The sequence below is a fragment of the Loxodonta africana genome, chromosome 19 (assembly GCF_030014295.1).
Source record: "Loxodonta africana isolate mLoxAfr1 chromosome 19, mLoxAfr1.hap2, whole genome shotgun sequence".
In the NCBI taxonomy this organism is placed as follows: Eukaryota; Metazoa; Chordata; class Mammalia; order Proboscidea; family Elephantidae; genus Loxodonta; species Loxodonta africana.
In genome coordinates, this window is record NC_087360.1 from 7,430,394 (window position 1) to 7,484,049 (window position 53,656).

Genomic DNA, 53,656 nt, shown 5'->3' on the forward strand with positions numbered 1-53,656 from the left:
TTTCTCTAATGGCTAATGATCGAGAACATTTTCTCATGTGTCTGTTAGCTGCCTGAATATCTTCTTTAGTGAAGGGTGTGTTCATTTCCTTTGCCCACTTCTTGATTGGGTTGTTTATCTTTTTGTGGTTGAGTTTTGACAGAATCATGTAGATTTTAGAGATCAGGCACTGGTCGGAGATGTCATAGCTGAAAATTCTTTCCCAGTCTGTAGGTGGTCTTTTTACTCTTTTGGTGAAGTCTTTAGATGAGCATAGGTGTTTGATTTTTAGGAGCTCCCAGTTATCTGGTTTCTCTTCGTCATTTTTGGTAATGTTTTGTATTCTGTTTATGCCTTGTATTAGGGCTCCTAGGGTTGATCCTATTTTTTCTTCCATGATCTTTATCGTTTTAGTCTTTATGTTTAGATCTTTGATCCACTTGGAGTTAGTTTTTGTGCTTGGTGTGAGGTATGGGTCCTATTTCATTTTTTTTGCAAATGGATATCCATTTATGCCAGCACCATTTGTTAAAAAGACTATCTTTTCCCCAATTAACTGACACTGGGCCTTTGTCAAATATCAGCTGCTCATACGTGGATGGATTTATATCTGGGTTCTCAATTCTGTTCCATTGGTCTATGTGCCTGTTGTTGTACCAGTACCAGGCTATTTTGACTACTGTGGCTGTATAGTAGGTTCTGAAATCAGGTAGAGTGAGGCCTCCCACTTTCTTCTTCTTTTTCAGTAATGCTTTGCTTATCCGAGGCTTCTTTCCCTTCCATATGAAGTTGGTGATTTGTTTCTCTATCACCTTAAAAAATGACATTGGAATTTGGATCGGAAGTGCATTGTATGTATAGATGGCTTTTGGTAGAGTAGACATTTTTACTATGTTAAGTCTTCCTATCCATGAGCAAGGTATGTTTTTCCACTTAAGTAGGTCCTTTTTAATTTCTTGTAGTAGTACTTTGTAGTTTTCTTTGTATAGGTCTTTTACATCCTTGGTAAGATTTATTCCTAAGTAGTTTATCTTCTTGGGGGCTACTGTGAATGGTATTGATTTGGTTATTTCCTCTTCGATGTTCTTTTTGTTGATGTAGAGGAATCCAAGTGATTTTTGGATGTTTATTTTATAACCTGAGACTCTGCCAAACTCTTCTATTAGTTTCAGTAGTTTTCTGGAGGATTCCTTAGGGTTTTCTGTGTATCAGATCATGTCATCTGCAAATAGAGATAATTTTACTTCCTCCTTGCCAATCTGGATGCCCTTTATTTCTTTGTTTAGCCTAATTGCCCTGGCTAGGACTTCTAGCACAATGTTGAATAAGAGCGGTGATAAAGGGCATCCTTGTCTGGTTCCCGTTCTCAAGGGAAATGCTTTCAGGCTCTCTCCATTTAGAGTGATGTTGGCTATTGGCTTTGCATAGATGCCCTTTATTATGTTGAGGAGTTTTCCTTCAATTCCTATTTTGGTGAGAGTTTTTATCATAAATGGGTGTTGGACTTTGTCAAATGCCTTTTCTGCATCAATTGATAAGATCATGTGGTTTTTGTCTTTTGTTTTATTTATGTGGTGGATTACATTAATGGTTTTTCTGATATTAAACCAGCCTTGCATACCTGGTATAAATCCCACTTGGTCGTGGTGTATTATTTTTTTGATATGTTGTTGAATTCTATTGGCTAGAATTTTATTGAGGATTTTTGCATCTATGTTCATGAGGGATACAGGTCTGTAATTTTCTTTTTTTGTGATGTCTTTACCTGGTTTTGGTATCAGGGAGATGGTGGCTTCATAGAATGAGTTAGGTAGTATTCTGTCATTTTCTATGCTTTGAAATACCTTTAGTAGTACTGGGGTTAACTCTTCTCTGAAAGTTTGGTAGAACTCTGCAGTGAAGCCATCCGGGCCAGGGCTTTTTTTTGTTGGGAGTTTTTTGATTACCGTTTCAATCTCTTTTTTTGTTATGGGTCTATTTAGTTGTTCTACATCTGAATGTGTTAGTTTAGGTAGGTAGTGTTTTTCCAGGAATTCATCCATTTTTTCTAGGTTTGCAAATTTGTTAGAGTATAATTTTTCGTAATAATCTGATATGATTCTTTTAATTCCAGTTGGGTCTGTTGTGATGTGGCCCATCTCGTTTCTTATTCGGGTTATTTGTTTCCTTTCCTGTGTTTCTGTAGTCAGTCTAGCCAGTGGTTTATCAATTTTGTTAATTTTTTGAAAGAACCAGCTTTTGGCTTTGTTAATTCTTTCAATTGTTTTTCTGTTCTCTAATTCATTTAGTTCAGCTCTAATTTTTATTATTTGTTTTCTTCTGGTGCCTGATGGATTCTTTTGTTGCTCACTTTCTATTTGTTCAAGTTGTAGGGACAGTTCTCTGCTTTTGGCTCTTTCTTCTTTTTGTATGTGTGCATTTATCGATATAAATTGGCCTCTGAGCACTGCTTTTGCTGTGTCCCAGAGGTTTTGATAGGAAGTATTTTCATTCTCATTGCATTCTATGAATTTCCTTATTCCCGCCTTGACGTCTTCTATAAAAAAAAAAAAAAAATTTTTTTTTTTTTTTTATAACCCAGTCTTTTTTCAGGAGGGTATTGTTCATTTTCCAAGTATTTGATTTCTTTTCCCTAGTTTTTCTGTTATTGATTTCTAGTTTTATTGCCTTGTGGTCTGAGAAGATGCTTTGTAATATTTCGATGTTTTGGAATCTGGAAAAGTTTGTTTTATGACCTAATATGTGGTCTATTCTAGAGAATGTTCCATGTGCGCTAGAAAAAAAAAGTATACTTCGCAGCAGTTGGGTGGAGAGTTCTGTATAAGTCAATGAGGTCAAGTTGGTTGATTGTTGTAAGTAGGTCTTCCATGTCTCTATTGAGCTTCTTACTGGATGTCCTGTCCTTCTCCGAAAGTGGTGTGTTGAAGTCTCCTACTATAATTGTGGAGGTGTCTATCTCACTTTTCAGTTCTGTTAAAATTTGATTTATGTATCTTGCAGCCCTGTCATTGGGTGCATAAGTATTTAATATGGTTATGTCTTCCTGATCAATTGTCCCTTTTATCATTATGTAGTGTCCTTCTTTATCCTTTGTGGCGGATTTAAGTCTAATGTCTATTTTGCCAGAAATTAATATTGCTACTCCTGCTGTTTTTGTTTATTGTTTGCTTGATATATTTTTTCCATCCTTTGAGTTTTAGTTTGTTTGTGTCTCTAAGTCTAAGGTGTGTCTCTTGTAGGCAGCATATAGACGGATCGTGTTTCTTTATCCAGTCCGATACTCTCTGTCTCTTTATTGGTGCATTTAGTCCATTTACATTCTGCGTAATTATAGATAAATGTTTAGTGTTGTCATTTTGATGCCTTTTTATGTGTGTTGTTGACAATTTCATTTTTCCACATACTTTTTTGTGCTGAGATGTTTTTCTTAGTAAATTGTGAGATCCTCATTTTCATAGTGTTTGACTTTATGTTTGTTGTTATGTTTTTCTTGGCTTTTATCTTGAGTTATGGAGTTGTTATACCTCTTTGTGGTTACCTTAATATTTACCCCTATTTTTCTAAGTAAAAACCTAACTTGTAATGTTCTATTTCGCCTTGTATCACTCTCCATATGGCAGTTCTATGCCTCCTGTATTTAGTCCCTCTTTTTGATTATTGTGATCTTTTACATTTTGACTTCAGTGATTTCCTGTTATGAGCATTTTTTTTTTAATTAATCTTAATTTGTTTTTGTGATTTCCCTATTTGAGTTGATATCGGGATGTTCTGTTTTGTGACCTCGTGTTGTGCTGGTATCTGATATTATTGGTTTTCTGACCAAACAGTATCCTTTAGTATTTCTTGTAGCTTTGGTTTGGTTTTTGCAAATTCTCTAAACTTGTGTTTATCTGTAAATATCTTAATTTCGCCTTCATATTTGAGAGAGAGTTTTGCTGGATATATGATCCTTGGCTGGCAGTTTTTCTCCTTCAGTGGTCTGTACATGTCGTCCCATTCCCTTCTTGCCTGCATGGTTTCTGCTGAGTAGTCTGAACTTATTCTTATTGATTCTCCCTTGAAGGTGACCTTTCTTTTCTCCCTGGCTGCTTTTTAAAATTTTCTCTTTATCTTTGGTTTTGGCAAGTTTGATGATAATATGTCTTGGTGTTTTTCTTTTTGGATCAATCTTAAATGGGGTTCGATGAGCATCTTGGATAGATATCCTTTCGTCTTTCATGATGTCAGGGAAGTTTTCTGTCAGGAGATCTTCAACTATTTTCTCTGTGTTTTCTGTCCTCCCTCCCTGTTCTGGGACTCCAATCATACGCATGTTATCCTTCTTTATAGTGTCCCACATGATTCTTAGGGTTTCTTCATTTTTTTAAATTCTTTTATCTGTTTTTTTTCAGCTATGTTGGTGTTAATTCCCTGGTCCTCCAGATTTCCCAGTCTGCATTCTAATTGCTTGAGTCTGCTCCTCTGACTTGCTATTGCGTTGTCTAATTCTGTAATTTTATTGTTAGTCTTTTGGATTTCTACATGCTGTCTCTCTATGGATTCTTGCAACTTATTAATTTTTCCACTATGTTCTTGAATAATCTTTTTGAGTTCTTCAACTGTTTTATCAGTGTGTTCCTTGGCTTTTTCTGCAGTTTGCCTTATTTCGTTTCTGATGTCTTAAAGCATTCTGTAAATTAGTTTTTTATATTCTGTATCTGATAATTGAAGGATTGTATCTTCATTTGGGAAAGATTTTGATTCTTTTGTTTGGGGGGTTGTAGAAGCTGTCATGGTCTGCTTCTTTATGTGGTTTGATATCGACTGCTGTCTCCGAGCCATCACTGGGAAACTTGTTTTTCCAGTAATTCCGCTGACTGGGACGCTGGCTCCAGGCTCCGAAAACAGTCGCTGTTTCCCCATATTTGTTCGTTTTCCATCTCTAAATCTGTGTTTGTTGTTCAGGGTTCGTAGATTGTTCTGTATGTGATCGATTCACTTGTTTTTCCGAGTCTTTGTTGCAAGAGGGATCCGGGGTATCGTCTACCTAGTCCGCCATCTTGGCCCCGCCTCCTCCACCTAATACATTTTAAAGATATTTCTCCTCTTCTTCAGGATCTTTCAGAAAGGAAAAGTCAAATGAAAGTCATATAAAATATTGAACTCGATATTCTACAGGGATTGTTTGGGGAAATAAGAGGTGCCTTTCATTGGTGCTGAGAGTAGTAGAAACCTAAGTTCTGGCCTTTCTCAGAATGGGTTTCCTCACTCATTATTAAAACTACAGTGATTCAGTAGATGTTTGAGGTCACAAGAGTCCTTGGATGGATTTGGAACTCTGGGCACAGAGAAGTTAACCCAATTGTTAAAGATTCTACCACCTGGCATGGACTTAGTCACATGCGACCTGGCCTAAACTTCCGTGCCTTCTGGGCCTTCTGATCCACAGAGGTTTACCATGTAACTCAAGACGCCATCATCACAGTAAGGCCAAAAAAGGTTTCAGGACCAGCTACGTAATTTACAAGGCTCAGTGCAAAATGAAAATGCAAGTCCCTTGTTTAAAAATTGTTAAGACTTTTGAGATAGCAACAGCAGAGGATTCAACCAAGATGGACCCTTCTGAGCTTGTCCATGAAGCTGGCCCTGCATAAAGTCTATGTTTATATACATAGATATTTTTAAAGCTCCATAGAACCATGATAAGTGGAGATGGAGAATAAATATCAGAGGTGGGCTCATATATGGCCGTAATACGCAGGTTCCAGTCTATTACACTATAAAAAGATATGGTGGGGCGGAAGAAGGGGGGACCAATATTTTATTCCTTGTAAGGATTCCTTCATTATTTCCTCTTTTGAGGAACATTTATTAAGAACCAGGGCATGCACAGTAAAAACACAAAGAAAAAATATAGTCCCTGACCTCCTGGGGTCTATTGTAGAAACCATGACAAATATAACATTACAATTCAGGGTAACAGTGGTGAAGTTGGAAACATAGCATCCTACAGGAGAATTGTGGGGTTGTCAGTCATGTTTAAAGAGCTCTGGTGGTGCAGTGGTTAAGCACTTGGCTGCTGACCGAAACGTCGATGGTTCAAATCTTCCAGCTGCTCTGAGGGGGAAAGATGTGGCAGCCTGCTTCTGTAAAGAGTGCAGCCTGGGAAACCCTATCGGGCAGTTCTACTCTGTCCTGTAGGGCTGCTATGAGTCGGAATCCAGCCAAGGGCAATGGGTTGGGGGATGGTGGAACGCTTCTCAAAGGAAGTGACTGTGAACTTTGACACTAGGGGTGGGTTCAACCACGTGAGTCAGAGGAGGCAGAAGTGAGAAAGAGCTATCGTTTAAATCGAGGGGACTGAAATGAAGAGTCTGGCTGGGGCAGAGCTGGGAGAGGTAAACAGAGGACCTAGGTTAGGGAGGGAAGGCTCTGTTCGTAACCCTCAGCATGACAGAAGCTTCATGACTAGCCTTTCGGATTCCTTTCTTAAAAACAAAAGCCCTGATGCATGCCACAACGTGGATGAACCTTGAAAACATCATGCTGAATAAAATAAAAAATAAAAATTTTTTTTTTTAAGTCACTCACAAAAGGACAAATATTGTATGATCCCACTTACATGAAATATGTAAGGCAAGTCTATAGAGATCAAAGTTTATTGGAGGTTACCAGGGCCAGGTGGAAGGGAGGGGAAAAGGAGGACTCACTGCTTAGGGGACACTGAGCTTCTGTAAAGGGTGATGGAAAAATTTTAAAAATTAGGGAATGGTAAATGGTGAGGCCTGAACAACACCATCTGTCGTAATTAACGCCTCTGAAGTATATGTTTGAAGATTGTAGAAACAGGAAATGTTTGTTACCTGTATATTTACCACACACACAAAAAAAATTTCTTCAGTTACAGAAGGCACTTATGCTTATGTTTAAATTCTAAGGATACACCAGTACCTAAAGAAGAGCCTTCTTTTCATGTCTCTCAATCTCATTTAGCAGAGGTGACGACATTTAACATTGGAGTGTGTCTTAGTCATCTAGTGCTGCTATAACAAAAATACCGCAAGTGGATGGCTTTAACAAAGAGAAATTTATTCTCCCATTGTCTAGTAGGCTACAAGTCCAAATTCAGGGAATCAGCTCCAAGGGAAGGCTTTCTCTCTCTGTCGGCTCGAGGAAGGTGCTTGATATGAATCTTCCCTTGGCCTAGGAGCATCTCAGTGTAGGAATCTCAGATTCAAAGGATGTGCTGTGCTCCCCGCGCTGCTTTCTTGGTGGTACGAGGTCCCCAACTCCTCTGCTCCCTTCCCTTTCCTTTTTATCTCTTGAGAGATAAAAGGTGGTGCAGGCCACACCCCAGGGAAACTCCCTTTATATTGGATCAGGGATATGACCCTGTAAGAGTGTTACGATCCCACCCTAATACTCTAACATAAAATTACAATCACAAAATGAAGGACAACCACAGAATACTGGGAATCATGGCCTAACCAGGTTCATACACACATTTGGCGGGGGGGGGGGGGTACATAATTCAATCCATGACAGAATGTATACATACCTGTGCACAAATAGTCTTGTTTTATTGTACTAAAGTAGGATCATACTATATACATTGTTTTGCAAAGTACTTTTATCATTCTAATCAGAATATAGAGATTAAGTTCATTCTTTTTTTAAACTTTTTTGTAGTGAAATATAATATAACAAATAATTTGCTAATTCAACTGTTTTTTTATGTGTACAATTCCGTGACATTAATTCATCTATTTTTTCTTTTGTTGCTTGTGCTTTTCGTATTGTACCTAAGAAGATTTTGCCTAACCCAAAGTCACAAAGATTTATTTTTATGTTTCCTTCTAAGAGCTTTCCAGATTTAGCTTTTACAACTAAGTCTCTGATCCATTTTGAGTTAATTTTGGTCAGCGTGGTAAAGAAATGTGTCTATCTTCATTCTTTTGCATGTGGCTATCCAGTTGTTCAAACGGCATTTACTGAAAAGGTTATTCTTTCCCTATTAAATTGTCTTGGCACCCTTGTAAAAATCAGTTGACCAACTTCTGAACTGTAAGTCCTGTTCCGTTGTCTATCCTTATGCTAGTACCACAATGTCTTAATTGCTGTAACTTTGTAGTAAGTTTCTAAATCGGAAAGTGTGAGTCCTCCAACTTTGTTCTTCTTTCTCAGGATTACTTGGCTACTCTAGGTCACCGTTAGATTTTTTACATCAAACTCCATACTACATTTCAGGACCCTGAAATACTCTTCTCTTTTCTTTTTATGTACCCCTGACAGTAAGTATAACCAGCTTCCTCTCTACTGCCTTAACTCCCAGCTTCTACTAAGGCATTTCCTTCATTACGGATTCAAGGGTCTCTTATTTACCACAAGTCAAGTGTCTTAACTCAATGTCGTTTACAACTTGTGGTGGCAAGTCTCCCAAAATTGCCCCCAACAAACCACTCTTCCCGGTGCTCCTGCCATTTTGTAGTCCATTCCCAGTGGCATATGGGCTGGCCTGTGACTTACTTTAACCAATAGAATGAAAAGGAGATGATGTTCTGGGTCTTCCGGTCCCAGGGGTTAAGAAGATCTGGAAGTTTCTATACGAATGCTTTTGGAAGCCCCAAGTATGCATGTGAGGAATCCAGCCTACCCTGTGGAGAAAATACATGAAGAAGCTGTATGACGATGCCACGTGGAGAGGCGCAAAACTGTGTGGAGAAGGGGAGAGGACCAGGTATCCTAGTGACCTGGTTGAGCCTCCAGATAACTCTAGCCCAGCTGCCATCTGACTGCCACCACATGAGAGACCCCAGACAAGGACTGCCCAGCTGAGCCCAGTCAACCCACACCACCATGAGAGATAATACAATGGTTGTTGTTTTAAGTCACTAAGTTTTGAGGCAGTTTGTCATGCAGCAATAAATAACTAAAACAGAAATACCATCTATGTTTCTGGTTAAGAAATGAAATATTTAATCACATAACCTCTTTACACCTTGGTTTTCTGATCTTTAAAATGGGAATGATGATAATAGCACATATCTCACAGGGTTGCTGAGGATTAAATGAGATCATGTATGCAAATCTCTTAGCACAGTGTCTGGCACACAGTCAGCAGTTGATAAATGATGGCCATTATTATTTTTAATTAAAAAAAAATGGTTCAATTTCATAACATGGAGGAATTTGGAAGGCATTATACTGAGTGAGATTAGTCAATTGCAAAAGGACAAATATTGTATAAGACCACTACTGTAAGAACTCTAGACAAAGTTTGAACACAGAAGAAAATATTCTTTGATGGTTACAAGGGTGGGAGGGAGGGAGAGGGATATTCACTAACTAGATAGTAGACAAAAATTTTCTTAGGTGAAGGGAAGGGCAACACATAACACAGGGATACTCAGTACAACTGGCCTAAACCAAAAGCAAAGGGCTTTCCTCAATACAACCAAGAGCTTCAAAGGCCAGAGTAGCAGGGATGGGGGTCTGGGGACCATGGTTTCAGGGGACATCTAGGTTAACTGGCATAACAAAATGTATTAAGAAAACGGTCTGCATTCCACTTTGGTGAGAGGCATCTGGGGTCTTAAACACTAGCAAGTGGCCATCTAAGATGCATCAATTTGTCCCAACCCACCTGGAGCAAAGGAGAATGAAGAACACCAAAGACACAAGGTAAATATGAGCCCAAGAGACAGAAAGGGTCACATAAACCAGAGACTCCACCAGCCTGAGACCAGAAGAACTAGTTGGTACCCGACTACCACCGATCACTGCCCCGACAGGGAACACAACAGAGAATCCCTGATGGGGCAGGAGAACAGTGGGATGCAGATCTCCAATTCTCATAAAAAGACCAGGCTTAATAGTCTGACTGAGACGGGAGGGACCCTGATGGTCATGATCCCTGGACCCTCTGATAGCCCAAGATTGGAACCATTCCTGAAACCAACTCTACAGACAGGGATTGGCCTGGACTATAAGATAGACAATGATGCTGTGAGGATTGAACTTCATGGCTCAAGTAGACACATGAGACTATGTGGGCAGCTCCTGTCTGGTGGCGAGATGAGAAGGAGGAGAGGAACAGGAGCTGGCTGAATGGACACGGGGAATACAGGATGGAGAGGAGGAATGTGCTGTCTCATTAAGGGGAGAGTAGATGGGAGTGGACGGTGGGGTGTGTATGGATTTTGTATGAGAGACTGACTTGATCTGTAAACTTCCACCTAAAGCACAATAAATAAGTAAATAAATAAAAAACAGTTCAATCCATTTGAATGGTCCATTTTCAAACTATAATACCATAATGAGTTAATCATGAGGGTCATAAATTCTAAGCGTAATTCCCACCCAACTCTTTGGGGATATTGCCTTAGCTTTTGAAATCATTCATGCTGACAAGTTTCTGTACAACTCATGCACTAGTAAGAAAAAAATAAATACATAAAAGAAGGATATGAGCAAGACCAGACGTGCCCATTTTGTCATGGGCAGACTGGAAATTCCGTACCAGGTACCAGAAACCAGGGAGGTCAGGATTTATATTCTGCCTGAGTGGCTGTGAACTTTGGTTTAGAATCATAAAATGTGAGAGCTTGGAGAAAATTTGAAGATGACCTAATCCACAGGAGGAAACTGAGGCGCTAGGAAGTTATGTGGCTAATTACTGGTAGAGCCAGAACAAGCACCCAAGGCTCCAGCATTTCTCTGTGTTATGGATTGAATTGTGTCCCCCAAAATTACATGTTGTAATTTCTAACCTCTTTATGCCTGTGTTTAGAATTCCATTTGTGAACGGGTTGTCTTTGTTATGTTAATGAGGCAGGATCAGTGTAGGGCATATCTTGAGTCAATCTCTTGAGATATAAAAGAGATTAAATAAACTTTCAAAAAGTAGAGATGAGGGAAAAGAGATGTCAAGCCACAGGAAGATTTCTCAGGAGCAGAAGCTCAGAAGAGACAAGAACCTTCCTCCAGGTGTGACACAGAGAGAGAGAGACCCCTCCCCTAGAAGTGGCACCCTGAATTCGGACTTCTAGCCTCCTAAACTTTGAAAAAAAAATTTCTGTTTGTTAAAGCCACCCACTTGTGGTATTTCTGTTACGGCAGCACTGGGTAACTAAGACTCTCTCTCTCTCTTTTTTAATTAAAAAAAAAAAATTCTTCTTCTTTTCTCATTTTATCCGTGACCAAAACGCCAAACAAATATTGTATTATAAAACTGTAACACTTAGAAAGGGAAAGTAAATTCTAGCCCCCAGAAATAACTACTCTTCATAGTCTGTTTTCCTGACTCTCAGTTAACAAAGGACCTGGTTGTTGTTGTCAGTTGCCGTCAAGTCAGCCTCCAACTCATGGCGATCCCACGCACAATGGAATGAAACGCTGCCCATTCCTGTGCCATCCTCATGATCAGTTGGGGACAGGACTATTTCACTGGCTAATTTTCAATAGTAGATCACCAGGCCTTCCTTCCTAGTCCACCTGGAAGCTCTGCTGAAACCTGTTCAGCATCACAGCAACACGCAAGCCTCCACTGACAGACGGTTGGTGGCTGCGCATGAGGTATGTTAACCGGGAACCGAACCTGGGTCTCCGAAAGGAAGGTGGCAATTCTACCATTGAACCTCCACTGCCTCACAATAAAGGCTGTTAGGATTGCTTTATGAAAATAATTGATCGGACTTCATTTTTCCGAGGATGATATTTTCCAAGCACGATATTCATGGGCAGCAAAGACCGGGAAAAAAAGAGCATCGATTATTTCACTAGAGCCATAATACAACCACACAATGCAGACCAGAGAGACCTCAATCCAGGCAGCCTTAGGGAAGAGGCAATAACATAATTAGAGACAGCGTAACATCATGGTGGGTGATGCAGGCTTGGAAGTCAGTTCTTGATTCAAATCCAAGCTCCTCTCATACTAGCTGGGTGGCCTTGAATAAGTTACCAACCTCTCTGAGCCTCACTTTCTTTATTTTGAAACGGAAACAGTAACCCAAACATTTGAGTCGTTTCTACTATTTGGCTATGTATATTAATAATGCTGCTATGAACATTTCTGTACAAGTTTTTGTGTGAGCATATGTTTTCATTTCTTTTGGATCTATACCTGGGAGCGAAATTGCTGGGTCTTATGGTAACTCAATCGTTCACAGTTTGAGGATCTGCCAAACTGTGTTCCAAAAAAACAGCACCATTTTGCACCCCCACCGGCAATGATTAGGGTCCCAATTTTTCCATACCCTCGACAACTCTTGCTATTGTCTACCTGCCAGATTGCTGCCGGGATGAAAGAAGATAATGTAGATAAAACATTGAGCATGGGGTGATCTAGCACATTGGAACCATTCTATAATGTAGGCGCCACCATCATAATCGTGACTGAATAATTCTGATTCCTATTAAAAAACAAACAAAAACGAAGCCCATTGCCGTGGAGTCGATTCTGACTCATGGCGGCAACTCCATGGGTTTCAGAATAGACTGAGCTCCACAGGGTTTTCAATAGCCGTAATCTTACAGAAAGGATCCCTGGTGGTGCAATGGTTGGGTGCTCAGCTGCTAACTGGAAGGCTGGTGGTTCAAATTCACCCAGTGGCTCCATGGAAGAGAGACCTGGTGATATGTTCCTGTTAAGATTACAGCCTAGAAAACCCTATGAGGCAATTCTCCTCTGTCACACTGGGTCACTACGAGCTGGAAATCAACTTGGCAGCACCTAACAGCAACAATAATCTTATGGGAGTAGATCACCAGCCCTTTCTTCCAAGGTATTGCTGGGTGGATTTGAACCGCCACCCTTTTGGCTTATAGTCCATCACAAACCATTTGCGTCACCCATGATCATCATCGAATAACTTTGGTTCCCATGGGAGTCTTAGGTCATCCCAACTCTATTGAGAAGGGTCTAAAAGCTTCTGTTACTGAACCCGGGTATGCAGCAACAATGGGCTCGAACATAGCAATGATTGTGAGGATGGCACCCACCTGGCCGTGTCTTGTTCTGTTGTACATAGGGTCACTATGAGCCAGAACAGACTCGATGGCAGATAACAACAAGAGCAATATGCATTGGAAGGAATACAGTTCTTATTTCTACCTCAGAACAGAAGCAATCCAATTCCTGGTGGTTAAGAGCTACAGCTGCTAACCAAAAGGTCGGCAGTTCACTTAGGGAATTTGCAAAAACCAAACCAAAACTACAAGAAACACTAAAGGGAATTCTCTGGTTAGAAAATCAATAATATCAGATATCAACACAATAGTAGAACACAGAACAGAGAAACCAGATATCAACTCAGATAAGGAAATCAAAAAAATAAAATAAGATTAAAAAAAAGCTCAAAACAGGATCAGTGATGTCATTATGTAAAAGGTGACAATAATCAATAAAGAGGGACTAAATAAAGTGGGCATAGATCTCCCATATGGAGAGGAAATCATGGCAATATAGGGAGACACAAGATAGGTTTTTACTTAGAAAAATACGGGTAAATATTAAGGAAACCACAAAGACGACTAACAATCCCACACTTCAAAATAAAAAAACAAGATAAACATAAAGACTCAGCAAAAACAAATTCAACTACAATGAAAAAGAGGAACACATAATTTACAAAGGAAAACTTCTCAGCACAAAAAAGTAAGTGGAAAAATGAAACTGTCAACAACACACACAAAAAAAGCATCAAAATGACAGCACCAAACTCATACCTATCTATAATCACCCTGAATGTAAATGGACCAAATGCACCAATAAAGAGATGGAGAGTTGCAGAATGGATAAAAAAACATGATTCCAGCTATATGCTGCCTACAAGAGACACACCTTAGACTTAGAGACACAAAAAAACTAAAACTCAAAGGATGGAAAAAAATATATTAAGCAAAAGGTTGGCAGTTCAAATCAACCAGGCACTCTGTGGAAACCCCATGGGGCAGTTCTTGTCTATAGGTCTCTACAGGGTCACTATGAGTCAGAATTGACTCAACAGTAATGGGTTTGGTTTTTGGTTCACTTAGCACAGCAAGAATTCATAAAACTGAAATACTAGAGGGTTGGAAGTGTTCTGTAGGGTTACACTCAGTCACACGGAAAAGCAATGCAATGGCCTATGAAGGGGTGTCCTGCTGTGAGGCAGAGTTTAATGTCCTTTTTAGGTCCTGCAGCTCAACATTGAACTTCCCTAAAATGGAGGCTTTTAAAATACCACTTTAAAATAAATCACTTACTTGAGCATGGAAGCAGGTCAAAACCTAATACAAGCGAACAAGAACCCCAACTTATTTTAACATAGACTTTTCACCACCACTGGCAATTCACAGCAGGCTCAAGTCTTCAAACATCTAATGAAATTTCATGCTTTCAGATAGCTTTTTTTTGCTAACTAGAGTAATTGTAGAGTTCTAGCATAGGAAAGCAATCCATGTTTGCGCAGAGGATGGCGCGGGAACATTGCTCAAATTCAGTGTGTCTGTCCTCAAAAAACAGACAATTGCTCTTTTCTCAGTCTTTCGAAAAAAAAAAAAATCATGTAGAGTCCTGGTGGCCACAAACAGTTAAGCACTCAGCTGCTTACTGAAAGGTGGCAGTTCAATTCCTTGGGAGAAAGATCTGGAGATCTGCTCACATAAAGGGTACAGCCAAGAAAACCCTAGGGGGCAGTTCCACTCTGTAACACATGGGGTCACTATGAGTCGAAATCAGCTCGATGCCACCTAACAACAATGACTTTGGAGTTAATTCATTTTGATTAATTAAAGAAAAACATGCCCATAATTCTGAGCAGCATCTGCTCCCCATCCAAAAAAAAAAAAAAAAACCATATGCATGCTGAGTTTTCTTAAATTCTTCTGAAAAATCATGCTGTTTAGCCCGACGTTATTATTATTGCGGTGGTGGTTTTGTTAATTAGATAAGCCAAGCAGATGACAGTGAATTTGGTCTTGAACGCTAAAGGCTGGATCTTTATCTACAGCCTTCCAAAAGAATGCTTGCTAAATATCAGTGATTCACAAATGACAATCGGCCTGCCTAAGCTTATCCTTTACTTTTAGAAAATTTTGTGGGCTCCTGTCAGCCCGGGGAATTTTTATTACTTGTTTATGGAAACAGTAGGTTGCGTAAGAGTCTAGCTGGCTTTTGTTTTTTTTTTTAAGCTATTTCGCAGTTTCCTGGTAACCATTCACTCATCTATTTCAACACTCTGAGAGGGAATAAAGGCGGGTGCGAGCCACACATTCACCACAAAGACACACACCTCTTCCCTTGAGCATTCGCTAGGTGAGGCGCTCCGTCCAACTAACCAGATCCACTCATGACCGGGAACGTCCCGCAGAAAGATGGCACTTTTCTCCAGGTAGACCACAAGAACTGCTGTGTGTTTCGGGATGATTTAATCCCCAAGGTGTTGGCACCAGTGTTGGGGCTGGAATTTGTGTTTGGGGTCCTGGGCAATGGTGTTGCTCTGTGGATTTTCTGCTTCCACCTCAAGTCCTGGAAATCCAGCCGGGTTTTCCTTTTCAACCTGGCAGTGGCTGACTTTCTCCTCATCATCTGCCTGCCTTTCCTGACAGACAACTACGTAAGGAAATGGGACTGGAGGTTTGGGGACATAGCCTGCCGGTTGATGCTCTTCATGTTGGCCATGAACCGCCAGGGCAGCATCATCTTCCTCACAGTGGTGGCCGTGGACAGGTATTTCCGGGTGGTCCATCCCCACCATGCTGTAAACAAGATCTCCAAACAGACGGCTGCCATCATCTCCTGCCTGTTGTGGGGAGTCACCATTGGCCTGACCTGTCATCTCCTCAATAAAGATTGGCTGACCGAAAACAACGGTGCGTTTTTGTGCAGCAGCTTTAGCATCTGCAAAAGCTTTGGGTGGCATGATGCCATGTTCCTTCTGGAGTTCTTCTTGCCCCTGGGAATTGTCCTGTACTGCTCAGCTAGAATCGTCTGGAGCCTGCGGCAGAGGAAAATGGACAAGCACGTGAACATCAAGAGAGCCATTCGCTTTATCTTGGTGGTAGCCCTGGTCTTTGTCATCTGCTTCCTGCCCAGTGTGGCCGTGAGGATAAGCATCTTCCGGCTCCTGTACACAGTGGGGATAGAGGATTGTAGCTCCTATCGCTCGGTTGACCTGGCATTTTTCCTGACTCTCAGCTTCACCTACATGAACAGCATGCTGGACCCCCTTGTGTACTACTTCTCCAGCCCATCTTTCCCCAACTTCTTCTCCTCCATGATCAACCGCTGCCTCCGGAAGAAGTCAGCAGGTGAGTCAGAAAATAACCGGAGCACGAGCCTGGAGCTCACGGAGGACCAGACCACCACCAGGAGTGCTCCGGAGGCTTTAACGGCTAAATAAGGTGAGCTATTGAGCCCCCAATATGTGACCAGAGCCACTCCTTAATTAACCCAGCCAAGAAGCAAGATTGTCACCAAGAACCACAATCTCCAGATACACAGTTTAGCTGGGGCACAGAGCAACATCACCGGACTTGGCCCAAGGTTTCCCGGGACTTCCACATTCAGAAAATCAGACTTAGAGTGTGGCCGAGTGAGCCACTTGGTTGGAGGTTGTTACTACAGAAATCTTGGAGAGAAGGTAGAGGAAAGCTTTTAGGCTTCTGAAACTCTTGCTTAATCTCTGCCACTCACAGGACTGAAGATGGCAACGTTTTCAACATTTCTGCTGACCAGACTCAGAGGCACAGAGAAGCCCATTGGCACCTGTGACTTGCTGGCCTCCTTGCTTCACTTGCTGAGACTTGGACAAGTCTCAACTCCTGGGGCAACAATTAGCATGACTGTGGACTCCAGCTGGGAGAAGAACTGAGTGATTGGAGGGGAGCTATGTTTCAACTGGAAGAAGCCTAGACATCATTAAACAAGACAATAGGTCAACTGTGCTTGAGGGGACCAATTCATCTTTCAGCCAGGCTGTAGCAGAAACAGACTAGGCAAAAAAAAAAAACACTCACAAACTTTGGTTAATATCTGAGTTGCCAGTGGAGGTAAGAAAGAAGGCAATGAGCTCCAGGAGGGCCTGAGCTAAACAGTGTTGTTAAGGGGAAGGAAAAGGTCTTCGTGCTCCAACCAAGGACTAATCCATTCCTCTCTTGTTTACACTAATTTGAGGGTTGAGCAGGTAAAAGCGCTCCAGGAAAGAAAGCAGCTTCCCACCTCTGTTTGTTTTTCCCATTAAAAGGGGAGCTTGCTGCTGCCCAGTGGTTAAGGGGGGGAGAGTCCCCCTGGTTCTATGGCTTATCACTTGTGTGTTTCTTACTTAGAATAAATCTACCCCTTCAATAAACTTTGATATGGGACACAGTCCGGCGTTGCATATGTCTGGGTCATGGTTCACAGAAATGCACTTCTTACTTAAGCAAGGACAATTATGGGTTGTTAACTATGTCCTGTTAGAAAAATCGCATACTGTAAAGTGAGAACAGGATACAGCCACTGAGCTACCTCATGAGACAGCTAAGTAAAAATTGCCTAGGTGTGGGACAAGGATGGAAAAGGACTGGGAACAAATAAGAATTATTAATAAAGATTTTTTGGGGAAGGGTAGATTGTGAATGCATCTTAAATTCTCTTTAGAGTTTGGTGAATTTTGCTACTAGTACTTGTGTAGTAAATAAGGAACTGGCCCAGAATGGGAAGAAGAGAGGGCTTCCTAGGGGAATAGTTTCAGTACCCGGTTCTGGGTTGGAGAAGAGATGAGTTGGTTTGAATCTCTCATCAGTCCAAGTTTCTCATACATTTTTCACTTCTAGTTTGTGTCACTCCTCAATTCTTTAACAAGAGGAGGCTTGCCTTGATCTCCCAACTTGGATACAGATAAGAAACTTAGAGACGCAGATTCCCAGCCCTGGATAGCAAGAAATGAAGAAAGAAAGGTAGAGGTTCCTGAATTTCTTAAATGCAGAGCCGATTGCTTGTTGTATCTCAAAGCAACATCACAAGAAGTAGAAAGTTAAAAGCAGGGATCACCTTACTAGAGCAGAAGAAATGGCAGACTAGTACTCATAAGAGCATAGGGACACTCCCAAGCCTCAAGTCTGAGTCAGCAGGGAGTCGGTTATGAAAGCTGAATTCTTTGAGCAGACAAGGTGGTTTGCGAGTGTTCAGAACTCAGCAACTCACATTCATTCATTTGTTCACATATTCAGTCCATTTTACGTACTAAGCACCAACTCTGTGCCAAGTGCTGTTCTGGTAGGTAGAAAGAGAGGAAAGAGGAAGGTAGCCAAGTGTCTTCTTCTGATAGAACTCACACTCCAGAGGGGCAGGCAGATGGTGAACAAATGAATGAAAAGGGAATTTTTTTTTTTTGTACTTTAGATGAAGGTTTACAAAATAAACTAGCTTCTCATTAAACAATTAAGACACATATTGTTTTGTGACATTGGTTACCAACACCACAACATGTCAAAACTCTCCCTTCTCGCCTTAGGTTTCCGATTACCAGCTTTCCTGTCCCCTCTTGCCTTCTAGTCCTTGCCCCTGGGCTGGTGTGCCCATTTAGTCTCATTTTGTTTTCTGGGCCTGTCTAATCTTTGGCTGAAGAGTGAACCTCAGAGTGACTTCAGTACTGAGCTATAAGGGTGTCTAAGGACCATATTCTCGGGGTTTCTCCAGTCTCTTTCAGGCCAGTAAGTCTGGCTGAAACAGAATTTTGGATTGCTATTTTTTTTTTTTTTTTTTATGGAGACCTAGGTTTGATTCCTGGCCAATGTACCTCATGCCCAGCCATCACCTGTGTATTTTGCAGTCATCTGTTTCAACACTATGACATGATATAAAGGTGGGTGCTAAGCCACACATTCGCCGTATAGATTCATATCTCTTTCCTTAAGCGCTCTCTAGGTGAGGCACTCCATTGGACTAATGGACCCACTCATGAATGGCAACGTCCTGCAGAAAGCTGGTTGTTTTCATGAAATACACAAGAGCTGCTGTGTGTTCCTTAGAAGACTTAATCCCCAAGGTGTTGCCTCCAGTGTTGGGGATGGAGTTTGTGTTTGGGCTTCTGGGCAATGGTCTTGCTCTGTGGATTTTCTGCTTCCACTTCAAGTTCTGAAAACCCAGCTGGATTTTCCTTCTCAGCCTGGCAGTGGCTGACTTTTTCCTCATCACCTGCCTGCCTTTCCTGATAGACATGTGTATGCGGAAACGGAACTTGAAGTTTGGGGATATCACCTGCCACCCAATGCTCTTCATGTTGGCCATGAGCCACAAGAGCAGCACCATCTTCTTCATGGTGCTGGCTGTGGACGGGTATTTCCAGATTGTCCATTCCCACTATGGTCTATATAAGATCTCCTTCTGGATGGCCACCATCATCTCCTGCCTCTTGTGGGGTATCACCACTGGTCTGACCTGTCACCTCTTATACAAAAAGTTGCTGACAGAAAGCAATTGTACATATTTGTACGGTAACTGTATCACCTGCAATATGTTCAGATGGCATGATGTCACATTCCTTCTGGAGTTCTTCTTGCCCCTGGGCATCATCCTGTTCTGCTCAGCCAGAATCATCTGGAGCCTGCAGCGAGGCAAATGGACAGGCACAGGATGATCAAGAGAGCCATTCGCTTCATCACGGTGGTGGTCTTCGTCATCTGCCTCCTGCCTAGTGTGGTCATGAGGATAGGCATTTTCTGGGTCCAGCATACAGTTGGGATGTAGGATTGTTGCACCCATCGCTCACCTAACCTGGCGTTTATCATGACTCTCAGACTTGTATACATGAACAGCATGCTGCACCCCATGCTGTACTACTTCCACCTATCTTTTCCCAACTTCTTCAACACATGATCAACCGCTGCCTCTGGAAAAAGATGCCAGAAGATAACCGGACCAGGAGCCTGAAGATCTGGAGAATCTGAGCACCACCAGGAATGCTCCAGAAACTTTTTTTTTTTTAATTTTTATTGTGCCTTAAGTGAAAGTTTACAAATCAAGTCAATCTCTCATACAAAAATTTATATACACCTTGCTATATACTCCTAATTCCTTTCCCCCTAACGAGACAGCACACTCCTTCCCTGCACTCTCTCTTTTCGTGTCCATTCGGCCAGCTTCTGATCCCCTCTGCCCTCTCATCTCCCCTCCAGACAAGAGATGCCAACATAGTCTCATGTGTCTACTTGATCTACGAAGCTCATTCTTCACCAGTATCATTTTCTATCCCATTGTCCAGTCCAATCCCTGCCTGAAGAGTTGGCTTTGGGAATGGTTCTGGTCTTGGAGTAACAGAAGGTCTGGGGAACATGATCACCGGGTCCTTCTAGTCTCAGTCAGACCATTAAGTCTGGTCTTTTTACAAGAATTTGGGGTCTGCATCCCACTGTTCTCCTGCTCCCTCAAGGGTTCTCTGTCATGTTCCCTGTCAGGGTAGTCATCAGTTGAAGCCAGGCACCATCTAGTTCTTCTGGTCTCAGGCTGATGTAGTCTCTGGTTTATGTGGCTCTTTCTGTCTCTTGGGCTCATAATTACCTTGTGTCTTTGGTGTTCTTCATTCTCCTTTGCTCCAGGTGGGTTGAGACCAATTGATGCATCTTGGTGGCTGCTTGCTGAATGCTCCAGAAACTTTAATGGCCAACTTCAATGAGCCATGAAGCCCCTGTTATTGAGCCCCAGACTCTGCTTAAGTAACTCAGCCAAGAAGTGACATTGTCAACAAGAACCATGCCTTCTGGATACGTAGTTTAACTGGTACACAGAGTAAAACCACTGGAATTGGCCTGAGATTCCCTGGGACGTCCATATTCAGAGAATCATACTTAGAGAAACTGTATGGCCAAGTGAGCCAATTGCTTGCAGGATGTCACTACAGTAGTCTTGGGGGGAAGGGATAGTAAAGTTTCTAGGCTTGTGAAACTCTTGCGTAATCTCTGTCATATGCAGGGCTGAAGATGGCAACGTTTCCAACATTTCTGCTGAGCAGAGTCAGGCACAGAGAAGCCTATGGATACCTGTGAGTTGCTGGCCTCCTCGCTTCACCTGCCTGAGACCTGGGTGGCTCTTAGCTACTGGGGCAATATTTAGCCTATTCATCAGCTCCAGCTGGGAAAAGGAGAGTTGAATGATTGGAGGGGAGCTATTTTCTTCTGCAGGTAGCACACACATCATTAAACAGTAGGTCAATGGGGTTTGGTGGGACCAATCCATTTTCCAGCCATGCTATAGCAGAAACAGACTAGGAAAGACACTCACAACCTTTGGTTAATATCTGAGTTGCCAGTGGAGGTAAGAAGACAATGAACCCCAGGAGGGACTGAGCTAAACAGTGTTATTAAGGGGAAGGAAATGGTCTTTGTGCTCCAAACAGCGACTAATCCATTCCTCTCCTGTTTACGCTAATTTGAGTGTTGAGCAGTTAAAAGGGCTCCAGGAAAGAAAGTATCTTCCCAACTCTGTTTCTTGGCAGCAGAAGAGTGTTCTGCTGCCAAGGAGCCCTGGTGGCCCAATGGTTAAGCACTCAGCTGCTAACCAAAAGGTTTGCGGTTTGAAGCCACTAGCTGCTCCATGAGAGAAAGATGTGGCAGTCTGCTTCAATAAAGATTACAGCCTTGGAAACCTAGGAGTGAGAACTGACTCCATGGCAATGGGTTAGGGTTTGAGCCATTCAAAAGGCTTCAGATAGAAAGGAGCTTCCCACCTCTGAATGCTTTTCCAATTAAAAGAAGCGTGCTATAGTGCCAAATGATTAAAGTGGGAAGATTCCTTTCGGTTCCTCTGCTTACCTCTTGTGCACCTCTGTGCTTAGGATAAATCTACCACTTCCATAAACTTTGACATAAGCCACAGTCTGGCATTGCATATGCCTAGTCATGGTTCACCGAAATGGACTTCTTACTTAAGCAGAGACCTTCATGGGTTATTAACTGTGACTTGTTAGAAAATCAGGTACTGTAAAGTAAGGAAAGAGCACAGACATTGAACTACATCGTGAGACAGTTAAAAATCACCTATGCAAGGGGCAAGGATGGAAAAGGACTAGGAACAAATAAGAACGGTTTAGTTGGGAAGAGTAGATTGTGAATGCATTTAAATTCTCTTTAGAGTTTGGTGAATATTGCTGTTAGTATTTGTGTGTTAAAAAAAGAACCAGCAAGCGGCCATCTAAGATGCATCAATTGGTCTTAACCCACCTGGAGCAAAGGAGAATGAAGACACCAGGTAATTATGAGCTCAAAAGACAGAAAAGGCCGCATAAACCAGAGACTACATCAGCCTGACACCAGAAGAACTAGATGGTGCCTGGCTACAACCGACGTTTGCACTGACAGAGAACACAACAGAGAATCCCTGATGGAGTAGGAGAGCAGTGGGTTGCAGACCTCAAATTCTTGTAAAAAAAAAAAAAAAAACAGACGTAATGGTCTCACTGAGGCTAGAGGGACCCCGGAGGTCATGGTCCTCGACCTTCTGTTGGCCAAGGCTGGAACCATTCCCAAAGCCAACTCTTCAGACAGGGACTAGACTGGACTATGGGATAGAAAATGATACTGGTGAGGAGTGAGATTCTTGGATCAAGTGAACTCAGGAGACTATGTGAGCAGCTCCTGTTTGGAGGGGAGATAAGAAGGCAGAGGGGATAGAAGCTGGCTGAATGGACATGGGGAAAACAGGGTGGAGAGAAGGAGTGTGCTGACTTATTAGGGGAAGAGCAACCAGGAGTACGTAGCAAGGCGTATACAAATTTTTGTATGAGAGACTGACTTCATTTGTAAATTTTCACTTAAAGCACAGTTAAAAAAAAAAAAAAAAGAACCGGGCCAAACTGGGATTTTTCTGCAGAAGGAGGAAGAAAGGGCTTCCTAGGGCACAGTTTCAGTACCCAATTCTGAGATAGAAAAGAGATGTACTGGTTTTAATCTCTGATCAGTCCAAGTTGCTGTTGGGCTTTCATTTCCAGCTTCTGTCACTTCTCGATTCTTTTAACATGATGAGGCTTGCCTTGGACTTGGCTCCAGGTAAGAAACTGAGACTCCCAGCCATGAATGGCAATTCATAAAAAAGATAGAGTTTCTTGAATTTCCTAAACACAGAGCAGTTTGTTCGCTGCATCTCCAAACAACAAAGCGAGAAGTAGAAAGTTAAGAGCAGGGCTCGCCATCCTAAAGAGGAAGAGATGGCAGAGTCGTGCCCAGAAGAACACAGGGACTCTCCCGAAGTTCAAGTCTAAGTCAGTAGGGAGCCATGTTATAAGATGCCAATTCTACCTTTAACAGACGAAGTGGTTTTTAAGTTTTGAGAACTCAACAACTGACTTTCATTAATTTTTTTCATGCCTTCAATCCATTTATACATATTATGCACCAGCTATGTGCCAGGTGCTGTTCTGGTTGGCGGAGAATGAGGGACGAACTATATAGCCAGGACCCTTTTGCTCATAGAACTCATACTTCAGAGGGAAGGAGTGGAGGGCAAACAAATAAATGAAAAGGGAATTCAGGATTGCTGTGGAGCCTGGTGGCACAGTGGTTAAGAGATTAGGTTGCTAACCAAAAGGTCGGCAGTTCAATCCTACTTTGAAGAGTGGCATCTGGGGTCTTAAATGCTAGCAAGCAGCCATCTAGGATGCATCAGTTGGTCTCAACCCACCTAGATCAAAGGAGAATGAATACCAAGGACACAGGGTGATTACGAGCCCAAGAGACAGAAAGGGCCACATGAACCAGAGACTACATGATCCTGAGACCAGAAGAACTAGATGGTGCCTGACTACAACCAATGACTGCCCTGACAGAGAACACTACAGAGAACCCCTGAGGGAGTAGGAGAGCAGTGGCATGCAGACCCCAAATTCTCATAAGACCAGACTTAATGGTCTGACTGAGACTGGAAAGACCCCGGTAGTCATGGCCCCCCGACCTTCTGTTGCCCCAGGACAGGAAACATTCCCGAAGCCAACTCTTCAGACAGGGATTGGACTGGACAATGGGTTGGAGAGGGATGCTGGTGAGGAGTGAGCTTCTTGGATCAGGTGGACACTTGAGACTGTGTTGGCATCTCCTGCCTGGAGGGTAGATGAGAGGGTAGAGGGGGCTAGAACCTGGCGAAAAGGACACGAAAAGAGAGAGTGGAGGGAGAGAGCAGGTTGTCTCATTAGGGGGAGAGTAATTGGGAGTGTGTAGCAAGGTGTATATGGGTTTTTGTGTGAGAGACTGACTTGATTTGTAAATTTACTTAAAGCACAATAAAAATTATTTTAAAAAAAAGGTCGGCAGTTCAAATCCACGAGATGCTCCTTGGAAACCCTATGGAGCAGTTCTACTCTGTCCTATAGGGTTGCTATGAGTCAGAATTGACATCATGGCAATGGATTTGGTTTGCTTTCATTGGTTATGGGAGGCCCAGGTTCGATTCCCAGCCAATGCGACTTATGCGCAGCAATCACCCGTCTATCTTGTAGTCTCCTGGTAATCATTAGTCTGTTTTAACACTCTGACATAATACAAAGGCAAGAGCTGAACCACATGTTCGCTGCACAGACACGCATCTCTTTCCTTGAGCATTCGTTAGGTGAGGCACTCTGTCGGACTAAGATGATTCACTCATGAGCTGGCACCTCCTGAAGAAAGATGACCATTTTCTGTAAACAGACTTGAACAACTGCTGTGTATTCCGGTATGACTTCATTGCCAATGTATTGCAGCCACCATTGGGGCTGAAGTTTGTGTTTGGGCTCCTGGGCAACGGTCTTGCTCTGTGAATTTTCTGCTTCCATCTTAAGTTCTGGAAATCCAGCTGGATTTTCCTGTTCAACCCTGGCTGTGACTGAGTTTCTTCTGATCATTTGCCTACATTTCCGGATCGATGAGAAAGGAGAATGGAGGTTTGGGGACATTGCCCATCAGCTGACGCTCCTCATGCTGCTCGTGAACCGCCAGGACAGCATCATCTTCCTCACAGTGGTAGCCATGGACAGGTATATCCGGGTGTACCACTCCCCATGTTCTCTCTGAACCATATCTCCATTTAGATGGCTGCCACCATATCCTGCCTCTTGTGGGGTGTCACCATTGACCTGACCTGTCACCTCCTGTACAAAGAGATGCTGATCAACGACCATGGTATGAATCTGTGCCACAGCTTTAGCATCTGCAATACCTTTGAGTGGCACAATGCCTTGTTCTTCCTGGAGTTCTTCTTACCCCTGGGCATCATCCTATTCTGCTCAGTCAGAATCTACTGGAGACAGTGGCAGAGGCAAATGGACAAGCACGTGAAAATCAAGAGAGCAATTTGCTTCATCACGGTGGTGGCCCTCGTCTTTGTCATCTGCTTCCTGCCCAATGTGGTCACGAGAACAGGCATTTTCTGGCTTCTCCACACAGTGGAGAAACAAGATTGTAATGTTTAGAGTTCAGCTGACTGGGTGTTTTCCAAGCATGCTGGGCTCCCTAGTATACTATATCTCCAACTTCTTCTCCTCCATGATCAACAACTGCCTCTGGAAGAAGCTGACAGGTGAGCCAGATAATAACTGGAGCAGGAGTATGGAGCTCATGGAGGATCAGAACACCAACAGGAATACTCTGGAAACTCATGGCCAACTCCAATGTGGCAAGGAACTCCTGTTATCTGACCCCAATCTCTCCTTGGGGAAGGAGCCAAGAAGGGACATATTCACTGAGAACCACGATCACTGGATATATGGTTTTGCTGTTGCACAGAGTAAGATCCCTGGACTTGGCCTGAGGTTTCCTGGGACTCCCAGGTTCAGAGAATCTGATTTAGAGAAACAGTTAGGCCAAGTGAAGCACTTGGTTGAAAGCTGTCACTACAGAAATCTTGGCGTGAAGGGAGAGTAAAGATTGTAGGCTTCTGAAACTCTCGCTTAATCTCTGCCATAGGCAACGTTTTCGACACTTCTGCTGAGCAGAGTCACAGCCACAGAGAAGTCCATGGACACCCGTGACTTGCTGCCCTTTCTTCATCTGCCTGATATGGGGATGGTTCACAGCTCCAGGGGCAATATTTAGCCTATTCATTAGTTCCAGGTGAGAGAAGGAGAGCTGAATGATTGGAGGGGAGCTATATTTCTCCTGGAGGAAGCCCAGAAATCATTAAACAAGACAGTAGGTCAACTGGGTAGTAGAAACAGACTAGGTAAAGACACGCTCACAAGCTTTCGTTAATATCCAAGTTGCCAGTGGAGTTAAGAAGGCAATGAGCCCCTGGAGGGACCAAGTTAAACAGTGTTGTTAAGGGGAAGGAAATGGTCTTTGTGCTTCTGTTTTTGTTGTTGTTGCTAGGTGCCACCGAGTCGGTTCCAACTCATAGCGACCCAATGTACAACAAAATGAAACACTGCCTGGTCCAGCACCATCCTCACAATTTTTGGTATGTTTGAACCCATTGTTGTAGCTACTGTGTCAATCCATCTCATTGAGGGTCTTCCTCTTTTTTGCTGACTTTCTACTTTACTGAGCATGATGTCCTTCTCCAGGGACTGATCCCTCCTGACAACATGTCCAAAGTATGTGAGACATAGTCTTGCCACCCTTGTTTCTAAGGAGCATTCTGGTTGTAATTCTTCTAAGACAGATTTGTTCATTCTTTTAGCAGTCCGTGGTATACTCAATATTCTTCTCCAACACCACAGTTCAAAGGCATCAATTCTTCTTCAGTCTTCCTTATTCATTGCCCAGCTTTTGCCTGCATATGAGGTGATTTAAAACACCATGACTTGGATCAGGTGCACCTTAGTTCTCAAGGTGACTTCCTTGCTTTTCATCACTTTAAAGAGGTCTTTTGCAGCCAATTTGCCCAATGCAATGTGTCTTTTCATTTCTTGACTGCTGCTTCCATGGATGTTGATTTTGGATCCAAGAAGTTGAAATCCTTGACAATGTCAATCTTTTCTCCATTTATCATGATGTTGCTCATTGGTCCAGTTGTGAGGATTTTCATTTTCTTTATGTTGAGGTGTAATCCATACTGAAGGCTGTGGTCTTTGATCTTCATTAGTAAGTGCTTCAAGTTCTCTTTACTTTCAGCAAGCAAGGTTGTGTCATCTGCATTATACAGGCCATTAATGAGTCTTCCTCCAATCCTGACACCCCATTCTTCATATAGTCCAATTTCTCAGATTATTTGTTCAGCATACAGATTAAATACGTATGGTGAAAGGATACAACCCTGACCCATAGTTTTCCTGACTTTAAAATATGCAGTATCCCCTTGTTCTGCTCAAACGACTTCCTCTTGATCCATGTACAGATTCCTCATAAGCACAATTAAGTGTCCTGAAATTCCCATTCTCTGCAATGTTATCCGTAATTTGGTATGAGCCACACAGTCGAATGCCTTAGCATAGTAATAAAACACAGGCAAACATCTTTCTAGTATTCTCTGCTTTCAGCCAGGATCCATCTGACATCAACAATGATATCCCTGGTTCCACGTCCTCTTCTGAATCCGGCTTGAATTTCTGGCAGTTTCCTGTCAATATACTGTTGCAGCCGCTTTTGAATGATCTTCAGCAAAATTTTGCTTGCATGTGATTTTAATGATATTGTTCAATAATTTCTGCATTCGGTTGGATCACCTTTCTTGGAAATAGGCATAAATATGAATCTCTTCCAGTCGGTTGGCCAGGAAGCTGTCTTCCACATTTCTTGGCATAGATGGGTGAGCGAGCACTTCCAGCGCTGTATCAGTTTGTTGAAACATCTTAGTTGGTATTCTGTCAATTCCCGAAGACTTGTTTTTCACCAATGCCTTGGACTTCTTCCTTCAGTACATCGGTTCCTAATCATATGCTACCTCCTGAAATGGTTGAACATTGACCAATTCTTTTTGGTATAGTGACTACGTATTCCTTGCATCTTCTTTTGATGCTTCCTGTGTGGTTTATGATTTTCCCCATACAATCATTTAGTATTGCAACTTGAGGTTTAAATTTTTTCTTCAGTTTTTTCAGCTTGAGAAATGCTGAGTGTGTTCTTCCCTTTTGATTTTCTATCTCCGGGTCTCTGCCTATGTCATCATAATACTTTACTTTGTCTTCCCCAGCCGCCCTTTGAAATCATCTGTTCAGCTCTTTTACTTCATCATATTTTACTTTCGCTTTAGCTACTCGACATTCAATAACAAGTTTCAGAGTCTCTTCTGACATCCATTTTGATCTTTGGTTTCTCTCCTGTCTTTTTAATAACCTCTTTCTTCATGTATCATGTCCTTGATGTCATTCCACAATTCATCTGGTCTTCGGTCATTAGTGTTCAACATGTCATATCTATTCTTGAGATGGTCTCTAAATTCATGTGGGATATACTCAACGTCATACTTTGGCTCTCGTGGACTTGTTCTAATTTTCTTCAGTTTCGATTTGAACTTGCATATGAGCAATAGATGTTCTGTTCCGAATTCGACCCCTTTGTGCTCCTACCAGTGACTAACCCTTTTCTCTCTTGTTTGCACTAATTTGAGGGTTGAGCAGTAAAAAAGTCATCAGAAAGAAAGCAATTTCCCACCTCTGTATGCTTTTTCAATTAAAAGAAGTGTGATATACCGCCCAGTGATTAAAGGCGAAGATTTCTCCAGGTTCCATGGCTTACCACTTGTGTGTTTCTGTGCTTAGAATAATTCTACCAATTCAATAAACTTTGATATGAGGCACAGTCTGGTGTGCATATGTCTGGGTCATGGTTCACAGAAATGGACTTCTCACTTAAGCCGAGAGCTTCATGGGTTGTTAACTGTGTCCTGTTAGAAAAATCGAATACTGTAAAGTGAGAACATGATGCAGCTGCTGATCTACATCACAAGACCTAAAAAAACCAAACCCATTGCCATCAAGTCTATTCTGACTCATGGTGACCCTATAGAACAGAGTAGAACTGCCCCATAAGGTTTCCAAGGAGCACCTGGTAGATTCAAATTGCCAACTCTTTGGTTAGCAGCCAGGCTTTTTTTTTTTTTTTTTTAAGTTTTTATTGTGCTTTAAGTGAAAGTTTACAAATCAAGTCAGTCTCTCACACAAAAGTTTATATACACCTTGCTACATACTTCCAATTGCTCTCCCCCTAATGAGACAACCTGCTCCCTCCCTCGAGTCTCCATTTTTGTGTCCATTTCGTCAGCTTCTAACCCCCTCTACCCTCTCATCTCCCCTCCAGGCAGGAGACGCCAACATAGTCTCAAGTGTCCACCTGATCCAAGAAGCTCACTCCTCACCAGCATCCCTCTCCAACCCATTGTCCAGTTCAATCCCTGTCTGAAGAGTTGGCTTAGGGAATGGTTCCTGTCTTGGACCAACAGAAGGTCGGGGGGCCATGACCACCGGGATCCTTCTAGTTTCAGTCAGACCATTAAGTTTGGTCTTACGAGAATTTGGGGTCTGCATGCCACTGCTCTCCTGCTCCCTCAGGGGTTCTCTGTTGTGTTCCCTGTCAGGGCAGTCATTGGTTGTAGCCGGGTACCATCTAGTTCTTCTGGTCTCAGGATGATGTAGTCTGTGGTATATGTGGCCCTTTCTGTCTCTTGGAAACCCTGGTGGCGTAGTGATTAAGTGCTATGGCTCCTAACCAAAGGGTCGGCAGTTTGAATCTGCCAGGTACTCCTTGGAAACTCTATGGGGCAGTTCTACTCTGTCCTATAGGGTTGCTATAAGTTGGAATCGACTCGACGGCACTGGGTCTGGTTTGGGTTTTTGGTTCTGCCTCTTGGGCTCGTAATTACCTTGTGTCCTTGGTGTTCTTCATTCTCCTTTGATCCAGGTAGGTTGAGACTCATTGATGCATCTTACATGGCCGCTTGCTAGTGTTTAAGACCCCAGACGCCACTCTCCAAAGTGGAACGCAGAATATTTTCTTAATAGATTTTATTACGCCAATTGACTTAGATGTCCCCTGAAACCATGCTCCCTAAACCCCCGACCTTGCTACACTGGACTTCAAAGCACTCAGTTTATTCAGGAAACTTCTTTGCTTTTGGTTCAGTCCAGTTGTGCTGACCTTGCCTGTATTGTGTGTTGTCTTTCCCGTCACCCAAACTAGTTCTTATTTACTATCTAATTACTGGATACTCCTCTCCCACCCTTCCTCCCCTCTCCCATAACCGTCAAAGAATATTTTCTTCTCTGTTTAAACTATTTCTCAAGTTCTTATAATAGTGGTCTTACACAATATTTGTCCTTTTGCAACTGACTAATTTCACTCAGCATAATGCCTTCCAGATTCCTCCATGTCATGAAATGTTTCACAGATTCATCACTGTTCTTTACCGATATGTAGTATTCTATTTTGTGAATATACCACAATCGATTTATCCATTCATCTGTTGATGGGGACCTTGGTTGCTTCCAGCTGTTTGCTATTGTAAACAGTGCTGCAATAAACATGGGTGTGCATATATCTGTTTGTATAAAGGCTCTTATTTCTCTAGGATATATTCCAAGGAGTGGGATTGCTGGATCGTATGGTAGTTCTATTTCTAGCTTTTTAAGGAAGCGCCAAATCGATTTCCAAAGTGGTTGTACTGTTTTACATTCCCACCAGCAGTGTAGAAGTGTTCCAATCTCTCCACAGCCTCTCCAACATTTATTGTTTTGTACCAGCCGGATTTTAACCGCTATGCCACCAGGGTCTCCACATCATGAGACAGTTAAATAAAAATTACCTATGTGTGGTGATCTGTCTATATGCTGCCTACAAGAGACACGCCTTAGACTTAGAGACACAAACAAACTAAAACTCAAAGGATGGAAAAAAATATATCAAGCAAACAATAAGCAAAAAACAGCAGGAGTAGTAATATTAATTTCTGACAAAATAGACTTTAGACTTAAATCCACCACAAAGAATAAAGAAGGACACTATATAATGATAAAAGGGACAATTGCTCAGGAAGACATAACCATATTAAATATTTACGCACCCAATGACAGGGCTGCAAGATACATAAATCAAATCTTAACAGAATTGAAAGGTGAGATAGAAACCTACACAATTATAGTAGGAGACTTCAACACACCACTTTCGGAGAAGGACAGGACATCCAGTAAGAAGCTCAATAGAGACATGGAAGACCTACTTACAACAATCAACCAACTTGACCTCATTGACTTATACAGAACTCTCCACCCAACTGCTGCGAAGTATACTTTTTTTTTCTAGCGCACATGGAACATTCTCTAGAATAGACCACATATTAGGTCATAAAACAAACCTTTGCAGAGTGCAAAACATCGAAATATTACAAAGCATCTTCTCAGACCACAAGGCAATAAAACTAGAAATCAATAACAGAAAAACTAGGGGAAAGAAATCAAATACTTGGAAAATGAACAATACCCTCCTGAAAAAAGACTGGGTTATAGAAGACATCAAGGCGGGAATAAGGAAATTCATAGAATGCAACGAGAATGAAAATACTTCCTATCAAAACCTCTGGGACACAGCAAAAGCAGTGCTCAGAGGCCAATTTATATCGATAAATGCACACATACAAAAAGAAGAAAGAGCCAAAAGCAGAAAACTGTCCCTACAACTTGAACAAATAGAAAGTGAGCAACAAAAGAATCCATCAGGCACCAGAAGAAAACAAATAATAAAAATTAGAGCTGAACTAAATGAATTAGAGAACAGAAAAACAATTGAAAGAATTAACAAAGCCAAAAGCTGGTTCTTTCAAAAAATTAACAAAATTGATAAACCATTGGCTAGACTGACTACAGAAACACAGGAAAGGAAACAAATAACCCGAATAAGAAACGTAAAGGACCACATCATAACAGAACCACATGAAATTAAAAGAATCATTTCAGATTACCATGAAAAATTGTACTCTAACAAATTTGAAAACCTGGAAGAAATGGATGAATTCTTGGAAAAATACTACCTACCTAAACTAACACATTCAGAAGTAGAACAACTAAATAGACCCATAACAAAAAAAGAGATTGAAATGGTAATCAAAAAACTTCGAACAAAAAAAAGCCCTGGACCAGATGGCTTCACTGCAGAGTTCTACCAAACTTTCAGAGAAGAGTTAACACCGCTACTACTGAAGGTATTTCAAAGCATAGAAAATGACGGAATACTACCCAACTCATTCTATGAAGCCACCATCTCCCTGATACCAAAACCAGGTAAAGACATTACAAAAAAAGAAAATTATAGACCTATATCCCTCATGAACATAGATGCAAAAATCCTCAACAAAATTCTAGCCAATAGGATCCAACAACACATCAAAAAAATAATTCACCATGATCAAGTGGGATTTATACCAGGTATGCAAGGCTGGTTTAATATCAGAAAAACCATTAATGTAATCCATCACGTAAATAAAACAAAAGATAAAAACCACATGATCTTATCAATTGATGCAGAAAAGGCATTTGACAAAGTCCAACACCCATTTACGATAAAAACTCTTACCAAAATAGGAATTGAAGGAAAATTCCTCAACATAATAAAGGACATCTATGCAAAGCCAACAGCCAATATCAATCTAAATGGAGAGAACCTGAAAGCATTTCCCTTAAGAATGGGAACCAGACAAGGATGCCCTTTATCACCGCTCTTGTTCAACATCGTACTTGAAGTCCTAGCCAGGGCAATTAGGCTAGACAAAGAAATAAAGGATATCCGGATTGGCAAGGAGGAAGTAAAGTTATCTCTATTTGCAGATGACATGATCTGATACACAGAAAACCCTAAGGAATCCTCCAGAAAACTACTGAAACTAATAGAAGAGTTTGGCAGAGTCTCAGGTTATAAAATAAACATACAAAAATCACTAGGATTCCTCTACATCAACAAAAAGAACATCGAAGAGGAAATAACCAAATCAATACCATTCACAGTAGGCCCCAAGAAGATAAAATACTTAGGAATAAATCTTACCAAGGATGTAAAAGACCTATACAAAGAAACCTACAAAGCTCTACTACAAGAAATTCAAAAGGACATACTTAAGTGGAAAAACATACCTTGCTCATGGATAGGAAGACTTAACATAGTAAAAATGTCTACTCTACCAAAAGCCATCTATACATTTAACGCACTTCCGATCCAAATTCCAATGTCATATTTTAAGGTGATAGAGAAACAAATCACCAATTTCATATGGAAGGGAAAGAAGCCTCGGACAAGCAAAGCATTACTGAAAAAGAAGAAGAAAGTGGGAGGCCTCACTCTACCTGATTTCAGAACCTACTATACAGCCACAGTAGTCAAAACAGCCTGGTACTGGTACAACAACAGACACATAGGCCAATGGAACAGAATTGAGAACCCAGATATAAATCCAACCACATATGAGCAGCTGATATTTGACAAAGGCCCAGTGTCAGTTAATTGGGGAAAAGATAGTCTTTTTAACAAATGGTGCTGGCATAACTGGATATCCATTTGCAAAAGAATGAAACAGGACCCATACCTCACACCAAGCACAAAAACTAACTCCAAGTGGATCAAAGATCTAAACATAAAGACTAAAACAATAAAGATCATGGAAGAAAAAATAGGGACAACATTAGGAGCTCTAATACAAGGCATAAACAGAATGCAAAACATTACCAGAAATGATGAAGAGAAACCAGATAACTGGGAGCTCCTAAAAATCAAACACCTATGCTCATCTAAAGACTTCACCAAAAGAGTAAAAAGACCACCTACAGACTGGGAAAGAATTTTCAGCTATGACATCTCCGACCAGTGCCTGATCTCTAAAATCTACATGATTCTGTCAAAACTCAACCACAAAAAGACAAACAACCCAATCAAGAAGTGGGCAAAGGATATGAACACACATTTCACTAAAGAAGATATTCAGGCAGCCAACAGATACATGAGAAAATGCTCTCGATCATTAGCCATTAGAGAAATGCAAATTAAAACTACGATGAGATTCCATCTCACACCAACAAGGCTGGCATTAATCCAAAAAACACAGAATAATAAATGTTGAGAGGCTGCGGAGAGATTGAAACTCTTATACACTGCTGGTGGGAATGTAAAATGGTACAACCACTTTGGAAATCTATCTGGCGTTATACTAAACAGTTAGAAATAGAACTACCATACAACCCAGAAATCCCACTCCTCGGAATATACCCTAGAGAAACAAGAGCCTTCACACAAACAGATATATGCACACCCATGTTTATTGCAGCACTGTTTACAATAGCAAAAAGCTGGAAGCAACCAAGGTGTCCATCAATGGATGAATGGGTAAATAAATTGTGGTATATTCACACAATGGAATACTATGCACCGATAAAGAACAGTGACGAAACTGTGAAACATTTCATAACATGGAGGAACCTGGAAGGCATTACACTGAACGAAATTAGTCAGAGCAAAAGGACAAATATTGTATAAGAGCACTATTATAAGATCTTGAGAAATAGTAAAAACTGAGAAGAACACATACTTTTGTGGTTACGAAGCGGGGAGGGAGGGAGGGAGAGGGTTTTTTATTCATTAATCAGTAGATAAGAACTGCTTTGGGTGAAGGGAAAGACAACACTCAATACATGGAAGGTCAGCTCAACTGGACTGGACCAAAAGCAAAGAAGTTTCCGGGATAAAATGAATGCTTCAAAGGTCAGCGGAGCAGGGGCGGGGGTCTGGGGAACATGGTTTGAGGGGACTTCTAAGTCAATTGGCAAAATAATTCTATTATGAAAACATTCTGCATCCTACTTTGAAATTTGGCATCTGGGGTCTTAAATGCTAACAAGCGGCCATCTAAGATGCATCAATTGGTCTCAACCCACCTGGAGCAAAGGAAAATGAAGAACACTAAGGTCACACGACAACTAAGAGCCCAAGAGACAGAAAGGGCCACATGAACCAGAGACTTACATCATCCTGAGACCAGAAGAACTATTTGGTGCTCGGCCACAATTGATGACTGCCCTGACAGGGAGCACAACAGAGAACTCCTGAGGGAACAGGAGATCAGTGGGATGCAGACCCCAAATTCTCATAAAAAGACCATACTTAATGGTCTGACTGAGACTAGAGGAATCCCGGCGGTCATGGTCCCCAGACCTTCTGTCGGCACAGGATAGGAGCCATCCCCAAAGACAACTCATCAGACATGAAAGGGACTGGTCAGAGGGTGGGAGAGAGATGCTGATGAAGAGTGAGCTGACTATATCAGTTGGACACTTGAGAGTGTGTTGGCAACTCTTGTCTGGAGGGGGGATGGGAGGATAGAGAGAGAGGGAAGCTGGCAAAATTGTCTCGAAAGGAGAGACTGAAAGGGTTGACTCAATAGGGGGAGAGCAAGTGGGAGTACGGAGTAAGATGTATGTAAACTTATATGTGACAGACTGATTAGATTTGTAATCGTTCACTTGAAGCTTAATAAAAGTTAATAAAAAAAAAGATAAAAAAATAAAGTAATTGTTGACTGGTCTCATTAAAAAAAAATTACCTATGTGTGGGACAAGGATGAGAAAGGACTGGGAACAAATAGAATAATTTAGTTGGAAAGCATGGATTGCAAATGCATTTAAATTCTCTTTGGAGTTTGGTGAATGTTGCTATTAGTATTTGTCTTGGTTACCTAATGCTGCTATAACAGAAATACCACAAGTGGATGGCTTTAACAAAGAGAAATTTATTCTCTCACAATCTACAAGGCTAGAAGTCCGAATTCAGGGTGCTAGCATCCTCTCCCCGTGGTCTCTGGGGGAAGGTCCTTGTCATCAATCTTCCTTGGTCGAGGAGCTCTCACAGGGAAGGAACCCCAGGTCCATGGACACACTATTCTCCTGGATCTTGTTTCTTGGTGATATGAGGTCCCCATCTCTCTCTGTTCACTTCTTTCTTTTTTATCTCAAAAGTTTGGCTTAAAATGCAACATAATCTTGTAGATTGAGTCCTGCCCCATTAACGTTTAACTGCCACTAATTCCACCTCATTAACACCATAGAGATAGGATTTACAATGCACAGGAAGATCACATCAGACCACAAAACAGTGACACCCACACAATACTGGGAATCATGGCCTAGCTAAATAGATACACATTTTGGGGGGGCACAATTCAATCCATAACAGTATTCATGTCTTAAAGAAGTCTGGACAGAATGGGATTTTTTCTGCAGGAATAGGAAGACAGGGCTTCCTAGGGGATAGTTTCAGTACCAGTTCTAGGATGGAAAAGAGACATGCTGGTTTGAAACTCATCAATCCGAGTTTCTCTTAGGTTTTCATTCCAGCTTGTCACTCCTCGATTCTTTAAGAAGAGAAGGCTTGCCTTGACCTCCTCCTGACTTGGCTACAGGTGAGAAACCTAGAGACTTAGACTTCCAGCCCTAGATAGCAATAAACGAAGAAAGAAAGGTAGGGTTTTTTGAATTCCATAAATGCAGAGCCGATTGCTGTATCTCAAGGCAACATCATGAGAAGTAGAAAGTTAAAAGTAGGAATCATCATCTGACGGAGAAAGAGATGGCAGAGTCATGCTCAGAGGAACACAGAGACTTCGTCAAGCCTCAGAGTCTGAGACAGCAAGGAGTCAGGTTCTGAAATTCCAATTCTTTCCTCAGACAAAGTGGTTTTCAAGTGTTCAGAACTCAACAGCTCACATTCGCTCATTTGTTCATGCATTCAGTCCATTTTTACATGTTAAGCACCAATTATGTGCCTAGTGCTGCTCTGGTTGGAGGAGAGAAGACAAAGAACAAGGTAGCCAAGGCCCTTATTCTTATAGAACTCACACTCCAGAGGTGGGGAGGCAGATGGTAAAAAATAATTGAAAGCAGAATTTTGTATTACTATGGGGAAAAAAAAAAATTTTTTTTTTTTATGGGAGACCCCAGTTCTGTTTCCAACCAATGTACCTCATGCGCAAACACCAAAGTCTGCGTCGTAGTTCCTGGTAACCTTTCATCTATTTCAACATTCTGGTGTGGTATAAATGTGGTTGCTGAACCACATGGTCACCACACAAACACACAACCCTCTCCTTTAGCATTTACTAGTTCAGGCACTCTGTTGGACTAAGACCATCTACTCATGAATGCCAACGTCCAGCAGAAAGACAAATACTACTTGGAAATACACAAAAAGAGGTGCTATGTGTTCCCCAATGACTTAATCAACAATGTGCTGCCACCAGTGTGGGGGATGGAGTTTGTGTTTGGGCTTCTGGACGATGGTCTTGCTCCTTGGAGGATTTTCTGCTTCTATGTCAAGTCCTAGAAACGCAGCTGGATTTTCCTGTTCAACCTGGCCATGGCTGGCCGTCTCCTCAACATCCGCCTGCTGTTTGTGACTGATAAGTACATGAGTAAGCAGGACTAGAGGTTTGGGGACATCACCTGCTGGCTGATGTTCTTCATGTTGCCCATGAACCACCAGGGCGGCAACATCTTCCTCACAGTGGTGGTTATGGAGAAGTATTTCCGGGTGGTCCATCCCCACCATGTTGTAAACAAGATCTCCAATCAGACAGCCACCATCATCTTCTGCCTCTTGTGGGGCGTCACCACTGGCTTGACCTGTCACCTTCTGAACACAGTTGTTGACCAAAAACAACTGTATGCATTTGTGCAGCAGCTTATCACCTGCAATACCTTCACGTGGCATGATTCCGTTCTCCTACAGTTCTTCTTGCCCTTGGGCATCATTCAACTCTGCTTAGCCAGAATCATCTGGAACCTGCGGTAGAAGCAAATGGATAGGCGCTTGAAGATCAAGAGAGCCATTCGCCTCGTCATGGTGGTGGCCATTGTCTTCGTCAACAGCTTCCTCCCCAGTGTGTCTCTGAGGATTGGCATTTTCTGGCTCCTGCACACAGTGGGGATGCAGGACTGTGCCCCCTATACCTCTGTTGACCTGGCATTTTTCATGACCTTCAGCGTCACCTACATGAACAGCATACTCAACCTCTTGGTGTATTACTTCTCCAGCCTATCTTTCTTCTCCACCATGATCAACTGAGAAGACGACAGGTGAGCCAGATAACAACCAGAGCATGAAAGTGGAGCTCACAGAGGATCTGAGCACCACCCAAAAAGCTCTGGAGGCTTTAATGGCCAACTCCAATGAGCTTTAACGGCTAAATAAGGTGAGCTATTGAGCCCCCAATATCTGATCCCACCCTCTCCTTAAATAACCCAGCCAAGAAGCAAGATTGTCACCAAGAACCACAATCTCCAGATACACAGTTTAGCTGGGGCACAGAGCAACATCACCAGACTTGGCCCAAGGTTTCCCGGGACTTCCACATTCAGAAAATCAGACGTAGAGCAACAGTGTGGCCAAGTGAGCCACTTGTTTGCATGTTGTCACTACAGAAATCTTGGGGAGAAGGTGGAGGAAAGCTTTTAGACTTCTGAAACTCTTGCTTAATCTCTGCCACTCACAGGACTGAAGATGGCAACGTTTTCAACATTTCTGCTGAGCAGAGTCAAAAGCACAGTGAAGCCCACTGGCACCGGTAACTTGTTGGCCTCCTTGCTTCACCTGCCTGAGACTTGGATGGTTCCAATCTCCTAGGACAACATTTAGCATGTTAGTGGACTCCAGATGGAAGGAGAACTAAGTGATTGAAAGGGAGCTATGTTTCTCTGGAGGAAGCCTAGACATCATTAAACAAGACAATAGGTCAACTGGGTTTGGGGGGACCAATTCATCTTTCAGCCAGGCTGTAGCAGAAACAGACTAGGCAAAGACACTCACAAACTTTGGTTAATATCTGAGTTGCCAGTGGAGTAAGAAAGAAGGCAATGAGCTCCAGGAGGGACTGAGCTAAACAGTGTTGTTAAGGGGAAGGAAAAGGACTTTGTGCTCCAACCAAGGACTAATCCATTCCTCTCTTGTTTACACTAATTTGAGGGTTGAGCAGGTAAAAGCGCTGCAGGAAAGAAAGCAGCTTCCCACCTCTGTTTGCTTTTCCCACTAAAAGGGGGAGCTCGCTGCTGCCCAGTGGTCAAGCGGGGGAGAGTCCTCCTGGCTCTGTGGCTTGTCACTTGTGTTTCTTACTTAGAATAAATCTACCCCTTCAATAAACTTTAATATGAGACACAGTCTGGTGTTGCAAATGCCTGGTCATGGTTAACATGAACGGAATTTTTTTTTTATTGTGCTTTAAGTGAAAGTTTAAAAATCAAGTCAGTTTCTCAAACAAAAATTTATTTCCATCTTGCTATATACTCCTAGTTGTTCTCCCCCTAATGAGACAGCATACTCCTTCTCTTCACCCTGTATTCCCGTGTCCATTCAGCCAGCTTCTGTTCCCCTCTGTCTTCTCATCTCCCCTCCAGAGAGGAGCTGCCCACATAGTCTCATGAGTCTGCTTGAGCCAAGAAGCTCACTCCTCACCAATATCATTTTCTATCTTATAGCCCAGTCTAATTACTGTCTCAAGAGTTGGCTTTGGGAATGGTTCCTGTCTTGGGCTAACAGAAGGTCTGGGGACCATGACCACCGGGGTCCTTCTAGTCTCAGTCAGACCATTAAGTCTGGTCTTTTTACAAGAATATGATATCTGCATCCTCCCAATCAAGAAGTGAGCAAAGGATATGAACACACACTTCACTAAAGAAGATATTCAGGCAGCTAACAGATACATGAGAAAATGCTCTCGATCATTGGCCATTAGAGAAATGCAAATTAAAACTACGATGAGATTCCATCTCACACCAACAAGGCTGGCATTAATCCAAAAAACACAAAATAATAAATGTTGGAGAGGCTGCGGAGAGGTTGGAACTCTTATACACTGCTGGTGGGAATGTAAAATGGTACAACCACTTTGGAAATCTATCTGGCGTTATACTAAACAGTCAGAAATAGAACTACCATACAACCCAGAAATCCCACTCCTGGGAATATACCCTAGAGAGATAAGAGCCTTCACACAAACAGATATATGCACACCCATGTTTATTGCAGCTCTGTTTACAATAGCAAAAAGCTGGAAGCAGCCAAGGTGTCCATCAACGGAAGAATGGTTAAATAAATTGTGGTATATTCACACAATGGAATACTACGCATCGATAAAGAACAGTGACGAATCTATGAAGCATTTCATAACATGGAGGAATCTGGAAGGCATTATGCTGAGTGAAATTAGGCAGAGGCAAAAGGACAAATATTGTATAAGACCACTATTATAAGATCTTGAGATATAGTATAAACTGAGAAGAACACATACTTTTGTGGTTACGAAGGGGGGAGGGTGGGAGAGGGTTTTTTACTGATTAGTTAGTAGATAAGAACTGCTTTAGGTGAAGGGAAGGACAATACTCAATACATGGAAGCTCAGCTCAACTGGACTGGACCAAAAGCCAAGAAGGTTCCAGGATAAACTGAATGCTTCAAAGGTCAGCGGAGCAAGGGCAGGGGTTTGGGGACCATGGATTAAGGGGACTTCTAAGTCAATTGGCAAAATAATTCTATTATGAAAACATTCTGCATCCCACTTTGAAATGTGGCATCTGGGGTCTTAAATGCTAACAAGCGACCATCTAAGATGCATCAATTGGTCTCAATCCACCTGGATCAAAGGAGAATGAAGAACACCAAGGTCACACGATAACTAAGAGCCCAAGAGACAGAAAGGGCCACATGAACCAGAGACTTACATCATCCTGAGACCAGAAGAACGAGTTGGTGCCCGGCCACAATCGATGACTGCCCTGACAGGGAGCACAACAGAGAACTCCTGAGGGAGCAGGAGATCAGTGGGATGCAGACCCCAAATTCTCACAAAAAGACCATACTTAATGGTCTGACTGAGACTAGAGGAATCCCGGCGGTCATGGTCCCCAAACCTTCTGTTGGCACAGGACAGGAACCATTCCCGAAGACAACTCATCAGACATGGAAGGGACTGGACAGTGGGTAGGAGAGAGATGCTGATGAAGAGTGAGCTAATTATATCAGGTGGACACTTGAGACTGTGTTGGCATCTCCTGTCTGGAGGGGGGATGGGAGGATAGAGAGAGTTGGAAGCTGGCAAAATTGTCACGAAAGGAGAGACTGGAAGGGCTGACTCATTAGGGGGAGAGGAAGTGGGAGTACGGAGTAAGGTGTATATAAACTTATATGTGACAGTCTGACTTGATTTGTAAATGTTCACTTGAAGCTCAATAAAAGTTAATAAAAAAAAAAAAAAGAATATGATATCTGCATCCCATTGCTCTCTGCTCCCTCAGGGTTTCTCTGTACTGTTCCCTGTAAGGGCAGTCATCGGTTGTAGCTGGGCACCATCTAGTTCTTCTGGTCTCAGGATGGTGTAGTCTCTGATTTATGTGGCCCTTTCTGTCTCTTGGGCTCATAATTACCCTGTGTCTTTGGTGTTCTTCATTCTTCTCTGCTCTAGTTGGGTTGAGACCAATTGATGCATCTTTAGATGACTGCTTGCTAGCGCTTAAGATCCCAGACACCACTCACCAAAGTCAGATGCAGAATGTTTTCTTAATAGATTTTACTATGCCAATTGACCTAGATGTCACCTGAAACCATGGTCCCCAGACCCCTGCCCTTGCCACTCTGGCCTTTGAAGCGTTCGGTTTATTCAGGGAACTTCTTTGCTTTTCATTCAGTCCAGTTGTACTGACCTCTCCTGTATTATGTGTTGTCTTTCCCTTCACTTAAAATAGTTCTCATCTACTATCTAATTGGTGAATACCCCTCTCCCTCCCTCCCTCCCCACTCTTGTAACCATTAAAGAATATTTTCTTCTCTGTATAAACTATTTCTTGAGTTCTTATAATAGCGATCTCATATAATATTCGTCCTTTTGTGACTGACTAATTTCACTCAGCAGAATTCCTTCCAGATTCCTCCATATTATGAAATGTTTCACGGATTCATCATTGTTCTTTATTGATGCGTAGTGTTTCATTGTGTGAATATACCATAATTTATTTATCCATTCATGCATTGACAGGCACCTCGGTTGCTTCCATTTTTTCTATTGTAAACAGTGTTACAAAAAACATGGGTGTGCATATATCTATTCGTGTAAAGGCTCTTATTTCTCTAGGATATATTCCAAGGGGTGGGATTGCTGGATCCTATGGTAGGTCTATTTCTGGCTTTTTAAGGAAGAGCCAAATCGATTTCCAAAGTGGTTGTACCATTCTACATTCCCACCAGCAATGTATAAGTGTTCCAGTCTCTCCAACATTTATTAACAAAAATGGAATTCTTAATTAAGCAGAGACCTTTAGGGGTTTTTAACTGAATTCTGTTTAGAAAAATCAGATACTGTTACATGAGAACAGCATACAGTGTTAAGCTACATCATGTGACAGTTAAGTAAAAATTACCTAGGTGTGGGACAGGATGGAAAAGACTGGGAACAAATAAGAATGATTAATAAGAAGAATTCTTTTTGGAAAAGTAGATTGCGAATGCATTTTCAGAGTCTGGTGAACGTTGTTACTAGTACTTGTGTAGTAAATAAGGAACTAGCCCAGAACGGGAGGAAGAAAGGGCTTCCTAGGGGGATAGTTTCAGTACCCGGTTCTGGGTTGGAAAACAGATGTGCCATAGTCAGGTTCCTTCTCTGATTCTTGAGTCATCTTCTTTCTCTTTTGTTCCAGTCGAATAGAAACCAATAGTTATGTCTTAGATGCCTGCTCTTAGACTTTAAAAACCCCAAACTACAGTATGCTGAGTAGCACACTGGGAGGCGAGGGTCTTGAATTCTTTATACACAGAGCACTTTGCTTGTCTGTGTCCCCAAGAAACATCTCAAGAGGCAGAAACTTAAAAGCAGGGATCACCTTCCTAAAGAGGAATAGATGGAAGAATTGTGCTCAGAGGAAAGTATGGACTTCCCCAAAGCCCCAAGTCTGAGTCAGCAGACATTCTTTTTGTGACACTCCAATTCTTTCATCAGACAAGGTGGTTTGCAAGTGTTCAGAACTCAGCAACTCACATTTGTTCACTTATTCATGCATTCAATCTGTTTTTACACATTAACACCAATTAAGTGAAAGGCAGGGAGGGTCAGTGGGGGTCCAGTGGTAGAATTCTTGCTTTCCAAGTGTGAGACCCAGGATTAGGTATCAGCTAATGCACCTCACCCACAGCCACCACGCTCCGTCAGTGGAGGCCTGCTGGTTGCTGTGATGCTGAACAAGTTTCATCAGAGCTTCTAGTCTAAGACAGACTAGGAAGAAAGGCCTGGTGATCTACTTTCTAAAATCAGTCCATGAAAACCCTGTGGATTACAATGGTCTGATCCCGTGTTTGTGGAGTTGTCCTGAGTTGGGGGCTGACTCAAGGCGGCCAGCAACAGAATGTACCAGGGTGGTGGAGATAGAGGTGTTCTGGGTGGTAGAGGAAGGAACAAGTAGCCAGGGCCTCTCTCATAGAAGTCACACTCCAGAGCGGGGAGGCAGGCAGAAAACAATTGAATGGAAAGGGTATTTTGGATCGCTGTGGGTATTATCAGGGCCCTGGTGGTACAGTGCTTAAGCATTCAGCATTCCCCAGTGTCCCCTCTTCCTGTCTCATAATAAAAGGTCAGCAGTTCAAATCCACCAACAGCTCCTTGGAAACCCTATGTTGTTGTTGTTGTTAGGTGCCGTCGAGTTGGCTCCAACTTATAGCGACCCTGTGCACAACAGAACGAAACACCGCCCGGTCCTGCGCCATCCTTACAATCGTTGTTATGCTTGAGCCCACAGTTGTAGCCACTGTGTCAATCCACCTCCTTGAAGGTCTCCCTCTTTTCCGCTGACCCTGTACTTTGCCAAGCATGATGTCCTTCTCCAGAGACTGATCCCTCCTGATGACACGTCCAAAGTATGTAAGACGCAATCTCACCATCCTTGCTTCTAAGGAGCGTTCTGGTTGTACTTCTTCCCAGACAGATTTGTTCGTTCTTTTGGCAGTCCATGGTATATTCAATATTCTTTGCCAACACCACAATTCAAAGGCATCAATTCTTCTTCGGTCTCCCTTATTCATTGCCCAGCTTTTGCATGCATATGAGGCGAGTGAAAACACCATGGCTTGGGTCAGGCGCACCTTAGTCTTCAAGGTGACATCTTTGCTCTTCAACAGTTTAAAGAGGTCCTTTGCAGCAGATTTACCCAATGCAATGAGTCTTTTGATTTCTTGACTGCTGCTTCCATGGCTGTTGATTGTGGGTCCAAGTAAAATGAAATCCTTGACAACTTCAATCTTTTCTCCGTTTGTCATGATGTTGCTCATTGGTCCAGTTGTGAGGATTTTTGTTTTCTTTATGCTGAGGTGCAATCCAAACTGAAGGGTGTGGTCTTTGATCTTCATTAGTAAGTGCTTGAAGTCCTTCACTTTCAGCAAGCAAGGTTGTGTCATCTGCATAACGCAGGTTGTTAATGTGTCTTCCTCCAATCCTGATGCCCCATTCTTCTTCATATAGTCCAGCTTCTTGGATTATTTGCTCAGCATACAGATTGAACAGGTATGGTGAAAGAATACAACCCTGACGCACATCTTTCCTGACTTTAAACCAATCAGTATCCCCTTGTTCTGTCCGAACAACTGCCTCTTGAACTGTGTAAAGGTTCCTCGTGAGCACAATTAAGTGTTCTGGAATTCCCATTCTTTGCAACATTGGACACTCTATAGGGCAGTTCTACTCTGTCCTATGGGGTCGCTATGAGTCGAAATCAACTCAACAGCAACAGGTTTTGTTTTTTTTTAAGGTTATTATGTGGAGCCCTGGTAGCGCAGTGGTTAAAAGCTTGCCTCCCAACAAAAACATCGGCAGTTTGAATCCACCAGCCATTCCTTGGAAACACTATGGGACAGTTTTAGTCTGTCCTCTAGGGTCACTAGGAGTTGGAATTGGCTTGATGGCAGTGGTTTTTTGGTATGGGTATTATGAGAGGTTCCTGGCTGGCACAAGCAGTTTGCATCGGTTGCTAACCTAAAAGTTGGCAGTTTATATCCACCTAGCAGCATCACAAAAGAAAGGCCTGGCGATCTGCTTCCATAAAGATTACAGCCAAAAAAAACCCGTGGGACAATTTTACTCTAGCACATGGGGTTGCCTTGAATAGGAATCAACTTGGCAGCAACCAGTTTTATGGGTATTATAAAGGTAGGACAGCAGGGTGATGGGGTAAAGAGAGCCTGGAGTCTGGGGGTGGCATAACTGAGAAGTCCTGTATTAGGGTGTGACCTTGAACTAAGCCGTGAATGAAAGGACAGTGTGAACAATGCAAAAGTCTGGGTGAAGAGCATTCTAGGCAGAGGGAATGGCCAGCGCAAAGTCTCAAAGTTCAGAGTTGGTTGTGCATGAGTGTATTTGTTTTATGTGGCTGCTGTGACAACTTACCACAAACATCGTGTTAGGTGTCATGGAGTTGGTTCTGACTCATAGAGCCCCTATAGGACAGTGACACTTTAAAAAATTTATTCTCTCACAGTTCTGGAGGCCAGAGGTCCAAAATCAGAGTGTCATCACTGTCAATTCCCTTTGGAGCTCTGAGGGAGAATCCACTCCATGCTTCTCTCCTAGCTTCTGGGGGCTGCCTGCAACCCTTGGCTTGTGGATGCATCACTCCAGTCTCTGCCTACATCATCGCATGGCTGTCTCCCGTGTCTCCTCCTTTTCAGTGTCTTTAGGATACTTGTCATTGGATTTAGGGCTCACCCTAATACAGGATGGTCTCATCTCAAAAGCTTCACCTTAGTTACATCTGCAAAGAATTTTATTCCAAATAAGGTCATGTTCTGAGGTTCTAGGTGGACATATATTTGGTGGGGCACAATTCAGTGAGTTGAAGGAGTCCCTGAGTGGTGCACATGGTTAAGTGCTTGACTACTAGCAGAAAGGTTGGCAGTTCAAATCCACCCAGAGGCATCATGGAAGACAGGCCTGGCGATCTGCTTCCGAATGGTCGCAGCCTTGAAAACCCTATAGAGCAGTTCTACTCTGCACACTTGAGGTCACCATGAGTCAGAGTCGACCCCATAGTAACTAACAACAGTGAGGAACAGAGAAAAGGCCAGTGTGGCGAGTCCATTGAGTGTGGGGATTGCTATGTGGTGAGATAAAGAACCCCTGCTGTGTGAAAATAATGACAAACTTGACATACAGATCACATTACAGTCAATGACAAAGGGCTTCAAAACAATACACAGTATGATGTCAATTCTCTTCTAAAACACGTGTATTTGTGTATATATGCATGAGGCAAGAAACTCAAATAATAAACATAGAAATCTTGGTGCTGATTATACCTAGGTGATAGGACTACAAATGATTTTCATTTTCCTTTCTGAACTTTTCTAAATTGTCAACAATGAATGTATATTACTATTGTAATTGTTTATAAAGTTATGCTACTTTTTTAAAAAATTATTGTGCTTTAGGTGAAAGTTTACAAATCAAGTCAGTCTCTCATACAAAAAGTTATACACACCTTGCTATGTGCTCGTAGCTTCTCTCCTCCTAATGAGACAGCACATTTCTCCTCTCCACCCTGTATTCCCCATGTCCATTCAACCAGCTCCTGTCCCCTCATCCTTCTCATCTCGCCACCAGACAGGAGTTGTCCACATAGTCTCAAGTGTCTCCTTGAGCCAAGAAGCTCACTCCTCACCAATATCATTGTCTATCTTATAGTCCAGTCCAATCTCTGTCTGCAGAATTGGCTTCAGGAATGGTTCCAACCTTGGGTTAACAAAGGGTCCGGGGGCCATGACTATCAGCGTCCTTCCAGTCAGTCAGACCATTAAGCCTGGTCTTTTTACGAGAATATGAGATCTGCATCCCACTGTTCTCCTGCTCCATCAGGGGTTCTCTGTTGTCTTCCCTGTCAGGGCAATAATTGGTGGCAGCAGGGCACCATCTAGTTCTTCTGGTCTCAGGCTGATGGAGTCTCTGGTTTATGTGACCCTTTCTGTCTCTTGGGCTCATCTTCACCATATGCCTTTTGTTTTCTCATTCTTCTTTGCTCTAGGTAAGCTGAGATCATTTGATGCATCTTAGATACCTGCTTTCTAGTGTTACTTTTAAAATTGAAGCATATTTAGTTATATGTCCATAAATAAGACACCATCATCTTTCTTGATTGTTAAAAGTTTTTAAGAAAGTTTTTTTTTTTTTTTGACTACTTCTGTGTCCCTGTCCAGGGGAGTGCCAACATCAGTTTAAGATGGAAGCAAGCCATGCCATACGAGGTGAAACCAATGGTGTTTCCACATAGTCTCAAATTGTGGTACAGTGTGTGTGTATGACTGTGTGAGATGGATAGAGGGAGAGAGAGAACATGCATGTACTTGTGTTTATGTATCGGGAAGAGCAGTTATAATCGATTATGTATCTATTTTCCATTACCTCTTCTATACCTGTCTTTCAGCTATTCTCTTTATTTTGTTGTTGTTAGCTGCCATCTAGTCAGGCCCTGACTCATGGCCACCCCATGCACAACAGGATTGAACCAATGTCATCCACTGGGTTTTCACTGACTGACTTTTGGAAGTGGATAACCAGACCTTTCCTCATAGTCTGTCTTAGTCCAGAAGCTCCACTGAAACCTGTTCAGCGTTGTAGGAACATGTAAGCCTCCAGTGACTGAGGGGTGGTGGTTGTGTGTGAGGTGCATGGGCTGGAAATCAAACCCAGGTCTCTCACATGGAAGGCAAGAATTCTACCACTGCCCCACCACTGCCCCCCTCTTTATTTTGGGGACTACCAAATATTGGGGTCAACAGTTCTACGGGTTTACTCTCTGCATGTAAAGTAGGACTTCCTTTTAGGGTTCCCCAATCTGTTCCAAACTTCAAGGGATTATCCCCTAGTCTACAATCATAAAATCGTGGGTGAAAATCATGTGTTTTCTGACTTTATGCATTTCCCCACATTTCCAAACTCATTAGCCTATCCTGCCTCACAATGCCTTCCCTGGAGTGAGCTTGTCTCAGCTGCACCCAGTCCTTAAAATGCTTTTTGGTTCAGTTCTCACAACGCTTCCTGATCCAGCTCTGTTGATCTGATGGACTTCCTGCTGACAACAAGCAGTTGTCTTCACAGATGGCCTGTCAGGTCCACTTGACCCCATTCTTCCCTAGCTTTTCTTTCAGAATCAGATATTCAGCTGAGGAATTGGTAATCTGTGCTGCTTTGAACAGTGGTGGTATGTAGTGGAATAATTAAGCACTAGAAATTAAAACAACACAAAAATTTTTTTTTTTTTTAGAAATTAGCTGTTTACCAACCAGCCGGGCCACATGTCACCCACCATTTGATTCAAATTGGTGACTGCGTCAGACAGGAACTAAAATTTCGATGAAATGCTTTGGCAGTTCAGGATAGGGCTACTTATGTTACTGACAAACTTCCTGAGAGTCCTTTTTTTTTTTTTTTCTTCTCTCATTGTCATTAGAAGATGCCTTATGGTAATCGTTTAACTCAAGGCTCTTACGGATGCAAGTAACTGAAACACACTTCAGTATTGCTTAAGCAAATAATAAAAAATAAAAAGAAGGCTATTGGAAAGATAGTGGAGTATCTCACAGAATCTAGGAGAAAATTAAACCAGATTTGGGCAGTTCCAGGAGATCTTGCCATGGACGTAACTCAACATCCCAGTCTCTGTGTCTCTCAGGTCATTTTCTCATGTGAGAGAATCTGATTGGCCTGGCTTCGTTCAAGTATCTACTCTTGGTCCCAAATATCTCTCTTTTCTTTTTTTATTTTTATTGTGCTTTAAGTATAAGTATACAAATCAAGTCTGTTTCCCATACAAAAATTTGTATACACCTTGCTATGTACTTCTAGTTGCTCTCCCCCTAATGAGACAGCACACTCCTTCTCTCCACCCTGTATTCCCTGTGTCCATTCAGCCAGCTTCTGTCCCCCTCTACCTTCTCATTTCCCATCCAGACAGGGGCCACCCACATAGCCTCATGAGTCTACTTGAGCTAAGAAGCTCACTCCTCACTAGCGCCATTTTCTATCTTATAGTCCAGTCCAATCCCTGCCTGAAGAGTGGGCTTTGGGAATGGTTCCAGTCTTGGGTTAACAGAAGGTCTGGGGACCATGACCACCGGGGTCCTTCTAGTCTCAGTCAGACCATTAAGTCTGGTCTTTTTACATGAATTTGGGGTCTGCATCCCACTGCTCTCCTGCTCAGAACATTTTCCTAATAAACTTTGTTATGCCAGTTGACTTAGATGTCCCCTGAAATCTTGGTCCCCAGACCCCCACCCTGTTACTGTGTCCATCAAAGTGTTTGGTTGAATTCAGGAAACCTCTTAGCTTTTGGTTTAGTTCACTTGTGCTGATTTCTGCACAGGGTCTTCTATGACTGATTTTTCAGAAGTAGATCATCTGGCCTTTCTTTCAATGTGCCTCTGGGTAGACGCCAACTTCCAACCTTTTGGTTAGCAGCCGAGCACATTAACTACACCAACCATGGACTCTGTAACAAACACAGGGCAAAGAAATACTCTTTGGCAAAGTTTCGCTGAAGTGAGTATCTGGCCCTGAAGTTCTGTCCACTAAGTTTCTTGTCATAGAAATAAAGCATGGCTATTTTGCAACCAGAGCCCTGGTGGGACAGTGGTTAAGGTCTTAGCTGCTAACCAAGAGGTCGGCAGTTCAAATCAACCAGCTGCTCCCTGGAAACCCTATGGGGCAGTTCTACTCTGTTCTATAGGGTCGCTCTGAGTCAGAATCGACTTGATGGCAAAAGGTTTGTTTTTTGGGTATTTTGCAACCAGAGATGGATTCTCTCTGGGCTCAAATGTACCAGGGAAAAAAGCCTTGTGTACAGCATTGCAAACAGCAGGGCCTGACCTATAGTCCACAGTCACACAGAGCAAGTGCTCCTAGGCTCTTAACAAATACTGAAATACAGTGTTCTGGCTACACCCAGTGATGGATTTATAATCATCAGTAGGTAGCAGGATCAGTACATGATGTTCATAACCTAACACTGACCTACGGATGAAAAAAAGTGGATTCCTTTTTCAGAAGGCTTACAAAATATCCTTCTTTCGAGATATGATGTTTTAGTAAGAAAATTATACTGATTATCTGCTTTTACATTGGCCACTGGAGATACTATATTTGACATCATCATCATTTTTATATATTGTTATAGGATACACTCTGTGGTTATCTGTCAGACACTGTGCTAAATGTTTCACGTGGTTTATCTCCTTTAATTCTTTTGATAACTCTAAGGTAGTGATTGATGTTAGCTGCCCTTGAGTTGGCCCATGGTGGCCCCGTGCACAAAGGAACGAACACTGCCTGGTCCTGCACCATCCTCACGACCAGTTGTGGACCAGACCACTGTGATCCATACGGTTTTCATTGGTTGAGTTTCAGAAGTAGATTGCCAAGTCTTTCTTCCTAGTCTGTCTTAGTCTGGAAGCTCTGTTGAAACCTGCTCTTCATCATGACGACACACAAGCCTCCATAACAGACAGGCAGTGGTGGCACGTGAGGTGCATTGGCCAGGAATGGGACCTGGGTCTCCATATGGAGGGAGAGAATTCTACCGAATGGTCCACCAGTGCCTCTAACTCTACAGAGTAGACGCTATTTCCATTTCACAGGTAAGGGAGCCGAGGCCCAGAGGGTTTTAGTAACTTGCCTAAGGTCATGTACAACTGGTAAGCGATGGACCAAACTCGGGCTGTCTGATTGCTGTGTCCCTGCTTTTAAAGTTCTGAAAGAAAGCCAAGTGACACATGAGAAACATGAACTGAAAAAAGTAGAGTGAATGTGTTGATTCATTTGGGGTCAGTACTTCCAGAATTTCCCAGGCTGCCCAACCATTAAGCTGTCAGGCCCCTCTCAGGCCAGGCTGGGATCATGCACTTCATTAAGCTGCCTGGCTCAGTGCCTGGCACTTAGTGAGTGCTCTATAAATGTCAGTGACTCTTCTCCAAAGCTAGCTCTTGGTTGGTCCCTTTCTTCCTTGTTGAAGACTTTCCTTCTCTCTCTAAAGTAACTGTGACCTGGCTTGCAATCTTGGTGGTTGCAAATGGTTGATGTGCTTGGCTGCTAACTGAAAAGCTGGAGGTTGGAACCTATCCAGAGGTGCCTTGAAAGAAATGGCTGGGGATCTACTTCCAGAAAAATCAGTCTTTGAAAGCCCTGTGGAGCACAGTTCTACCCTGACACACATGCGGTCATCAGGAGTCACAATTCACTCAGCAACAACTGTTTTTTATCACCTCACAAGGAAGCAGGTCAAGAATGTTAACTGCGACATCAACTGTAACAGTGAAAAACAGGAAACAACCTAAATGTTCGTTAGTAAAGGAGTGGATAAATAAACTGTGATACAGAAACCCAATGCAATACTATATAGCAGTTAAGACAAATGAACCAGAACTACTTATCTCAACAGAGCTGAATCTTGAGCATAATATCAAGGGCAAAAAGCAAGTTGCCAAAAGATATACCCACAATGACAGCATTTATGTAAATGTTTTAAAATTACAAAACACAACAATACATGGTGTTTGGAAGAAATACTTTGTAAAATAAAAAAAAAAATCATGGATAAAAAGGCTATACATTAATTTCAGAATACAGGTTACTTCTGTGGAAGGAAGGAAGGAAGGAAGGAAATAGGGTGGAGGGATGGTCTCAAACGTTGTGATTCATAGGGTTTTCGTGGTCTGAGTTTTGGAAGTAGATCTCCAGGCCTTTCTTCCTAGTCCATCTTAGACTGGAAACTCCCCTGAAACCTGTTCACCATCGTAGCAACACGTAAGTCCCCACTGGCAGATGGGTGGTGGCCATGTATGGGGTGTATTGGCTGGGAACTGAACTCAGGTCTTCTGCACGGAATTCGACCACTGAATCAATCACTGAATTTTTAGCACTAAAGAGGAATGAACTACTGATACATGCAACAACTTGGATGGTTCCTAAGAGCATTGTGCTGAGGGAAAAAGGCTAATCTTGAAAAGTCACATACTGCATGATTCTACTCATAAGACATTTTTGAAATAATAAGATTATAGATATGAAGAACTCATCAGTGGTTTCCAGGGACTAGAGAAAGGGTCAGGACATAGCATGAGGGGTCCTTCTGTGGTGATGGAACAGCTCTGTACCTTGTACATGGTGGCAGTTATACACAGATCTATATATGTGATAAAACATCATAGAATTATACACAAAGATGTACCATAAAGAAGGAAGGAGGGAGGGAGGAGGGAAGACATGAAGGAAGAAAGGAATATAGAAAAAATATAAAAACTGTTTGAATCCAAGTTAGGTCTATAGACTAGCGCCATTATCCATTTCCTGGTTTCGATAATATACCAAGTTATAGTCTATTATCCACCACCATGAGGGGGAGCTGGGCGAGGGCTACACAGGACCTCTTTGTATGGCTTCTTTCAACTTTTTGCGGTTCTATAATTAATTCAAAACAAAAAGTTAAAAACAAAGCTCAAATAAACATGGCCAACAGTTAACATGTGTTAAAGCTGGGTGGGAAGGACATTAATGTTTTATTAATTTTTGTTCTTTATGAGTACGTGGGTATATGTACACACGGGTACACATGAGCTTAGATTACCTCCTGGGACTGTGCGGCAGATGCTACCACCCACTCTGTTTATTGGGTCCTTCTCTCTCCAGACGCAGCTTATCTCCACCCATATTCTGTGTCCCTCCAAATGCCCAAAGATGCCCTTTCCATTTTAAAGATTTTCTAGCTGACAACTTGGGAAACAGATAAAGGGTAAACAAAAATAAGCTCATTAAAAAAATATATAGTTAAATACTCTTGTAAAATGAACCTTGAAAACATTATGCTAATTGAAAGAAAAGAGACACCAAAGGTCACATACTGTATGATCCGGTTTCTATGAAACGTCCAGACTAGACAAATGCATAGAGACAGAAAGCAGATTAGTGGTTGCCGGGGGCTGAGTGAGGAGAGCAGAATGGGAAGTGGCTGTTTAATGGCTACAGGGTTTCCTCCCTGGGGTGATGAAAATGTTTTGCAACTAGATAGAGTTGATGGTTTACACAACATTGTGAGTGTGCTAAGTGCCACTGAATTGCAAACTTTAAAGTGATAAATTTTAAGTGAATTTTACCTTTAAAAAAAAGCCGCTACAAAACAAAATCCAAAGAGTAACTGTCCATCATTTCCAGCTCATCCATCCTTCCCATCCCCCACTCTTGGCTCCCAATCCTTTCCTGGTCAGGCAAGACCCCTGCACTAAAGATAACATGTCTGAGGATAGAGTTAGCCCATTGCCGTTGAGCCGATCCCAACACTGAGACCCTATAGGACAGAGTAGAACTGACCATAGGATTTCCAAGGCTCTCATCTTTATGAAAGTGGACTACCACATCTTTCTCCCATGGAGTGGCTGGTGGGTTCTAACCGCTGACCTTTTGGTTAGCAGCCAAGTGCTTTTAACCACTGCGTTGCTAAGACTCACTGAGGATGAAGTTAGGGTGTAGTATTAGTTATGAATCAGAGCCCTGGCAGCACAGTCGTTAAGAGTTCAGCTGATAAACAAAAGGTCAGCAGTTCAAATCCACCAGCCGCTCCTTGGAAACCTATGGGGCAGTTCTACTCTGTTCTATAGGGTTGCTATGAGTTGGAATTGACTCGATAGCAATGGGTTTCGTTTATTAGGTATGAACCAGTGTCTACTGTCATTTCTGGTGATCTCCATACTGGGTAATCTCCATATGAATGTTTTCCTCCCACTTACAACCCCTTGGAGACAGGCC

At 42.3% G+C, this 53,656-nt stretch overlaps 1 protein-coding gene and 3 pseudogenes across 1 annotated transcript; all 4 read left to right on the top strand.

Annotated features, from left to right (window-relative positions):
* The first annotated feature begins 15,191 nt into the window (after window positions 1-15,191).
* LOC100665073 (hydroxycarboxylic acid receptor 2-like) lies at window positions 15,192-16,930 on the top strand. Its single transcript, XM_003420333.3, has one exon. It carries the CDS (start codon window positions 15,291-15,293, stop codon window positions 16,341-16,343), a length of 1,053 nt encoding a protein of 350 aa, XP_003420381.1. The 5' UTR covers window positions 15,192-15,290; the 3' UTR covers window positions 16,344-16,930.
* A 1,795-nt stretch (window positions 16,931-18,725) lies between these two features.
* Window positions 18,726-22,773, top strand: LOC135228218 (hydroxycarboxylic acid receptor 3-like; annotated as a pseudogene).
* On the top strand, window positions 22,326-28,904 carry LOC135228217 (hydroxycarboxylic acid receptor 2-like; annotated as a pseudogene).
* A 7,287-nt stretch (window positions 28,905-36,191) lies between these two features.
* Window positions 36,192-38,643, top strand: LOC100665923 (hydroxycarboxylic acid receptor 2-like; annotated as a pseudogene).
* The last annotated feature ends 15,013 nt before the right edge of the window (window positions 38,644-53,656 follow it).

Excerpts from the sequence above, each read along its gene's own strand:
- LOC100665073 (XM_003420333.3), top strand. The coding sequence starts at position 15,291 with ATGACCGGGAACGTCCCGCAGAAAGATGGCACTTTTCTCCAGGTAGAC.